The sequence below is a fragment of the Diuraphis noxia genome, unplaced genomic scaffold (genome assembly GCF_037042655.1).
Source record: "Diuraphis noxia isolate RWA-SAM2 unplaced genomic scaffold, SU_Dnox_SAM2 contig0013, whole genome shotgun sequence".
Classification (NCBI taxonomy): domain Eukaryota; kingdom Metazoa; phylum Arthropoda; class Insecta; order Hemiptera; family Aphididae; genus Diuraphis; species Diuraphis noxia.
In genome coordinates, this window is record NW_028301723.1 from 3,176 (window position 1) to 75,264 (window position 72,089).

Genomic DNA, 72,089 nt, shown 5'->3' on the forward strand with positions numbered 1-72,089 from the left:
ATCTAAACATTGACTTTGATAATTTAAGTTAGGTGACCAAACAACAGTGTTAGGTATATTCTAATTTTCAACGGACTAAACTAGTGTATAATATTTTAAAAACGGCAGGATTAGTGAAATCCTTACAATTTCTAGCAATAAAGCTTAAAATCATAGTAATAATCTAATAAATCTAATCGTATGTGATAAGTGTTTATTAAATGTGAGATCAGAATCAAATATTACACCTAAATCACTAATATCATGAACATGTGACAACGTAGACTGACTAATATTATAAGATGCTATAAATGGATCCCGAGATCTAGTAAAAGGGACGACTACGAATTGGTTCCCAATTGTCGAATTGGTTCCCGGGTTGTCTACAGGTAACATACGAGTTGGTTCCCGGATTGTCTACAGGTAAACATACGAATTGGTTCCCGCAAGCTTTCATGATAATACAATCTTGTTAAATTAACTTTTAAAATTATTATGATATATTCAACAAGCAACAATTTCCTTCCCATTTATTCAGACTTAGGACTGTCTAGAATTCAAATAAGTTCGAATAGTTCAAACGCTATCTGGAATACCTAGGTATGGTTAAAAATGTTGCTTAGTATAATATATTAATATATACATAATATACGCTATATACGTATTTGTCAATAATAATAATTGTGCTTGTAATAAATAAGTAATTATAATTTAATAATAAGTATTAATAGGTAAATAATATTTGAAAAAAAATTAGTGTGGTATGAATTTACAACACACATTTTTAACAAACTGTAGGTTCGAAATTTGGCCCTCTCTCAATTTTTTAATATTTTCATCGATAAACTTTTCTTTTTCAGCAATTTTTTTTTACTTTAATTTAAGTGAGCTTCTTTGCTTTATATATGTTTCACATTGCACCGCTTTTAATTGTTCAATCAATAAAAAAATATTTGGGTGGGCGGAATAAAATCTAGAATTCAGTTTTCCATGAAACGATTCGCAACAGTTTGTTGTTCGTTCTGAAGTGGCTGAAAAATCTGCCCAAATGTTTGGTAAAAAATCACTATCATTTTCAATATAATTTTCAAGTACATAATCAAAAAATGTATCAAGTTTTTCATGTACTGGTTTTATAGCCATCAACTCAACATAAACGTTTTGTACTATATCAGGTGGCAATAAAGGTAATCCGAAAAAGTATTTCAATATTTGCCCAATCTCTGAATCTTTATTTTTGAATTCATCTGAGAGTCCTAGAGATTGAATTTTTCTCCACCACGCTTGTCCTAAGTGGAATCTACATCCTCTTAATTTAGATTGTGGCCAAACTTCAGATACTGCTACGTGAATAGCCTTTTCAAAATCAGCAAAAATAATTTGAGGCCTCATGTGATGTTCTATAAATCGAAATGCTTGTATGTAAGTAGTACTGTTCTTGTTGGGCAATAGGAAAAAAACTAAGGGAAAATAATTGTTATATTTTACACCATGAATGGTAAAAAGCTGGTAAAATAATTTTGGGCAACTTTTAAAAGTTCCATCAACAAACACTATTTTCATTTTGCTGAGTATCTCTAAATTATGCGAACAAGTAAAAATTACAGTATTTGTTTCACAATCATTAATAAATTTAAAATTTTCTCCACGATTTGTTGTTATATTATAATTATCTAATGCTTCATGTAATTCTATTAATGTCTTAGGTAATTTAGGTAACTTACTTGAATACTTGATCGACTGGCGTGAATATTTTGTCTTACTCTAAAAACGTCATGTGCCGTGAGCTGTTCAATATCACCATTGACTAGTAATTCTTGGCAAATTAATTTTGTTGGACGTTCAAGATTTTCCTGAGCTTTTCTTTTTAAGTTATTGCTTAATGCTTGTCTGTCTAATATGTTTTCACTGTCTTTCTCATGATTGTGTTCGAGGTTACATTCCTCAATATTATTTAAATTATTTATTTTTAAAAAGATTTACATTTTCTTTTTGTACAAGTCCAACGTTCCATATTTCCTGATAGTTCTTTTTGGAATCCATATTTGAAACCATTAATAACGAAGAGTTTTTATTTTTTTCACTTAACATCACTTCCATTTTAACACGCACTAAGTTAGTTGTCACAAGACCGATGAAACATAATCAATTTATTAGATATAAAATTATATTTATAAACTTTCCCAGACATCGTAAAACCTAATAAAATATTATCAAGTTTATCTATTGTACATATACGTATCTATAGTAGTATCTATAGTAGATAAGTAATTTTATTCGGGAACCAATTCGAACAGTTATATACTGGAAAGTTTTTTTTTCGGGAACCAATTCGTACACATTTAATTGACCCGGGAACCAACTCCACGTTTGCCAGTAAAAGATATAATTTTACATTTATCAATATTCAATGGTAGTTTATTAATAGAACATCAATCCAACAATATATTCAAAAAATTTTGTAATAAAATTGCATCGTTGTGAGAATTTATTTGTCGAAATATTTTCAAGTCATCGGCAAAAAGAAGTTTTCTTGAATGTAAAAAATTTAAATCATTAACAAATAAAAGGAATAATAAAGGAGCTAAGTGAGAGCCCTGAGGTACACCAGATGTTACAACAAAAAGATTAGATTTGTAATTTTTATACCTTATAATTTGTTTCCTGTTTGATATATAGGATGAAATGGGTCCTGAATACCCATATTATGAAGTTTAGATTATGAGAATTGAATGGTTTACCTTATCAAATGCTTTAGAAAAGTCTGTATAAATGACGTCGACTTGGGATCTAGAAGCAAAGGCGTCTAATACTCTAATATAAATTTATGAAAGATTAAATGATTTGTAGTTGTTGATTTACCACTTAAAAAACCATGTTGGTCTTCACATACTAATTGAGAAAGCAAATGAGTAATTTTTTTTGATATAATTGATTCAAAGATTTTTGGAATTATTGAAAGTAGACTGATTGGACGATAATTTGTTACACTAGTTATATCACCACCCTTAGATATTGGTGTGACTAAACTTGTTTTCTAAACGGTTGGAAAAGTACCAGTAGACAGAGATAGGTTACATAAATACAATAATGGAATAGTTAAAATGAATTTGCAGTTTGAAAAGAAAATACTAGGAATCATATCCGGGCCCGGATTAGATTTATAAGAAATTGTATCAAGTTCATTTAAAATATCAGTTATATTTATGACTACAGAAAATAAGTTTAAATCAGAGATTAAAGCCGAGGGAAATGTGAAAGAATCTGTTGTGAATGTATTTGAACTGACATAGACATTAGAAAAATAATGTGCAAAACTACTAACTATTTCTTCACCACCACATATAGACTGATTTTCATAAGTCATCGATGTAGGTAGTGAATCGTTTGAGCGTTTATTAATTAAAAATTTCCAAAACTGTTTAGGATTTGGCAATAAAGAGTTTTGTGTATCTGATATATATTTACTATAATCTACCTTGGACTGAAATTTACATTGGGCTCGAAGATTAGAAAAAATATTATAATTAATTTGAGAAGGAGATTGTTTATATAATTTGTAAGAAATTTTCTTTTTAAAAATTAAGTCCCTCAATACAGAGCTAAACCAAACTGGGTATTTACTTATATATACTTGTTTTCTTGTACAATTTTTATCTATAATTTCAAAAATAATATTATAGAATCGAGAGACAGCACTATTTATACATAGGTCATTGGAAACTATTTGCCAATCAATGGATGCAATTTGTAACTTAATAACATTAAAATTATATACAGAAAAATCATATTTAAATTCATTATATAGTAAGGGAATAAAGTTTTCACTAATAGGGAAGGTAATAAGTAGAGCTGGGTGATACATATAATCGATTGGTAATAACGTATTAGTCTCACATGAAACTAAAACATCGGTTGAATTTGATAAAATTAAATCAAGTATAGAATTCTTATATTGTTATTTTTATATTAACTTTATAATTGTTTATTTTATTTTTATTTGTACTTTTTATTATATTGAATTGTTGAAGATTGAGATATGAAAAATTTGCTAGAAAATTTGTTTCTAAATTTGTATACTTAAGTGAGTAATGGATAATATGGTTATTGACCACCGACCATTGTGACCAGGAAGAATATAATCTCCTAGTAGAATAATTTAAGCATTACAATATTGACTTAATAAATTATCAACAGTATCTGTATGTGAATTATAAACATTAATATCTGACTGAGGTGGTATATACAGAGTGCCAATTAATAATATTAATGAGCCTATTGATAATTTTATATATAATTGTTCAATTTTATTATCTTGAAGTAGGACACGGTATGAATTAAAATTACTTTTGACCGCAATTAGAACACCACCTCCTCTGGCTGAAACATTTATATTATTGTTGATGAGACTTCCTCTATCACATCGATAAATAGAATAGTATGGTAATAGACTGAGTTCGTTATCATTAATTTCATTGTGTAGCCAAGTTTCCGTTAAGATAATAACATCATAATCATACAATTTAACATTACGAGTAAAAACAGCCAGTTTGGTGTTTATACCGCGAATATTTTGGTAATAGAATGTTAACTTATTTGCATTTGTACATGATTCCTGACGTTTTTTGACACAGTAGGAATATTATTAACATATTTAATGAATAGATCAGATTCGCCAGCGGATTTCCTATTATTCAATTCTTCCAATATTGATTTGAAATAGTTACGTTGAAGTAGTGTGCGATCAGTGGAAAATTTTATAAGTTTAAATTTGTCACAGTGACGTAATTTATTTTTGATTTTTAACACAGTAAAAACATCATGCTGGTTATGTAATGTAATGTAATTCTAATAGGACGACACTGATTTGAGACCTTTCCTAGTCGAAGAATATTTGCTGGAATTATTTCCTGGGTACCCATTTGTTGAAATATTTCAATAATAGACTGAGTTTCATTGGTAGCAGAATGAGAAAGATTTTCAGGTACATTAAAACAGATTATATTTCTACTTCTAGCTTGTCGATCAATAATTTCAGAATACGCTTCTTCAGAAGTAATATGGGAGAGTTTTGCCTCAATGATAAATAATCTACACTCAATATTACTAATTTTATTTTTCAATAATTTATTTTCGTTGAAAAGTTTCAAAATTCTTAGATAAACTATCTAACTTACACTCAATATCCCCGAACTGCTTGTCTTGTTTTTTTTTTGCATCGCGGATTGAGTTTACTGTGTTAATTAACTTATTTTGAGTAATTTTCATATCGTTAATTAATTTTAATATTGAATCAAGTTTTTCGGTAGTTGTATTGGAGACAATTTCATTTTGCATTTTAGAGAAAAAATAAAGATTTTTATAAATAATTTTACAACGATTGTATAAAATACAGTAAAATAAAATAAATGCACTGATAAGCAAGACGGCACTGAATAACGTGTTATTAGTTCAAAGGCTGAACTGCAACTGAACATCGCACCCGAACGGTTTTTTACCAGTGTGTGTGCATCGATGTTTTGTCAAATGGCCACTTACGCTGAATGATTTGTCACACACATCGCACGCGTACGGTTTATCACCAGTGTGTGTGCGTCGATGTATCGTTAAATAGCCACTTTGGCTGAATGATTTGTCACAAACATCGCACGCGTACGGCTTTTCACCAGTGTGTGTGCGTCGATGTTTTGTCAAATGGCCACTTACGCTGAATGATTTGTAACAAACATCGCACGCATACGGTTTTTCGCCAGTGTGTGTGCGTCGATGTATTATGTATTTTCAATTGTCCACTTTGGTAGAACGATTTGTCACAGACATTGCATGGGTAATTTTTCTTCTCCATTTTTTTTTCGGAGTGACGGCAGGTTGCTTCTATTTGTAAATAATTTATTTAACATTTATTTATTTTTCGTAAAACTATTTGGTAACTATATACTTTTTTGCTTATGATCGATTAGATTTAATTGCCATCACCAGTTTTCATAATATCATTCTGTATTTTTTAAACAATTATTAGAGTATAATATTATGCTCTTACTTACGCATTATCATTAATTTATATTACATTTTATAACAATAGCTGATACCCTCGTACTTCCATTTCCGTTAAAAATAACAATTCTATATGAATTTTTTTTTTTTAATTTGTCTGGAGTTTACACAGAAAAATTTGTCACAAACATCGCACGCGTACGGTTTATCACCAGTGTGTGTGCGTCGATGTATTTTCAATTGTCCACTTTGGTAGAACGATTTGTCGCAGATATTGCATGGGTAATTTTTCTTCTCCATTTCTTTTGTCGGAGTGACGGCAGGGTGCTTCTATTTGTAAATAAATTGTTTAAAATTTATTTTTTTTTTCGTAAAACTATTTGGTAACTATATACTTTTCTGATTATGATGGATTACACTTAATTGACATCACCAGATTTTCAAGCCAGTTAGTATTTTTTAAACATTAAATAGAGCATAATATTATGCTCTTACTGAAAGTAGTGCATTATGTTAAACAAAGTCTGTCCGTGTATTACCGTCTATGTGTCTTGTTGTGTTTTTAATGTGTTTGGAAATATTTTACAAGTATTATAAAAATTAATTTTTTTTTTTTTAAGCAAACACATAAGTCATACAATAGTATAAACATTCCATTTTATCCCTACCATACTTTCTCGCGCCTTTAACTCATTAACCGTCTGTACGACTACACACCATATCTGAGACATGTCCGAGTATTGTAGGTGATTACCAGACAAAAATTAGTGCATTAAGTAAAACAAAGTCTGTCAGTGTATTACCGTCTTATGTGTCTTGTTGTGATTTTATTGATTTTTATTTATTTTATTGAAATCAATTTATATTATTTATTTTTTTATTCATTCATATTATCAAATATAAACATTGATATTTTCGATAAATACATTTATCTATATACAAATATAATATAAAATTTTTTGGCAATACCTACACAGTTGTATTAGATAAAATAATCATCAAATTAATCATACTTGGTTATAATATTGAATAATATAACAATTAATGAAACTGAATGATGAAATAAATTTAAAATAAAAATGTATCTGTTTGCATTAGACTGATTTTATTGGTGAAATGTATCGTTGCTTATATTTCGAACTTAGATAGCTATGTACCTATTAGAATTTAACAGGAAAAAGTAAGCATATAATTGTCATAGTATTTACATAATATTTATAAATGTTGTGAGAGTATGGGATTTTTTAGGTCACCATAAACCACCCACCGTTAGGGGAACACTCAAAACGGTGACCTAACAGCCGCACCACGTGTGGACTGGTATCCAGACATTTTCCCCCCGCCTGTTTTCGGCGTAGTAGGACATTTTCCCCCGATAAATTTTTGGATGCGGACATTTTCCCCCCGTATTTTTTTCTATTATTTACCTTCGAATATAAAATTATTATCTTTAACACATATTTTTTAGCTTTTGTTCTTATTTATTTTTTTTATTTTTGTAAAAACTGTACGTTAACTAAAAAGTCTCTAACCTTAATTTCAATAAAAAAATAATGAATAATATTTAAAAAAGTTAAGTAAAAATATAATTTTGAATAGATTGTCTAAATAATATAATATAGTACAATACAACTGGCAAAAAATCCGACATAAAAATAAAAAAGGATTGTATAAACATTAAATAATATATTAATAATAGTAACTAAAAATCCGACTTAAAAATAAAAAAAAGATTGTATAAACAAAATATAATTAATAACTAAAAATGTCGACATAAAAATGATACAGTTTGTAAAAAATTCTTCATTTCTGATTCATTGGTTATTCCTAAACACATATTTTTTAGTCTTTTTTCATATTTATTCTTTTTTTTTTGTAAAAACTGTACCCGTTTGAATATTTAATAATTTAATATTTGCTAGTGAATTTGATCTCTGAAGTGCTTCAATGAACATCCAAATATTTGGATGCTGAGTTCTTATCAAACTTTTAAATTTATTATTGAAACCTTCACTTAAATTATTTGTTCTACCTGTATTGTTCTTTGTAGCATTATGTACATTCCATAAATAAGGTGGAAATATCGGTGAAGACCGCCATAATGACATACCATTTGATTTTGTATTAGTTCTCTTGTAAGTTCCATTGAAGTATGTTCTATCAAAGTACAACAATAGTTCATCAATATCTGGATCATTGAGGTAATTTGATAAATCATACAGCACAGACATAGCTAACCAATAAATACAACAAAATATATATTATAAATTATAATAGAAGTAATGGTAATAATATTATTAACATAATATATAATATTACATACCTTTCTTAACATATTTCAGAGGCAATAAAGCTAAACCTTTCAACATGCCAACTATTTGACGAACATTTTCATTTTCTTTATATTTTGTAGCTAGTCCTATGTTTTGAACTTTACGCCAAATACTTTGAGAAAGATGATAATAACAACATTGAATATTAACGTCGACAAATTCTAATTCAATAGCTTGAATCATGGATTGTTCAAAGTCAATACTTATAGTTTTTAATTTCAACTCAGACAACATACTTCTAAGTGTTGATAAAAGTTCAACGTAGATATCTTTAGTTTTTCTTTGTAATAAAGCATAAACACACGGAAACGATGTGTTTTTAATACATGCATGAATTATGTATACTTGATAAAATTCTTTAGGACAAGTAAAAAATGTTCCATCCATACACCATTTGACCGATTTTGATAACTCTAACATCCCTTCTAGAGATGCAAAAACAATTATTCGATTGGTATTGTTTTCATTATCAAATAATAAAAACGGTTTTGGTTCGGGCCCTCCCGTAGTAGTCCAAATGCGATTAACCGATGGCTGGGATGGGCTGGCCTCTGGCTGTCGACACGCACGTGGTTGACTCGGCTCATCTGCATCGGTTATGGCTTTAGCAAACCGTCGTAGATGGTTGATAGTGGGACGCCCAGAGCCCCATCGTGGCTCCTAGGCCATCATGTTGACGGGGTAGACGTTGAAACCAAAAAAAAATATTCGGTTCGGATGGTGATGTTTGATAGATTCAGCAGACTTAACGGCAGACGTTTGCATGGTTAGAGGTTGCGTGAAAAAAAAAAGGTGTGACAATTCGTTGGCGACGGGACTTAGTGAATGACTATTGATATTAAAGTAATGGATGTGGAATATATTTTATTATGTCTACAAATTCAAAAAAACACTCATTAAGAACTTCAAAACTAACCTTTTTAGAGTAGAAAGGTTATTTAAAAAATGACATAGCAACTTATTCCTAAAGGATCAGGAGTAGTTAAAAGACTAACAGATAGGATTTTCAACAGAACTGCATTTACACAAAAATATAAACCTGTAATTCAGTCTTATGTCAAACAAAGGTTGTTGATCCGTATGAAATATTTCAACCAACATGCAGTATCACTAGCTAAAAAAAGAAAAGCAAAAGCTCAATTAAGCAAAATAAATAAATTAAGAAAATTAATGTTTTAAATTGAGACTGAAATATGTATAAGTTAATACTTATACAATCAATTCAAGTCATTAATTTTCTTAATTTATTTATTTTGCTGCATGTCGGTTGAAACATTTCATAGGTTATTTATAGGTTTATATTTTTGTGCAATTACAGTTCAGTTGAAAATCATTTTCTTTTTTTTTAATAACCTTTCTACTGCCTCATTTTCACTGTCCTAATCTACCTGAATAATAATGATTAAAATATTTTTTTATTTTTCATTGTTTAAATTTACTAAAATATGTAATTAAATGTATAAACTATCTTGCAAAATATGTATAAAAACAAAAAATGTAATGTTAATAAACTGTTTATTATATTATATGCGTATTAAAACATTAATGTTTTAGAAGCACCTATCAAATAAGTTTTATTTGTAAAATTATGTATTATAATATATTGCTAATAAATAATAATATTATTGATTCTGACTTTGATTATGATTTGGAATATATTTCTCATTCATGAGAAAACTGAATACTTTAAAAATTAGTTTACCTATATTAATATAATGATTTATAAATATACAATGAATTTAAAGTAATAATAATTTAGTAATAATTACAATTGTTTATAATAAGTCAACAATTAAATTATAAATTTATTGTATTAAGTATATTATGAATAGTATTCTTTGAATACATATTACATCATAGTATAATACTACAGGTTTGAAGTATCTTAAATAGAAAATATTTTAATATATGATTAAGATATTATACTATTATAGGTAAGTACACTAATAACATAATAATAAACAAGTATAAATCACAAATTCACATTAATTAGCAAACAAGTATAGCCGTAAGTTCGTAAGCATGAATATACGACACCACGGCCGCCCGCGAAACTCTCCTACGGATGACGTCATGTGTAATAAGACGCTGCAGGGGGATGGGGGGAATGCTTTGTTTACGTAACTATGAGGCAACCTTTATTATCTATAAACCTTGATTATTATGTACATATTATTATGTTTTCTCTCTCTCACTAGAGTTTTACTTTCCTTGTCACACAGATGTGTACGAGTGAGAACCTTCGTTTCTGAACTTGGCCTAAACAGTGTTATGTAGAATGTATAAAGGAATGCCGTATCCATATGTTTAATATCTATGTGAATGGCTAGCCGCCGGCGTCGGAGTTCCGCCCTGGTTGTTGAGTGGGGAAGGTTGCTGCATCCGAGTTCCGTCCCAAATATACAAATTCAGTTTAAAGATATACCAATTCCGTCCCGTGTCAAATCGAATAAATAACAATATCATATTATTTAGAAATAAAGGTAATATTATTTCAGCTATTGAACCAAATAAACTTTTAAGTCGTTATTTGCGCGTCTCCACTCTCCGTACCATTTAATATATATTAAAAATGAATGATATACAATATATGTAGGTACCTACAGTGAAAAAACTACAATTTTAATTATTAAAAATGAATTTAAATTTTGTTTTCACAAAAAGTTAAGTAACAATATTGAACGATGGAAGTGTATTCAAAAACAATGCAAAGCATATATAAAATTGGTAAGAAAACTAAATTTGTAATAATTAAGTTTTTATAATAACTAAAGATCAGATTATTAGGTTCTTAAAAGCTTATAATATGATGCTAATATGTTCTAAAAAAAAGTGTTATTATTATTTTTAACACCAGATGAAGTAAGTGATTTTTTTGCTTTTGATCTGATGGAAATCAAACCAGTTGATGAAAAAGTTGATTTATTTTTGGATTACTTAGTTGATAATTATATTTCACCTGAATCTACTTTTCCACCTCGTATATGGGCTGAATTTTCACATAGTACTTTACGTACCACGAATAACTGTGAATCATTCCATTCTAAATTCAATCGAATTGTTTGTGAACCAAGCAAGAACGCCCTGCTAGCTCAGCATATGTGAGGTTGGTCATACTGGGCGAGGACGCTACTTCCACTCTCCCCCGTTCCAGCTTGGACAGCGGCCGGCTCCCGCTATATGGATGTGTGTGTGTGTGTGTACAGATGGCGTCGTTAGTATGTGCATATAGTTCTGTTGTTACTTGTTACCATTCGTAAACACAAAACGCATTGTATGCTCTCTGCAGTTCAGCAATTTAAGTTCTTTAATACTAATATGTAATGTTTTATAATGCGTGATATTCGTCATACGCATCGTTCATCGCCGGAAGATCTTCGTTTCACGCAACGTGCAGTTCGCACCTCTTTTTGGTTGTATCCAGACAGTTCGTCATCCTTCCAGTTCGGTACCTCGTGGTTTCAGTGGTAGTGGCCGAAGTCCGGAGGTTATCCTGTTTCCCTTGTTTTGTATTACTTCTTGTAAGAGCAATTGTCTCCCTTGTATAGTATATTATATTATTTGTATTAGTTTATAATACATATTTTTATGTATTACCACCCAGTAGATTGGCCATCACTGGTGAGTAAAGGTTGTTTCATATTATCATAATTAATATATATTTAGAGGTATTATAAATAAAGATATTGTTTTATATTTCAATCGTATACCATATATGTTCACTATCCTTTAGCAGCCTTCCAATTTAGGTGCAAGTCGCAGACGCCCACCTCATAACAGGAGCGGTTGCGGCGAAAACAGGAATGTTTTATCATGCCCACTCAAATATTTATCAATTTATAGAAGCTTTGAAATACGTTCGACAAGATTCCTACATCAAACTAAGAAGTACTATAAAACGAAGGAAACCTAAATTAACCAAAGAAAAAAATTATGAATACAGTTCCAGTCAAATATCACAATTGGAATTTGTAAAACCAAATATATCCTATAAATTCAATCCAAATACAAATTTGTAAATATTTATGCTTTTTGACTATTAATAATATGACAGTTTGACTTATACTTATATTTTTTAAATGCATTTTATGACATCCATATTTATATAAACTATTTATTATATTTAGTATTATACAGAATTTTTTTTATATATATAATTACGATTGACTTATGAAAATGTAAATATTATGAATACTTATATAATTTTTTTAATGCATTTTATATAATAACAATAACTATTCAAATTATTAAAACTAAATTATAAAAATGATTAAGGACGGAATTAGTATATACCTTTTTTTTAACTGTGACGTAATTGGTATGAAAAAAGGTTCTGGGGATTGAATTAGGATGCAGCCGGGAAGGTCAGTGTATTGTTGTTGCGGGAAGATATTATACCTAACCGCCGCCTGGCTGCAAGTCGAGCGAACCAACACTGCTATGTGAGGAGATCGGGTGGGAATATGTTACATAATAATGCTATTTGTTGTTTATAATATTATCGCACGCTTGCCTTCTATAATAATAATGAGGAACCCATGGAATAATATAACAGGCTTAGGGAAAAGTATGTATACTATAAGAGGCCCAAAATTCTTGTGACGTTACAATGTACTTAATAAAATCTAATTATATGTGTAATTTAATAGCAATATAGCTAAATATGGCAAATGTTTTAATGGATTTAAGATATGTTCATATAAATTTGTCTAAGTTAAGCGAATTATAGATGTTTTATATCACAATTATGATATTTTACATAATCGTTAGTCTTAATATAATATATCAGTGAATCTAATAAAAATTATATATAATGTCTGTAATAGAAATATTGAAAAATAATAACAATAATTTACCTGTATCTGTATAAATGAGGTTGATTTTACCATGGCATTTCATTTTTTTTCTAGGTTAGTACCTAACCCAAACTAAGCTTTGATTTTATGTAAAATATTAAATTTTTACTTTGATTCATAATTAAACTTAAACGTGAATTTATGCTTAATGTAAGTTTAATATATTCACTTGCCTGAATTACGTCATTTGTATATAATTTAATAAAAATCTTAAGATGAGTGTACCTACCCATCTAAACCATTAGGAATAATATGAAATTTGAGTATTTTTTCATATAAAAACAATGATTTAGGTAATATAGAGGTATATATTTATTATAATAATGCCAATACTGAATAATGGGGTGAATATAAACACCAATGAACTATAAAGTATAATAATATGTGTACTATTTCAGTTATATAGCAGATAACTTTACATTCTATAAATACATTTAATAAATAACCATATTATCCGTTTATGTTTTTAATAGCCATATAGCTATTAAATGAATTTAAGATATTTTCATACGAATTTGTCAAAGTAATGTTAATCGTAGAGATGTTTTTATAAAATTTATGATAATTTTATATATATTTATTAAAATTGTGAAATTTCTGACCTACGTACCTATGTTTTTCTTAATATAATTTTGACTAATGATTAATACTAAAGAACTTATATTCGATTAACTCAGTATTTTTATTCTTAGTACATCTATTGTGTATGTATATAATATATATATACACACACACACATTATATTATATATTTTACTGATATTAAACAATACGAATTTCAGAATTCCATAGTAAGGTTTTGAAATTTAAACACATGCATTTAGCATTATATATGCTACCATGACACTATGACAGTATATTCTTATTTTTCCATCATACCTTTACAATGTAGGTTAATTCAAAGTTAATTGAATGCAAATACTAAACAATCATACATGTGAGAAAAGAAAATATGTCGATAATAATAATAATATAATAAAAAGATTTGAATTATTATGATAAAAGACTTCATTACAAAAACAATTTAATATCTACAGAGATTGTTCGAGCACGGCGCACATTCGAATTGCCACCATTTTCAGGATTTAAGTACCTGATGTTGCCGACACTGATTCTGCTGTCGGTCATATGATTGGGCCGCCCAAATGGCCGTTGATGTTCGGCCGCCGACGCTCCGTCGCACCTATTGAATTCTAATCACTATCGTTTTTGCCACTTTTCCTGGCGGTTCTGTACCTTTGATATAAGGCTTTATTGTGGTTATACGTGATCCACGTTGTTTTCTGTCTTCTTGATATACAAGCGTCTCACACGCATGACTGTATATTTCAGTTTCTTTTTATCCATTCCAATCGTTTGCGCCATACTTGCTAGAAGAGACTACAGTTCAGTGTCACCGGCAGATCGGCCACCCGTCAGATCAGACAAACCAGTAATTTAGCGTCACCGGCAGATCGGCCCCCGTCAGATCAGACAACTAGCAGATCAGCGAAGTCCTCGTCCAGCTCCGGAGTGGTTTGGATTTTGTTGTACTCCCCTTGTAGTTGTATCAATATAATATGCTCTCCTGTATGTAATAAACTCAATTGTATAATTAATCGGTGAAACACGATTGAGCACAGTCCCTATTTTGAAAAAACCCGATTGAGCACGGTCCATATTTTTTAACAACCCGATTGAGCACAGTCAAATAAATGCAACGTTGCCAATTTTTTTGTCCGACTACAACCAGCTAGACTACACGCGTATTTTGAAATACTAGTACTATGAAATGGAAATATTTGTCAATCTGTGTGCTTTACTAGTCGTGGTGATTATTTTCAATCGTGGTTTCCCATATTTTGAAAAGCGGCACGAGTTTAATCGATAAATAATATACGAGTCGTGTAGGAAATTAGGATCGACGTAATCGTAAAATCAAAATAGGTACACTCATGCATTGTCGATTACGCCAATTAAGATTATCTGTACGACTGTAAGATTGGATATTATTTGTTATCTACATAATATAATATAGTCATATAGAAGTGGGCTTTTGTATTGCCAAAATGGCAAAATATAAGTAACTTAGACTCAATATTATCAGGCGTTAGTGGTTAGTGTCGTTCGTCGTTACGCGTTAGTACGTTACACCGTTTTGTTTTAGATAACTTTTTTTATATACATAGAACGCGATGGACATTAGTGAAATAAAAGTTATTTTATCCGAGAGAGGAAAAGAATTAGCCAATGTTGGTGCTTTTAAGTACAGATTTATTGGATTAATTAAAAAAGGCGAGTTATTAAAATGGCGGTGCACAAAAAATAATTGTACAGCTATGATTTATTCTGGGCCAGATAAAAATATCGTTATTAAATCAAGTGGACAACATAATCATGTAGGAAATTCACCTAATAAATTAGAAAGGCAAGTATTACGTGAAAATTGTAAAAGACGTGCTGAAGAGTCACTATCAACTCAACCTTTAAAGTTGATCAGAAGTGAACTTTTAAATAATTTAGAACAATCTTCAATTGTTCATAAAGATTTAAAAACGGTTCGTAAAGCTATGTACGATAGACGAATAAAAGTACTTTCCAAATTGCCTAAGTCACCGGAAGACGTTTTTTTACAGTTGAATTTAATGAAAACTCAAGATGATTTTAAGTTTCGTGGACAACCATTCATACATATTCCCGAAGACAATAGTTTTGTATGTATTACTTGTGATTTCAACCTAAAATTTATGATTAAGCATGATTGTATTGATTTTTTCGCCGATGGTACATTTAATAATGCACCCAAATATTTTGAACAACTATATTCTATTCATGGATATAAAAATGGCTATTATTTGCCATTGGTTTATTTTTTTTTATTTAAAAAATCAAAAGATACATATAAAAAAATGTGGATATTCCTACAAAACGTATGTGTAGAATATACAGGAAGTCAGTTCATATTAAAAAAATTACACGTTGACTTTGAAAAGGCAGCCCACCAAGCCGCGTATGAAGTTTTTGAAAATGTACAATTAATAGCTTGTCGGTTTCATTTAGGACAATCATGGTGGCGAAAAGTAAGAACAAAATAATTTCAAATCAAAAAATTATATATTAATTGTATTCTTAATTATTATTATAGATAAACAGCGATTCTATTCTCAGAATAGCCTATAAAAAAGAAAACGACGAACTAGGAAATTGGCTTAAGAGTTTTTTTGGATTAGCTTTTCTTCCTAGTCATGAAGTAGCCGATGCATTCGTCGAACTCATGAGTGTCTGCCCAAATGATGAAGTCTGCTCAGAATTTAGCGATTATGTTTTCAATAATTATATAGATGATGAATCTTCATTTCCCCCAAATATATGGGCTAAAGAACCTATGTTTGATCCAAGGTAGATCATCCAAAGTCTAATTATTAAATATAAAAAAAATGTCAATTTAATTTCTATGAAATGTTTTTTTTTAGAACAACAAACGCTGTTGAAAGTTTTCATAGAACTTACAATTCACAATTTTATAAGTCTCACCCACACATACACTTGGTAATTATAGTTTTACAAGAAACGCAAGCTGAAACGATGACAAAAATTCGGTCAATTGAAACCGACAGTTATAAAAGTATGAGTTTTATTGAAATGCAAAAAATTAATGCAACTATAATGGCTTACGATGAATATTTAAGAAATAAATGTTCTAAAGATTTACTAAAATATTTATTAAAAGTGGGAAATAAGTATTTAGGGATACCACTTTAAAACGTTGACACATAATACATATTGTATAGCATAATAAAAATATTCAAATTAAATATATAAATTAACTTTAAGACTTTTAACTTTAACTTTTTTTTGTATAGGAGATGAATTATATATATATATTTATAGAACAAATGAACTTTTATTTATTATTTTATTATTAACGTTTTTTTACACACACTTTTATTTAAAAAAAAATTATACTCAATTTATTACATCAATAGGTAAATTAACTTTTAGACTAATCCGTATAGGACTTGAATTATATTATATATATTTATAAAAAAATGAACTATTGTTTATTATATTATGTAATTATTATTTTATTATTAACTTTAAGACTAATCTGTATTGGACATAAATTATGTATATTGTATATATTTGTAAAATAATTTAATTTTATATTTTTATACACTAATTAATAGCTTGATCATTATTATAAAATAATTCCTGTAAAAATTTCAATTTTTTTTTTAAATTTTTATTTTTCTGTGTGAAATGGCAACGTTGTACGTATTTCTATGCTCAATCGTGTTATATTTTGGATTTCTATTGTTTAATTGTATCTATGCTCAATAGGGTAATGAAAAAGGTAAACTGTGCTCAATCGGGTTCCAGCCTAATTAATTTGTATTTAGTGCTTTCCTTGTTGGTATCAGTCGGAAGAGTCTAGGCTGCTGGCGTCAATGCTAACGCACACGCACATAGCCAACAGAGATATTTCACAAATTAAAAAATCTTAACCTAAACATTTACAAATATAATATATTTATGTATATAATTTTTTTTTAAATACAATTTACAATCGAATTTAAAATGCCCATGAGTGTAGGTATGTATTCTATTAGTTTGTACTATCCGCTTATCATCTTATCGGTTGAAGCATAGTTTTTTGGATTTAATTGTTCGTATCTTATGATTGAACGATCTGATGGATACATTTTCCCTATTATACAGTTTAGAGTTATCTTTTTCGTCATCAGCGAACAGGCAATCCAAATGATCTCTGTGAAAGTCATATGATTTTTAACTACATGCCCTCGAACGCATTTTGCCTTAATTTTCTCCTTGTTGTTCAAAATGTAAGCATACGATATTGCTCGTAGGGCTATAAACTCATTAATTGGTTGTCCTTCCGATCGGAAAACAACCCAGGAATCTTTTTAGTTCAGCTATATAGCATAGGTGGTCTTGTGGTAAATCTGAACTATCCATACGGTCCAATAAGTTCGCTTTGTTCTTCAAAGCTTTATAAAAGTCATCAGTCTTAATATAATATATCAATGAATTTAAAAATAAAAATTCAAATAACCATAAACATAAATAATCTATTATATTTTTTGTAATAGAAAAATGTGTACAAAAATAATAATTTACCTGTATCTGTATAGGTACATGAGGTTGATTTTGTCTCCGAAATGACTCTTCATAGTACCATAATGATACTCGTAAATCAACGACTTAACTTACATCTAGTACTGCAAAACCTAAAATAAAAAATAATAAATAAATATTAATTAGAAATAATTAATAAAAATAAAAATAATACAACATTTGTGCGTGTGTGTGTAATAGATACCTATATATATATTGGCTTGCAAAACATTATAATCTTATTAACCATCGAAACAGCAGTTAGATTTTCGTTGTACTTAATACAATGTTTGAATATTTGTTTATTGATTAGTTTTTGTAGTCTTTTTGGACAAGACACTAGCTCCATCTTAAAACGTCTCCTCAACGATTCCATGGTCTTACCAAGAATGGCATTGTTTAAGAGTTTGAAAAATTCTTTCTCAAACTCCATGACAGCTTTATTTCTCATTTCGGTAAATAATCGTATATATTTTGCAAGCCAAGCCGATTGTCTAAACTCGAGAACTCTGTGCACTTTTTCCAAATTAATCCATTTGCTATGGTTTGCTGTAGGTTGCGATAGTAGATTACATAATTAATTTTTTTTTTTAATGAAGTGGTGGGAAAAATGGGAGATCGTTATGTAAATCATGGAATTCATTAGGGTATGATATGTCTACCTCGTACACTCTGCCTATATCTGAGGTCGGTGTCAAAGCATCAAGATCTAATCCGTCTAACTTCGGCTGAACCCAATTAAAGTCCCCGTACGGCATGTACTGCGACATTTTCCAGCCGTATAAGTTGTTACAATCTTGATAAACTATCCATGATTTGGACTTTGTAGAGTCATAATCTATATTCTTCTCATTATTAGCTTTAGCGTACCTCATACTTGCTGGTGTGAGGCCGCCGCGGATTGATTTTTCAATGAATAAGTGGGTGTCATAATCAGAAAGCAATTCTAGTTTGACTTTGGTGTATTATATTATACTATATTATATTATATTATATTATATTATATTATATTATATTATGTTATATTATTTTATACAGTCAAAACTAAAACCCGAAGCCGTATAGTAGAAAACAGTGTCTAAATTGTATGTAGAAAAGCACATGTCTCTTTAATTTTCGAACACGTCAGCCAACAGCACCACGTAAATTTTTAGATACAAATCACTATATTATACTTTTAAATTACATTTGATTGGATGTTTTGCCGATAGTGGTTTACGTAGATGTATTAAGTCTCTTTTTGAAATTTCTAGAAAACTACTGTAGTTGGTCAAATTATCTGTATTTTTCATGTAGTAACAATAGATTTTATTTGAGAGCGATGTGTCTGTCTTAAGGCTCTTTACAAAACCATGAGTATTGACGATGTTCATGCGTGACTTTTAACATTTACCGATTTATTAGAATTTTCCGTATGATATGGACGCTTATGATCATTATGAGATTGAACTGAAAAAAATTTACTATTGTATTGCTCATAAAAAAAAAAATGTAAATGGGTTATGAAAGAGATTAGTGTTTTTATATAGCTTGAATATCGATAAGGTGGTTTATATGCATTGGAATATTTTATATATAGTTGAGTACGTTTCATAAAACTTCATGAAATTATAATATACGAGGCGTGTCCAGAAAGTAAGTGTACTCAATTTTTGTAGGCTTCAAAAAAATTTATTAAAAAAAAAAAATAACGTGGTTACATTAATATATTTGTGTGCTATTTTTCTACATAGTCACCATTTCTTTCAATGCAGGTTGTGAGACGGCAGATTAATTTTTTTATGCCTGCCTCGTAGAACTCTGCCGCCATCTCCTTTGTCCACTTTTCGACCGCCCCCTTCACTTCCTCGTCAGCTGAAAATTTTTTTCCACCCATGTGCTTCTTCAGGGAAGTGAACAAATGGTAATCTGAAGGCGCCAGGTCGGGGGAATACGGGGGGTGGTTCAAAACATCCCATCCAAATGAGTCCAACAATTGCTTCGTGACATTGGCCGTGTGGGGTCTGGCGTTGTCGTGCAGCAGGCAGACTCCGCTCGTTAACAGACCTCTCCTTTTATTTTGAATAGCTCTCTTCAATTTTTTTAGGGTCTCACAATATCTTGCTGCGTTGATGGTCTCCCCCTGAGATAAATATTCAATCAAAATGATGCCTTTGTGGTCCCAAAACACTGATGCCATGATTTTTTTGGCTGTAATGGTGGTTTTGAACTTTTTGGTTGAGGGTGAAGTGGTGTGACGCCACTGTTCGGACTGTCTCTTGGTTTCAGGTGTATAGTGTGCAACCCAAGTTTCATCTCCAGTAACAATAGACTTGAGAAAATTATCACCGTCCAGTTCATAGCGTTCCAAAAACTCTCTAGAGGCTTGGACTCGATTCAACATGTGTTGATCAGTAAGCTGTTTTGGGACCCATCTTGCGCACAGTTTATGAAATCCAAGTGTTTCTGTGATTGTTTCGTGGAGCAGAGACCTTGACAGTTGCGGAAACATTGCAGAAAGTTCATCCAGAGTCAATCTGCGATCGTCACGGACCGCATTCTTGACTTTTTTCACAATGTCGTCAGTCAAAATCGACGGTCTCCCACTCCTCAGATCGTCATGTACATTTTTACGGCCGTTTTTAAACTCCCTACACCACTTGTATACACTGGTACGATTCATATGGCCTTCACCATAAACCGTTCGTACCTCATTAAAAATCTCATGTGGAGATTTTTCCTTCGCAACAAGGTAACGGATAACGGCGCGGATTTCGCACTTGGCGGCAGACTCGATCGACATGTTTAACAAGAAAAATTCGTGCGACCACAGTTTTCAACGTACTGAACTTATTCTGGTCTTGTTTTAAAGGTTAGGAGTAAAGCTATATGGCAGTGTAGCCAACATAGTAAAAAAATATTCCCTATGGCCGTGAGAGCCTCAGTACACTTACTTTCTGGACACGCCTCGTACATTACATGACTTATATGAGAAGATAGGTTTATGAACTGAAGATAAAGTTTTATATATCTTTAAGTTATGTTCTTGTCTGGATTGTGTATTTTTTAAATACCGTTATTAAGACTTTTAGATAATATATAGATCTATGTTTTTATTAGAAATAATATTAAATGTGGAAATATTTTCATAGAAAAATAAGATATTTTTATTTTATATTATATTTGTATATAGATAAATGTATTTATCGAAAATATCAATGTTTATACTTGATAATATGAATGAATAATAAATTAAATAATATGAATTTATAATAATTATTTAACAATTTATTTTACTAACATGCTGTTTTATGTATATTATTAAAGTGTATAACTATAATATTTTTTTTGTTTTGTATTTAAATTATGATATTTTACCTTGATTTTTTACAACTTCAGATATTCTTACCTATTTTTATTAAAAATGTATACAATTTTTCCATATGTTTAAATGTGTTTTCATTAAGACGATTATATTTTGTTTAGGTATGGTTTTATGACTAAAAAATTTTAGTTTTATTTAAAAAATTTCGAAATAAGGCAACGTTTTTATTTTTAATTAAATCATCGATAAAATTATACATGAATTATTGTTATATTTTTATTAAGTATTTTAAGTACCTAGGTAATGTACAGTTATGAACGAGATATTTACCATTATAATCGTAAATGTTTTCAGCCGGCGTAAAAAAATCTTAAATTTCTCGCTTGGTTATGGTTGGTTGTTTCTGGATTACAATATTTGATTCTAGAAATAGTATAATTATTATTGTATACCTACTTGAAAAAAACCATACACTATGTTTACACTTTTATTATATTTTTTTTTTTAGATAGTACAACGTATATAATATGTTTCATTGTAATAATTAAACATGATATACATAGCCTTGATTTTATATATCTTATCTAATACAACTGTGTAGATATTGTAAAAAAATAATACTTACGGTGTTTTTCCTTGCTATGTCTGATGAGGTTATCTTTTCGTGTGAATATTTCTGAGCATATAGGTAGGTACTGCAACAAATCGTATTGGATACATCGTGCGACTTTGCATGTCTGTGTAGGATTTTAATCAATATAAAGGTTTTATCACATTACTAATTACTATACGAAAACATGATTACGTTTAAAACTGAAGAACACTAGTTGAACTCGCGAAACGAGACTTTAGACTTCAACGAATAGATAGATAATGAAGTATAGTAAAATATATTGTACTTTAAATCACCGTTTGAAATTAATATTTATCTATGTGACTTATTAGCACAATATCAGTACTAGTGGAGAAAAACTAACTACGGTGTTTGCTTAAGAAAAATAAATAATTTAATTCTTGTAATGCTTGTAAAATATTTGTAAACACTTTAAATTCACGACAAGACACATAGACGGTAATACACAGACAGACTTTGTTTTACTTAATGCACTAATTTTTGTCTGGTAATCACCTACAATACTCGGGACATATATCTAATCTCTATAGTTGTGTAGTCGTACAGACGGTTAATGAGGTAAAGGCGCGAGAAAGTATGGTAGGTGTTCGCGCCGAAAGGTAATTGCTTATCGTCGCGTCGATATGGTTGACGACACCGTCCTATTTACGTTTTCCCCGTCTCCTTCACTCCACTTCGTCCGTTATGTTTTAATTGTATAATTATTAATATTATTATACTATCTAGATATTTATTCTCTTTGTTTCCTATTATATTATTTAATTATTGGTCGGCCCTTTGCTGCATAATTTCTTGTATTTAATATGTTTATTATCATATTTCATATCTTTCGTATTACTGATTTTTTCTTATTATGTTTTTTATCTGCGGCCAACGCCCTTGTTTATTTTTTCATATTAATATTATGTTATACATATACATATATATATATATATATATATTTTTTTTTTTTGTAAACGGTCGCTCTAATAGCGCCCCCTTTTTTTTTGTTTTTCTCAATAACATGTAAACAACTTTCGTCGTTACACATTCTTATTATTATTAGCACCATTTTTTTGTTGTTACTCGACGTCATTGCGACGCGAACACAAATCCAATTCTCGTTATATTTCATATTAAATAAAACAACGACGTCTGCAACAGTTGAGTGAGTTTGTTTATTATTTCTTTCTGGTCATAAATGTGTGACTGATGGTTGGGCCCCACTGCTCACCAACTCACTCAACCGTCCTGCGACACCATCGATTTCGGGTCTACGTACTGGGAGTTCACTATTCACCCGTCATCTATGGTCGCTGTCTGTTCCGCGTAAGTCTACCAGCACCTATTGTGGGTTGTGTAAGAGGCCACCCCGATCGTCCAGTCGTACCAGTCGCTCTCTGTTCCGCGTAAGTCCGCCAGCACCCATTGTGGGAAGTGTGAGAGACAGCCCCGGTCGTCCAGTCGTACCAGTCATCAGCCCACCAGCCCGCTCGCACCTGCCTTAGTTATAAGTAATTTTAAGCTGCCCCATATTGGTAGTTCCCTCCTATGGTTATTGCACCAGACCGGATCGACCACAGGGCCCCTCGACCCATTAAAATAACTTGTATCATCCTACTTCCCTTGTGATATATATATATATATATATATATATATTCCTTCCCGTTCCTCCGTGTCATCGTCGTGCGCAGAAAGTTGCCTATTCGCAATTTACACTCGTAAATAAGGCGTAAATATATTTGATTGCCTACACGCCATTTACTCGGCGTTTAAATTTAGAATTGGCCGGTTTTGGCACGGCTCACTGTTCTCGGGCATTACCGAGTGGTCCTTTGAGAGTCCATAATGTTGGGCGCATACAGTAGGGATATAATGGAATGTTTAAATGTGCGAATTTGTGTGTTTGTGTGTGCCATGAACGAACAAATGACTGGTTAAATTTCTTTCATATAGGGAAATAGAAGGGAAGGGGTAAAATTTATGTCAGCCTTGTGTCGGATCGGGTGGCAGCTGTGACAACTGACGAGTTTATGTGTGTTACTGATCGCCTATATTGAGTAATTAAAATAAGTTTGGGAGGAACCTGTACTACGAATTGCCTATACAGAGGAGCTTATGTTTTTACATGTAAAATTTAAGGGGGAGGAGATCTAGAACTCTATATTATCCTACTAATGTGCTACAATAAATCATGGTCGATGTTGATTATCGAAGCAATTGTATTGCTCCAAAAGTTAATGTCATCCACGTGAAAAAATATTAAATTTAAATTTAAAAAAATACACACTCTATTCATCATTGGAAAACAAAATTCATTGAACTGATTCGAAACTTAAAACAATATATAAAGATAGTTGTTTATGTTGATTTATTTGAATCAATGTTTGCCATTTGGAATCATTTCAAAATGTCTCGATTTAAAATCTAATCGATACGTAACTGAGAAAACAAGTGACAATGTATACTAAAAAGCCGTTAAACCTTTTTATGTATCGTGAAATCTTCATCTCTGTAAACGATTATTTGTAGGTACCTATTGATTTATATCGGTATATATAATTTTATAGGCTGTTGCCGTTTCTCAAGTTTTGCATTGAAAGTTATTTGAATACGGAATGTACACACACAAACATATAACTGCGAGAAAATCTACTATGCGATGTAATAGGCTTGTTAAAAAAAAAATAACGATAACCGTAAATTTACCATCGATAACCTATAAAACTCAAAAAGAAAATAATAGTTCACCATTAAAAATCCATTCGATCATTAAAAATAAAAACGTCGATGCTACACTGCTACGAGTCGAGCATTTATTTTGCTTGATTGTATAAACAACCATTTAAATATGTATATGCTTGATAAACAAATAATCATATTATGATGGATACATAAATTATGCATTAGTTTTCTTAATATTTACATTCTGCAGCATAAATGTATTGCAGTTTGTATTTTATTCAAGTGAATTTCATTCTGTTTCGGGATTTATTCCAATATGAATCGAAAAACTGAAAATTAAAAATAATATTACTCTCATAAACCATCAAAATATCTGTTGTATGTGGCATTTGCCAACTAATAATAATAGACAAAATATTACTTCTTTTAGCATTAGGCCAATGAAGCAAATGAGCTGAGGCAGCACTTTGTAAAATAATATTTAAGGACGTAAGTACCACAGTAGAGGGACAGTGTGGGTTTCGAGTAAGAGACGATATATGTTTGTAAGCGATTCATAGAGACCCGTATTTGTGTGTGTTTGTTTTATGTTTAATAAAGTTATTCAAAATAGTATTAATTGTTCATCGGTTATTTTGTGTACCATAGAGAGATAGGTATACTACATATCCATAACCGCAAATAGACTGTCTTGAACCTAAATACCTACAATCGAAAATAAAATAACAATTTATTTACCTACTATTAAAATAAAAACCTACTGCTATACATTCTAACCATTTATTTTTCTTACTTGTGAAACCATTAAAAAATTATGTTATCAAATAACATCACATTGCATCAACGAAAAGTCTTTCTTAATTTTACATGCTTAAGGTAATATAAGTGTATAATAATACTTTGTATTTTTATTCTATCCAAATAAATTTTCAGTTTTGGGATTTTATTAAATTGCATATGAAAAATGTATAATTTAAAATGTCCTTAAATAAAAAACATTATATTGTTACCATAACGTTACGTTGTTTTTTTTTATTTTTTATTTTTAATAACATTACATATGACTTAACCTATCATATTATATAATGTTGTAATATAAATATTTGTTTAAAAAAAAAATGTCCTCAATATTTCGGAAAAATAGCTTTCACTTGTATTAACCTACCAATAGGTATGATAAATCACAATATCATATTAAATAAATCATCTCATATACAATCGCATACTAAATATAGTGAACAATTATTTATTGAATAACAATGTAATGACACAACATAATAATATTAAGTTTTTAACAACGTATACATTTTTGAACACTTGTAATAGGTAGTTAATAATAAGTTGAAGTTTTTAATTATTGCATTGCCTAATGTTATAATATAATATCTTAATCATTGATATGTTTTCAGATCTGTATTAATGTATTCTTGTTTTATGGTTTAGACAAGTCTATTAAAATTTAAAATCTTTTAATTTTAATTATCATATCATGTTAACAGAAAAATGAATGTTTTAGTTTTTTGTTAATCTGCAGACATTAATGATAATATTTGGAAAGTACACCACTTACTGCCTCTGGCTCTGAGGTTTCCAAAATCTACGTCATTAGTTTTGTTATCTGTCCAAATCATATTATTTTAGTTAGGGTTGCTTATTCTGGTTGATGATTAGTCTCATCCCTGTTGCGATTTATGATCATTTTATTCTGAAGGGTCAATCGTTTATCTGAAGGTGGTGTTTTTAGGGATGGTCTTCCATATTTCATCTGATTTTTTGACAGGGTTACCAAGCTTTACCAATCCCAACAATTCAGGATTAAGTCAAAACCAGCTAAAAACCATTTTGTTTTGGATCTATCTAAGGGCCTGGTAGACATCAGATGGAGAATTAACGACGGAATATGTATAACGGGAATGTTTTATAGAGAAATATAATTGTTAAATTATAATTTTATTAATTATTTATAATAGATAATAATATACATTAACCTTTTATAAATTGTACGTATACTTATAACAATACAATTTATGTGTATTATGTACACAAATTTAAGTGTCACCTGTTAAGTTTAGTAAAATCATTGTATTTTAGTTACTCAAAACTCCGTGTCTTAACAGTTATATCAAAAGCATAGTATTCAAATAAGCTATTTTAATAGTGGATATAGGCTATTGTATTGATTTGAAAAATGATATAAAATGCTTACATTTTCCCAAAATATTTTTTTCTGTTCACAAAATCTTGAAAATTACTTGAAAAAATCAATATAAGACCTCATGATATTGGTTAGGTTAGGTAATCTATTTATCAGATACTTATTTATCTGGCTGACATATTTTTGACCGTTTCGTAGATATTATTAAAAAAATATTTGGACGTTCCTTTATAAGTTATTTCATATTTAACATAATTTATCGAGTTTGAATAAAGACAGCTCCCATAGCAATATTAATGTGTAGTTATAAATTTCGTTTTACACCTATAGACTATAGAAACACTATTAACTTTGCATCTCCGCCCTCTCGACCGTTGTGTGCTTTTCCTTGGGGTTTTTTTTTTTTAATTACGCACAAAATGCATTTTATTGGTGCAAGTGTATTTGACCTGTGTTTGTTTTAGTCATGTTCAGGACATTATACATAAAGTCAATTACGAAGAAACAGCATAATATACGACTTGAACGTTTATTATTTGCGTAATAAATTTCTTAAAAAAAAAAAAATGAATGAAATGTTTATGGCACGGTCATCGGAGTGTGTGGGACGTTGTATTTCTATTACAATCATCCTTCCTTCCCTTTACCACAACCACTTCACAAAGTTACGCCGTGGCGAGTACATTAAATATGCATATACGAATTGTAAAATAATATGTGCATTTGATCGCATCGTCAAAGTGGCAGAAGAGATAAAAAATAGGTATGCAACGGCAACAAACATTGTATCTAAACGTAACAATAGCAGCAGCAGCAGAAAAAACAACAGCAATAATAATGTACTTTTACATGATATTAAAATAATATTTTGTGTAGGTTAAATATAAATAATAATAATTATACCTAATCATATTGTACGCACTTACTTGACAAAAAAAAAAAAATTGTGTTAACGCAGATCGTGAAATTCCGATAAGAACAATAGTATGGTGTTGAACCGACGAGATCACGACACAATGTATACGTAAATACTGAAACCGTTTTAGGGTTTTTTTTATTATAATAGGTAAATATATTTTTTCATGCAATATTCGAGTATAAATTAAATAGAGAGAGTTAATTATTATCTAAGATACGTTTAAGTCCATCTAAAAACTAAAAATTATGACCTCATCTTTTTATTTTGTAAAATATATTGTCCTTCGTTTATATAGATAGCGATTATATTATATGATAGTAATAATCAACGCTCATATTATTATTATTTTTTCGTTATTTAAATCGTTGTTATAATACTGACGCCACTGTAAATTCGATGGTGAGGAAAACAAGTTTAGTAATATTGGTGTGTTGCTAGCTATACTGTAGTTTTAGTAGGTTCGGGAAACTTTCTGGTCGATCAGAATGGTCAAATGCTTAAGAGGATGTCAGCGCACTATTTATTTTCTCTGTCTGGCTCACTCGTAACATAGATAAAATGCATATACGCAGAATCATTTTTTCTATATCTTGAAGTAATTTTAGAGTAAAACCTCCCATTACAAAAAAGATAGAAAATAATATTTTTGAGGGAATGACATATCGATTTGTCTCAATATTGTCTCTAAATAATTTAAACATTATTTAAATGTACAGTAATTTTTTGTTTATTTTGAAAGTACAATACAAAAATACAAAGTCAAATATCAATAAAATATAAAATCAATATTTCATTCCCTCAAAAATATTATTCTTTATCTTTTTTGTGAAGGTTTTACTCTAAAATTACTTAAAGACATAGAAAAAATGATTCTTCGTAATCGTAAATGCGTTTTGTTTATGTTACGCGTGGGTCAGAGGGAGAAAACAAATAGTGCGCTGACATCCTCTTAAGATATATCTTATCTTATCTATATCTATATATATAAATTTCGTGTCACGATGTATATTCGCGATAAACTCCGAAACTACTGAACGGATTTTGATAAAATTTGGTAACCATTTATATTATGGTCTAACTTAAAAGATGGAATAGTTTTTATTCAATATTTATTATTATTATTGATTATTAATAATATGTGGCGAGCGACGTGAATATTCTGGAACGGTCGCGCCGTTAGGTGGGGCAGGTAGCTATTGCCGTGGAAATTGATATTTATTTAATAAATAATATTTATAAAAAATATTCTAAGTTCTAGAATGTTCATACATGTATTTACATTTATTATAATTCGTAATTTACCAGCACACCAACTGTTCGCGCCAAACAAATTATACGCTGATGTGCACGACAACCAGTCTACTTATCTTAGCTACCTTCTTAATCGTTTCCCTTCTCCTTCATGCACCACTCCGTATTTAATTGTTGAATTATTATAATTGTGTTTTTTGTTTATTTATTCTCTTTGTTTTATATGTTAGCTATTTAAATTATTGGTCAGTTTTGTTGCCGTATTAATGATAATAATAATTATTATTATTGTTTTTATTATGCGGCCAAAGCCCTAATTATCGATGTTTTTATTTGTCGTTGGCGTTAAACTGTCTGCCATTGTGTCGTCTTTTTTTTGCCGTCGTTGTTGTTCGCTATTAAAGCGACAACACATATTTTTGTACGTAAGTTGTTTTTTCTTCCGCTATTGCAGCGGCTTCGTATCTTTTTTATTTTAAACTTCGTTCGATGTTTTATTGTAAGTCGCATTAAGCGCATATGTATAATTTGTTGTCACGATAAGTCGCATTAAGCGCATATATGTAATAAACTGTTTTTCATGATCTACACAAATTACTTGTTGTTTCGTCTCTTCATTGTAAAGACCCATTAATCACTAGACGCAGATCGTAATAAGTGGCTTGTTGTTGGTTACCTCACGTCCTCCACTTATTGGCCAGTGTCTATCGAGTATTGGGTGTCGCATTATCGCAGCTGTCAGGCCCCTTTTGCATCAGCGATTGAGTCGTCCGTCGCGTAAGTCCGCCAGCAACCGATCGTTGTGTGAGAGGCCGCCCAGGTTGTCGAGAGTTTTCATCAGCGAACGAGTCTTCTGTTGCGTAAGTCCGCCAGCAACTAATCGTTGTGTGAGAGGCCGCCCAGGTCGTCTAGAGTATTCCACGTCTGCGGCTGATCACCATCGCAACCGGACTTCCGTAGCTTAAGTTTTAAGTTTTAGTCTTGTCCCGGAATTTGTAAGCTCTGTGATCATTGCACCACACCGATTTGACCACAGAGCACCTTCCCCATAACTAACTTGCACATTCAAATTCCTCCCAGTCTTGTTCCCGTAAGAATTTGCCTACACGCCACATATCGGGCGAAGGCGTTTGTTTGCCTATCCGTTTCGCGTTGATTGGTTACTACTGTGGCAAACTCATTGGTTAAATTGTTCTCGAATGTTTCGAGTGGTCCTTCGGATTAGCCTCTACTTAGAGCGTATACACCAACCATAAATACTTTGTATTGTGTTATTATTGTGCAGTGTTCAGTATTGAATATTCTTTTTAATTTTTTTTTAATTTAGTTTAATGCCACGGAAATCTAACCTTAACAATCAGTATAGTAAAAATGCACGACGTATGCGTGTTAATAGAGCTCATGAATCGGAAGAACAAATTTCAGCAAGAAACGAAACTCAACAAATCAGAGCAGCAGAAATTCGCAGACAAGAGTCTCGATAACAGCGTGATGAACGTCTACGACAAAATATATTGAGAACACGATCGGCACGAGAATGAAAAAAATAAAAAATAAAATAAAAATGCAGAAATACATACAAGATGCGATGACTTATATACGTCATTACTGTCGACCTGATTTGTTTATTTCATTTACGTGTAATCTAAATTGGGAAGAAATAAAAAGTTTGTTATTACCAGGCCAACAATCAATACATCGTCACGATATAATTACACGTATGTTCAAACAAAAGTTAAAATCTTTAATTGATATAATCGTAAAATATTCAGTTTTTGGTAACACACGTTGCTGGCTGTATTCTATTGAGTGGCAAAAGCGAAGAATTGTTTGATATTGTTACCAGTCACATGATCCACTGACCGTGTGGTGCTTTTAAAATGACATCACCATGCATGGAAGAAGGAAGGTGTAAGAAACATTTCCCGAAACCTTATTCTAATGATACTATTACGGATATCGATGGTTATCCATTGTATCGCCGCAGAGACCTTAAGAATGGTGGTCACACATTTAAAATGCGAATGTCGAGTTCTAGAAATGAAATTGAAATTGATAATAGGTGGGTAGTTCCATACTCACCCTTGCTGTCAAAAGCGTAAAAGGCTTATATTAATGTCAAGGTTTGCAGTTCCGTCAAATCCATGAAGTACATTTGTAAATATGTTAATAAAGGTAGTGATTTGGCCGTATTTGAAATTCAAAATATAAACAAAAATGACGACATAGCAAGATACCAGATGGATAGATTTATAAGCAGCAGCGAAGCTATCTGGCGGATTTTAAGTTTTCCCATATACGAAAGAGAACCTTCTGTCCAGCATCTTGCAGTACTTCTCGAAAACGGTCAACGAGTATATTTTACCGAAGAAAATATTCTCCAAAGAGCATTTGAGACACCGAAAATGACACTAACTGAATTTTTTAGATTATGTCAAAAGTCTGATGTATTCGGCCAATTTGCAAAAACATTATTATATACCAATGTTCCACGCTATTTTACATGGAATAATATAGGGAAAAATTGGGAGCCACGTAAGCAAGGAAAACCACATCCATCGATCCCAGGCATATTTAAAGCTAAGACATTAGGACGACTTTACACTGTACATCCTAAACAACGTGAATGCTTCTTTTTGACTCTGTGGGAAAAATATAAGAATTATATGGCTGAAGGTATACTGCATCGAATTAGACGAACAAATCAATGTCCAAATTTAGATTTCACACCAGATATTATAATGAAGCATTAGTGTTGATCGAAGATTTATGTATTTTAATTTCAAATTTGTCACTTAGTCATAAAGGAATGCCATCACCTGATCGCCCGTCTGCCGACTTAGTTAACACCGATTTACAACGAGAAAAACAGTACAATGACGTTGATTTAGCAACAATTATTTTGAATAATGAACCATTACTGACAGCCAAACAAAAAAATATTTATAATCGGATAATGCCTGACGGTTGATGCAGACCAAGGTGGGTTTTTTTTCTTAGACGCGCCAGGTGGAACAGGTAAGACATTCTTAATATCATTAATTCTTACAAAGACACGTTCCCAACAGACAATTGCTTTGGCAATTGCATCGTCAGGCATTGCTGCAACTTTGCTAGATGGTGGACGAACAGCACATTCAGCTTTGAAATTGCCATTAGACATTCATAACAAACCAAATGCAATGTGTAACATTCAAAAAAAAAGAAGCGGAATGGCTACAGTGTTGCAAAATAGTGAAATAATAATTTGGGATGAGTGTACTATGACTCGTAACATTCACAAGCTTTTCATAGAACTATGCAAGATTTGAAGAGCAACAATAAAAATTTTAGTGGTACTGTTTTACTACTGTCCGGTGATTTCCGACAGACTTTACCAGTTATTCCTCACTATACTTTTGCCGATGAGATCAACGCATGCTTAAAACAATCGTTTTTATGGACAAGTGTTGAGAAACTTTCGACTGACTGAATACGCGAGTACAATTGCAAAATGATCCATCGGCACAAGTATTTTCTAAACAATTACTGGATATTGGAAATGGTAAAATTGAGTTGCATCAAAATAAACAGTACATAAAATTACCAGATATTTTCTGCAATGTTGTTGAACCGATAATTGAGAGTGTCTTTCCGGATATATTGAATTATTACTTAGATGACAATTGGCTCTGTAATCGCGCTATTTTGGCAGCAAGAAACGTTGATGTAAACGAAATTAACTTCCATATACAACAGATTTTTCCCGGTGATTTGATGTCTTTTAAATCAATCGACATGGTTATTGATGAAAACGAAGCCGTAAACTTTCCAACTGAATTTTTGAATTCTCTGGATTTGCCATGAATGCCAACACTCAATCTTCAATTGAAAATTGGCTCACCAATTATTCTACGTAATTTAAACCCAACTCAATTATGTAACGGTACACGTTTAGTCATAAAAAAAATTACCGAAAATATTCTCGAAGCAACAATTTTGACGGAAAAAATTTAAAGGAGATATCGTCCTGTTGCCACGTATTCCACTGGTAGTGTTATAATATAAAATACCGTTTAAAAGGCTCCGATTTGTTTAGCTTATGCGATGACCATAAATAAATCTGAAAGCCAAACAATTTCTATTTGTGGTTTGGATTTGGAAAACACATGTTTATCACATGGACAGCTATAACATGTTGCCTGCTCACGTGTAGGAAAACCATCAAATCTCTTCATGTTAGCGAAAGACAGGTTAACCAGGAATGTTGTACACAAAGTAGTACTAAGATAATTTTTAGTTTTAATAATTTAAAATTTAAAAAATTTTTGTTTGACGTCAATGTTATCTACCTCATTTAAAACAGTTTATTTTTATATATTTTTAATGTATATAGTATATTTTGTAAGTAAGTCACTGATTACAAACAATATAATTTAATATAATATGAATAAAATGTAAATTCAGAAAGTATACATATATGTTGGTTTGTGCTTAATTTCAACATTTCGATACTTTACCTATTACTTTTAAATTTTGGTGAAACGTTTTATTTTCAATCTCATATGAAAAAATCTATTTTAAATTTTTTTAGAAAATATTAATTTGATAGTACCAAAGATTTAGTAAAAAATTGATTCAATGTATTATAATAACTGATATTAAATTGAATAGTTATTGTATCAAATGGTGATAAAGTGATGACAAAATAAACTTAGTATACTATTACAATTAAATTAATAAATGATTTATTGAAACAAATAAAAATATTTGATTATTTAGTGGTCTTGCAAATAAATGACTCATTGTACAGTTACGATAGAAATAAAACATTGTATCAATTTATTTTTTGTATTAAAGAAAATAAATAAACGGTAAATATTTCAAACAATATAATAATAAAATTTTATTTAAAAAATGTCGATAACTTTCTAAGTTGAGTCGTATAATATATAAATAATAATAAAAACAAATTGTAATAATAATATTAATATAATATGTGATGGCTAGTATTTCAAGTTTATCATAATGAAATCAACGTAATCTTCAGTTGTCAAAAAATCGTATGTGTAGATATAACATGAATGCTGGAAAAATGAATACTCTGTTTCCGGAAAAAAAAATAATAATGCTTATGCTAAATATTAAATGTATAACATAACAATATAGTCAAATATGAAAATAATACATATTGCAGCAGTATAATATCGTTTTCAAATTTGAAATTTTAATGAGTTTTTCAATCTGATTGAAACAAAATAACAATATTACATAATGTACTTATTAAATTTTATAGGGTTTCTGGTTCGAAAACCAGGCATAATATATTATAATAATTATGTTGTGCCAGTATGGTGTTTTTATGGTACAATCTGTACAATACTGTAGCCGCATGGTCCACTTGAAACATAATACCCGATCATCGATAATAATAGTTTTTACTATTTACACACTACAACATACGGATAGCTGATATACACATTAGTCATTAAACATTCACACATCTGGAATCCAGGCGACACCAAAGCAACTCTGATTTTTCAGTATAGAGTTACGTATTATCATGTACAATACTCGTGTCAGAATCCGCTATTTTAGGCTCGATCATTGATGTGATTCGTGTTTATTATGTTTTAATTTTCAACACTTTGTGGCTTGTTGTATTTTCGTCGAATTTATAATCATAGTACATAAATGGTATTTGCACAAGTTTACAATATAGTATTATGTAGATACATATTCGTGCACGTGTAGGTACTATATTATGCGTAATATGATTACAAATAGACGTGAGTAAGATTTAATAAGGCTTGGTGAGTTGATGCAATTTCTTTAATTCAATTAAACGTTATTTTTGCAATTGCACTCATAATTAATTAATATACATTCCAAACATATTGATTAAGATAAAAATAAATTATATAAATTTTGGACACATACCTATATTTAGTTAGAAATTGAAAGCTAATAAATAGCATCATCAACTTAAATTCATATTCTATGTTTAGTTTTAATTGAAAAAAATATATAAATTGCTAACTTTGACAACTTTTATCCTTGCTTTGTTAAAAATAAGTACAATGTACCAATTTGCATATTATAAATAAATAAATTATGGTCACAAAATAAAAGTGTATACGTAATCGACTGAATTCAAAATTGTGTCTATTCATATCACACACAATAAACGTATATTTTATATATAACAAAAAAAAAAAAAAAAAAAAACTGAAACATGATTATTACTAAAATACTACATTATAATAAGTACATCTAAAGAAATATTATAATATTGCCGAAAAACTATTTAATTTGCACTTAAATTTGTTTCTATACGTCTTAAGTAACTAATTAAACATCAGTTTTATCTAACATAATGTAATGATAAATTACTTATTTAGTTAAAAAAAGGAAATAAAAAGCGGGTAAGTCGTGGGTGTCGTTCTGTTGTACGGTAACATACTGTTAGATTGAATGATTACAACAAAATCTCTGGACAAACAAACTAAAAATGAATATAAAACCAGGATAGGCAGAAAAGTAGTCAAACCTAAAAAATTGGACTTATAGATTACGTTCTAATTTAAATATCAAAAATATTTATATATATATTATGTGGCGGTCCTGGACGGATACCGCGTGGGTCAGTGGTGTCACTAGTGTAGGAAGTGGTGGAGGAAAAAAACACAAACAGTTCGCGGTATTATGATTTTTTTATTGTGGTGGTTGAAATTACAACTGCCAGAAAATGATCAACACGAAAATCAAAATAGCGGGGGGGGAGGGGGGGGGGGGTGAAGCGTGTGTCGTTCAGTGTCGGTCAGAGAACTCACTCTACTATCGAACGGTTCGGAGTCTCGGCAGATCGACAGTTCCAGGCGCACTTATCGCGTATCGGTGTCGTCCGTCGTCGATTGACGGTTGAAAAGAGAAGTAATTGCGCGGGTTTCCGCGCAAAGGCCATTTGAATTCAAACGGCTATTACGCGGGCCCACGTCAATTATTATACTCTCTTAAGCTAAGTAAATAATTTCTTTGTATTATCAGAACATAAAACTTATTTATGAAAATAAAAATATGTTAAAAAAGTATGTACAAAATTATATTGTGACAATAATTCAATTTTTTATAATAAGGATAATAGAAAAGAGAGATGTGGTCATAACAAGTAATAACAGATAAGCTATTGTTAGATAATTATGTATTAAGATGTTAATTCATATTTTTTAAGACAAACGTGTATGAATTATCTCTTTTTAATTAAAAAAAAATTACAAATAATGAATAAACAGAGTATTAAATAATATATTCACCATAAATTATAATATACATTATTCATATTTAGGTATTATCAGTGCGAACATTATGTGTTAAAAAAGATTTATCCTATTTGATTATTATGATCCTTGGATCTTAGATCTTTGATCTAACAAATCAAAATGCCATGTGGGTATGTCTATGTTGCATAAAACTGGAGTTTGTAGAGAAAAATTTGTCACAAACATCACACGCGTATGGTTTTTCACCACAGTGTGTGTGTCGATGTCTTGTCAAAATGCTTCTTTGACTGAATGATTTGTCACAAACATCGCACGCGTACGGTTTATCACCAGTGTGTGTGCGTCGATGTCTTGTCAAATCGCTTCTATGACTGAATGTTTTGTTACACACATCGCACGCGTACGGTCTTTCACCAGTGTGTGTGCGTCGATGTATCGTTAAATGGCCACTTTCACTGAATGATTTGTCACAAACATCGCACGCGTACGGTTTTTCGCCAGTGTGTGTGTGTCGATGTCTTGTCAAAATGCTTCTTTGACTGAATGATTTGTCACAAACATCGCACGCATACGGTTTATCACCAGTGTGTGTGCGTCGATGTATAGTTAAATGGCCACTTTCACTGAATGATTTGTCACAAACATCGCACGCGTACGGTTTTTCGCCAGTGTGTGTGTGTCGATGTCTTGTCAAAATGCTTCTTTGACTGAATGATTTGTCACAAACATCGCACGCATACGGTTTTTCGCCAGTGTGTGTGCGTCGATGTATCGTTAAATGGCCACTTTCACTGAATGATTTGTCACACAAATCGCACGCGTACGGTTTTTCGCCAGTGTGTGTGTGTCGATGTCTTGTCAAAATGCTTCTTTGACTGAATGATTTGTCACAAACATCGCACGCATACGGTTTTTCGCCAGTGTGTGTGCGTCGATGTATCGTTAAATTGCCACTTTCACTGAATGATTTGTCACACACATCGCACGCGTACGGATTTTCGCCAGTGTGTGTGCGTCGATGTATCGTTAAATTGCCACTTTGGCTGAATGATTTGTCACAAACATCGCACGCATACGGATTTTCGCCAGTGTGTGTGCGTCGATGTATTTTCAATTGTCCACTTTGGTAGAACGATTTGTCGCAGACATTGCTTGTGTAATTTTTCTTTTCCATTTTTTGTCGGATTGACGTCAGGCTGCTTCTATTTGTAAATAATCTATTTAACATTTATTTATTTTTCGTTAAACTATTTGGTAACTATATACTTTTTTGCTTATAGTCGATTAGATTTAATTTACCAGTTTTCCAAGCCAGTATAATATAATTTTGTATTTTTTAAACAATTAATAGAATTATGCTCTTACTTACGCATTATCATTGACTGATACCGTCTTACTTCTATTTCCGTTAAAAATAACAATTTTATACAATATATTTTCTTTTTTAATTTGTCGTTTAATGCCTGGAGTAGGTAGTGATATTTAATACATTCCGTTACAAATTTCCGTAGATTTTCTGTATCTCAATCTCCGTTAAAGATTTTTAACACACTCATTTAAATTACAGGACAAACATGTTTAGCTTTGAAAAGGCAAAACTATTTTTTTAATTGCTACATCATAAAAAGGGGTCAATTTGCGGTAGTCATGTGACTCGATTACCACTTATCACCAGTATCAGAGCCATGTTGTGATCGTGTGACTCGATCGCCACTGGATGTCAAAGTGCTTAATAAAAGTGCTTATAATTAATTTGTTCGTTTATTTGTGTGCATCGGTGACCAGCGTATACGACAGCGCAGACGGTTTATCTGTCTTGGATATATTATAGATTATTAAAAATTTCCAAATCTTAGATTTAATAATAAATAGTTGCTCAAAAGTTTTGAAAATATTACCTTATAAAGACATTGCTAATATAAGTAAAAACCTAAATTTAAAGTTTTTAAGAATGTTTTTAACCAAATTAAAACAAAAAATTCCAAAATTAAAATTTCTATAAATAGCTCAAAAATGGCTAAAATTTGCTAAACTTTTAACCGTAAGGAACAAAATCCTAAATACAACAATAAAGATTTCTCGTCATTTTTCATTTAAAGCAATATTTCTGGTAGAAAACGTCGTCCGTAATTATTTAGTATTATAAAATAGTAAATTCATATGTTTTTTTTTGCTTTAACCACTTTTATTTCGAGTAGTAAATTTGCTATGGCCTCATAAATATTATTCTTTAAAATTTTTATTATAAACGATTTTACACTAAGTTTAATCAAAAACGTAAAGTAAAAATATTTTGCGTAAATGAGTCTACTTGGATCAAATATAGAAAATATATAGTGCGTTGACATCCTTAGCTTTATATTCAATACATTGTTCAATTTCCGCTTCGTTCTGAAGTAAATAATCATTCCCTACCTTCAGACTAGGTATAGTCTTATTTTTTGATCAGCAAAGACGACAACGATGGGCGTTGGCGTATTATAATATATTGTCGTGTATTATTTTATAATACTATTATTACCATGTAGAAACTATAAAATGTCCGGTCGTCCACGCGCAGTCACCACCGAGCTTATTGTCAGCATCAATGCGATGCGGTTAATAGTCATTGCTGCGCTAATACGATACAAAAAAAGAGAGGAAAATCACGATAACCATGCATTGTAAAAAGCAATAATTTACGGAGTTATCATGGCAAACAATCGCGGCGAGCCAGCGACACGTTGGTGTGATAACAATATTATTATAATTATCAGAGACTCATCGTGTCGCCAAGGATGAGTCTTGGCGCAATGGTTTCCTGATGCTAGAAAGTAAGTACATTTCTTTTATACCTTTTTAGTTATTTTAAGTTTATTTGATCACTCGACATCGTAATCTCTGAACTTCGCTATTCTCGCCTTCACACGTATCTTATACCTTAGCTAAAACAGTTTTATACAATATTATTCATTATTATCGTACTTGGCACCTAACTCATCGTCACGGTACGATCACACACTGTGGCACGAAGTACTGTAATCAGTTTTCGTAGTTATAAAAATTAAACTGTGCAGGGGTGCAGTACTATAATGTACTGTGTAGTACCTAAAACTGTACAAGTATCCCAAAAACTACAAAAGCCACATTTCTCAGCGTTATCCCGCACCGAAAAAGTGTTGATTACGAGTCGTCGGACCTTTCCCCCTGCACGAGAATTTCAAACGTTATATTGAATAATAAAAAAAAAACTTATTTTGTTATTGATAAGATAGGATACATATGATACATATTTTAGTGTGGTAATACACTGACTAGATATCTGTAAGAAACGATTGCCAGTTTTTCCGGATTTTGAACTCAATAATTGGGATCTTGCGATATAAGACCAAATCTATGACATTGCGTGGTTGAGCACCACCAGGTGATTTTGGCCTCAAACACTGCAGTAGTAGTCGTTACCTTAAACCGGGTAAGCAAAAACGTATAACCTCCGTTGTCCTTTTCATGTTACTCGAAGGTTTTGACTTCAAATACCCAGTAATTAGATCGAATGTCATTTCCATATTGTTGCTACAACCGGAATGGATAGACGGTCATTTCTCTAATGAATAACTATAGGGTACTATTCCCAAAGTATTTATACTACGGTTACAATCTATATTTATCGCTAATATACAATGACTTTTTTCATGAAATATAAAATATATTAAGTTTACCTATATTATAGTGAAATTATTTAATCATTTTTATATACTGATAAATTCAAAGGCTTTTGAGAAAGTTTTTTAAATAATTTAAGTTTAAAAATGTAAACATTTTTTTATCGATTTAATTATTTTAAATGGTAAAGACCATAACATATTTTTTCATTTCAACTTGCGAATCAAAACGTTACTCAGAATATTTCGTTTTGTTAAAGTCAAACTATGGATGAGTAGATAATTTTTTATAACAAAATTTAAAGTTTTGACGAGTAGAATAGAGCACCATTTTGCGTAATACTCCTGTGCGGTTTCACTCCATTCGTCTAAACTTTATAGGTAATAACTGAAAATTAATAAAAACAAACAAAATTCAACTAAACATTCACGTATATTATTGAAAAAGCTTAAACGGCCGAAACCATTATTACAATACAATTTTTAGTTATGTAATAGGTAAATATATTAGTAAAACCTTGTAATGTTGTATGGGATGATACTTCAATGACGTCAGTAGATAAGGAATGGTTCGGGAAGATCGATTTGTTTACGTGACGGTTGCCTCAACAACCTGTATTATCTATAAACCTTGGTATGCACGCTCACTTTAGTTGTCAAAAAGTGTTGTTTAACTTTTAATTTTCATGTGTTTATTATTCGCAATACGCGACTTTTGTAATTTTATAATTATTTTCTTTATATTGATTTATTTGTCATATGATTGTTCTGCCGATCGGCTTGTGATCGTGCGCCATTTTTTTGTCTTTTCTAACCCTAGCGTGTAAGATATTGAGTTGCAGAGCAATTACATTAAACTGTTATGTTACATAACTTATGTACATTGCCCATCGGCCATCACAACCGATTGCTGTTATTTTTTTTTGTGGCATTAGAGAGCCTCGCATCATCACCCATATTATTGAAAATTTACTAGTCCATCAGTTCCTAATTTATTACTAATTTATTATAGTCCACTCTTTCATCTTCCGTCTAAAGGCTAAAGAACAACAGACAATCAGACACACGGTGCGTAACGTATGGGCCGTCGTTGGCACACACACACATACACGTCGTACGTACGCGCCGTGCCGGCGTTACATGTGCAGCCGTTCATCCCGCACAATGATAATGTTTCAATATAATTGAGACGTGTTTTTTGGCAATTTTTATGTTTTTTCATAAAATATAACTTCTTTTGTTTCAATAAATCTTCTTTTTTATATACCATTCGTCTGTTTTTAATTATATGTTGTTGAATTGAAATATATTTGGGTGTGCTGCGTGAAAAATAGTAAAATATAATTTATATTATACATATTGTGTACCTAGTCTGCTAGTATTATGGAGAAGGATGGTCGAAATTTGTTTACTCGCTAATCGATATTAACATTACCGGACGCAATTTGTGTTCCCAAATTTTCAGGAATCGAGAACCTATTTGTATATCAATATATCATTCGTCCGGATCAAGGCGTATGTTATTTACTAGACATTATGCGATTTCATGATAATCACAACAGTTTAACGAACCACCATCAAATGAATAATTTATACGTTATTGCGCTTTACAACGGAGACAAAACTATTTTCGGCATGCATCCGATCAATAAAACAAAATATATTATACATAATATAATTGTGAAATTCCAGACGGGATACCGGGTGCTGGTTATACACTAGTCGTTTTTACTTCTTGTACCCAGCTAGAAGTCACTGGATAGTAATGCCATTGGTAATATATCATAATATGCAATATGAAATATAATATTCAAGTGTAATTAAAGAGCACACTTTGGTTACCAAAGTGGTTATATGTAATATTGAGTTTGTGGAATCCTCGCCGTACTGATGATAACTTTTAAATACACAACATAATTATAATGATTAATTAATATTATTAATTGTTATGGTAATTAATAATTACTTAGCACAATAGTAATAAAAAAATAAAAAATATACAACTATATTTTTGAAAATAATTGTACTATAACTTATTTAATTGACAGATTTAATAATAACAGAATTTAAAAATTGTTTTCTTTATCATACCCACCACCACATATAATTATGAATAGCTTACCTTACCAGTATACCATCATAGTTTACCTTGTATATTATTATAAGTACCTATCAATATTATACGAATGTCTAATTCATGCATTAAGTATCTAGATACTACGATATTGGGCAATCTGGCTACAGTGTGTGTTGGCATGTGGGTTAGTACCTATATTAGCTTCAATGGCAATGATAAATATCCACGTCAAAAAAACAATTCCATATGGAGCTCGGTGAAAAAAAAATAGCCGTACTCAACTCATTCCAAAAATATTGTATTGACGTTTGTTGTCTGACTTATTTCTTCGGACACTACGGTATTATACTATAACAAACACGAAATAACAGTTAAGATTTGTTATCATGTTTTTAAATGACTATAAACTAATATTAAAAACAAAAAATTATTTCAAAGCCAATATAATACAGTACACTCATTGATATAAAATTATCATATACACATATTATTGTTTTATATGGGTAATAATTATGCCATTTTATAACATTACCCCATTGTATATCATTATATTCGATATTTTATAACCATGCCGAAAAGAAAAAGAAAAGGAAAAAGAAAAAGAAAAAGTATGAAACAACCTATTTGGTAACTTAAATATCTTGAAGTATGTTTCAGAATTTCAGATAATAATATAATATAATCCAATGTGGCCAGCACGTGCTACTCGCAGGCGTGGGAAACGTATAAATTAAATCGATGAATACAAACCGTCTGTGAATGATTTCTTGTGTTTCATGTATACTTTTCTTTGGATGTTGTTGAAGTTGTGTTTATGTATAATGCTTAAATTAAATTTAACCGATTATTGTTATAATAATATGTATTTTATAAATTATAAATATAAACAATAAATTATAGTTATATCATTCAATGATGGATTATTATATTGGAAAAATAAACAGTTCATACATTACCATAAACTGGTGATTATGATTTAACTATAGGCACTGGTGAAGGTGTAATTTAATTGATGTTTTTAAATCGGTTTATCTTCTGCAGTGTCTTGCGATTTTATCAGGAGAAAAATATAATACACCCTAATATAAAAATTATATAGATTTCAATCATGTTACAACATGTTTATTTTCACCCTCCCCTGAAAAAAAAAAACCAACATATAATAATAATTTAATAACTGTTGTATACCTATCTCTCGATGATACACAAAATAATCGATGAACAATTAATACTATTTTGAATCACTTTATTATACATAAAACAAACACACAAAAATACGGGTCTCTATGAGTCGCTTACAAACATAATATCGTCTCTCACTCGAAACCCGCACTGTCCCTCTCCTGTGGTGCTTACGTCCTTAAATATTATTTTACAAAGTGCTGCCTCAGCTCATTTGCTTCGTTGGCCTAAAATTACGCAATTTAAACATTTAGCTAAAAGAAGTAATATTTATCTATTATCATTAATTGGCACATGCCACATACAACATAACTTAAGATTTAAGTCTAAGCGCTCGTATATCATGCAAACATAATAAATATTAATATGTATGGCACCTGTGACATGTAGCAATATAAAATACTTTGGTATTCATAATTAGTTAGTTTATAAAATTATATTATGCTATATATTTTCTACACATTATCATTAAAATAAAATGGAGAATAGCAGGAAATACCCAATTTTTCGATGATGTAGATACCAAACGCGAAATATATTATATTATTAATTATAAGTAATAAGTTCCCTTTATATAAGCATATAATTAAATCAATAAATTAACAAAGAGTCGTTTTATATTATATATATATTATTTGCAATGAATATATTATTGAGAAACGGTTACGAATTTACGATGATATTTTTTCAATATTGTATTAATTAATATTAATTATCGTAACCTTTTTTCCCTATTATTATTATTAACTACGGCATATCAAATTCGTATACCTACTCTTCACTTGTGTCACACAGTATCAGGGCTAAAATATTATACTCACACATGGTGCTTCATTCGTTATTTTGTGTTATGATAGATTTAAGAAGTATAATTTTTTAAACATAAATCCTACCTTACGTATAGTTTCATTTACTAATATGATGGGTTAGTTTGTAGTCGGTATTATTTGTTTATTAGTAACAAGTTATATGTTGACTTTCACAACTGTCATACTTCAATATTCAAATAAGTTTCTAGACATTTTAAGAAAAATGTTTGAACAATGATTTGATAAAAATGTCTAACTCATTAGAATTGGAGTAATTATTTGAAATAATTCAGCACACGTGAAAACTATGAAATCTGCTAATTATTAACGTTCTGTACGCCACGTTTTTCATCATTATAATCATTTATTGTACTCGGATAAGACAAAAAAAAAAGCTACATAAGTATCTACTTTGAAATTGTTTAAGACGCATACTTTTAATCATACTCGTATGAATTTTTCCTCCAGATATAGGTCCATATTTGATGTGCCTTTATAAGAACGGAAAACCAAAATACCGGTTACAGTTAATTTATTACCTATTTCTTATAGTGTGATAATATTCTGATTAATGTTCCATCGTATTGTATTCATTATATACATATATATATATATGTGTGTATATATGTGTATATTATATAACTGATACATAATAATATAACCATTTCATAGAATTTAGATTGTACTTTGGACTACTAAAAATATATAATATGTATTTTTTTTTTAAATTAAAAACAATAATATTATTATTGTGTCATTGTTATAGGTGAAAAAACAGACACCCTGCAGAGCTTGAGATGGATATGGTGAATAGTGAGTAGCACACTGGTGATTCAATAATTTTATTATCACAGACAACTGCGACGGCCCAGTATGACAATAATATAAATTTACATTAATTGTACAACGGACAGATCAGAAGTACTCGGGTTCTGAGGTACTCGGCAGTGCTGTCCGTCGAAGCGTCGACAAACTGCAATGCTCCGGACGACGCACAGTTTTCGAGTAAGAATAATAATAATGAAATAAACGTGCCTGGAATCCATAATATTTGCCGAGTACGACTTTATTTCACAAGCGAACGAGTCCAATATGTGTCAGTATTTCTACTGTTACTATTATTACTCCTATCTGCGCGTCTACTACCATTTTCAGCTACATCATTAATAATACTTTAACCAGCTGCACAAGTGTCTACAAATTTCCCAAATTTCGTATCTACTGCAATGAAATAATAGTATTAAAAGAATAAGACAAGACAATGTTTTTGGTAAACCTACATTATAATATAATCTAATAATATCGGTCGTTTTATATAAAACCAAATTAATTAAACTTTTGATGATTCAATCAACCGATTAAATAACCTGGACTTGAAACTCAAATTAAGTTTCTTGATTTTAATTCAATTTTAATTAATTTATATATTTTTTTTTTTTTAGTATAAATTTAAATTATCAACATATTAAATTAATAATACTATGATTTTTGTATATAGATAATAGACAATATCGATTCTATATTGTTTTCTGATTTTTAATTATATTTTAATTTATTATTTTTCGATTACTAATATTATCTTTACCTTAGGTAATATTATATACGATTTTAATTTTGACTTCTACCTATACACTATATTCGAATAATAATCGTCTTTGTAATGGTTATGAACAAACTTAAGAAAACCAAATATTAGGTATTATTTAATTTAAAATTTAATTGTTTATACAAATTATGAAGTTATTTTAAAGTTGTCTTTAAATTATCGATAGCAATTTCAATACATCAATTTTGATTTGAAAATAATCAATTTTATTACTTTATAATGACGTGTCCACAATGGATATTGGTTATTGCAACACGCCGTAAGTATACTGTTGTAATATATTATACATTATGGTTTTAATATTAACATAATTCAATACAAAGTGATATTTTATTCATTATTCATCGGTTTTCAACTGTTTTTATTTATAGAAAAATAGAATATGGCAAACTAAACTTTATAATATTTATGAGATGTGCTCGTATACAATAGTTAATGTAGTAATGTTAAATTTTACTTAGAGTGTATCAAATAATATTAGTACTGGATCTCTAGAATATATTACATATTTAAAGTCCAGAATAATCGTAGGGACGATTTGAGATGTAAGAGCCTACGGCGTTGTGAATAATATGTAATATAATATGAATATAATATTATGCCGATAGCTTGGATACCGTTCCAGTTTCTACGTGCCCGTTTCGTTTACATTTTCTTCTTTCTTTGTAGGAACAGCAGACATTTGAAACTTTGTCCAACATAACACACCGACTCTTTCCCCTACAAAAAGATAATGGTCATAGTTTCCGGGCTCATGATCAATAATATTAATAATAAAAATAAAATTATTACATAATAGTATTATCTAGTAAACTATCTTTATGTCTGCAGCAGTTTGAATAAGTAGTATAAAATAGGGGCTTCTGGATCCCGCCCCCTTAAAGTTTACATGTAAAAGCATAGGGATCCTCAATATAGGCAATTCCAATACAGGCTCCTCCGAAACTAGTATAAATTACTCAATATCATGACCATTAATTTACAGACAACAAGCAGATTAGTTTTCCATTTAGTACATTATAGATAGTTAACCAGTCCTTTGTTCGTTTGTGACACATACACACACTAATACCACAGATTATATAAAACTAGACGGTGCACTTCTTCGATTTACTGATAACACGAACCTACCTCAAATCAGTAGGGTCACATAAGAGAAATAAATTAATGTACAACAACTTTTACCATAATTTTTAACTATCTTATCAAATAATATTTAATACATAATAATATAATATTATATTATGTACTTTGAGCGTCAATGGTTCAATGCTAATGGAATTCCGAAAATCATCTAAAATTTTGCGTAGCTTTAATCCAATATATGGATTAGTCTGTTATAATCTTCGGGCTTATGTTTATCAAACCTACTTGTATTTTTTAAAACTTTAAAACAGATAATCATGTTAAGAACACACATACTTCCCCAACATTTTTTGAGAAGTGATTTTTAAATATTTAAAATACTTTTTTGTGCATATTATTCTAGAATACTAAATTTGTTTTATCTTTTTCGATATTTTTATTTACACTTCAAGAAATAGTGACTCTGTTACACAATTTAAAAATATTTTACTGTGTACATCACAAAGACAAGGAGGAAATACATTATTTTTTAAAATAAAAACAAATTTTGGTCTGTGGCAGGAGTGTTAGCTCATTTATTATAATGTTCCCCATAAGTTCAATACACAAAAGATAAATAAATAAAAAAAATTATAGGTAGAGAAGATTAAAATCAGATTCCGTAAGAAGCCCGATTTTAAATTTTTAAATTTTACGTCCAAAAAATAATTCGAAAAGCTAACTAAACGGGCATGGTTTAACATGAAATATTATACTAAATTTTACAGATATCAAAAATCGGGCATCTTACAGAATCAGATATGAAAAATATTTTCTTTATTATTAAATAAATATAAAATAATTGGTGCAAAAATAAATTATGAAGATTAAATAAAAAAGTTTAATAAATAAAAAAATTCACACTCAGCATACCGCGTACATTGAGTAATGAGCAGCAAAACAATAACGGTAATTCGGTAATATATATTTAAATGTATATTATATTACTATATTATATTTAAATGTATATTATATTACTATATTATATTTAAATATATATTATATCACTATATATTTAAATATATATTTATATAATCTGTGGTACAACGGCTGAACAGTGTCAAAAAAGTCAGTGATGCGTAGTTAATAAACAATAATTTCTAATAAAGCCTTATTTTCCCTATCCGTGGTGACACTGATTTGAGGTAGGTTTTGATTTTTCGCATTTTTGAGAATTACATGGGCCGAATATGGAGTGCACCATCTGGTTTTATATAATCTGTACTAATACATACGTAAGATTCCAGTATTCCATATAGCACACAAGCAAGCCGCCTAGACCTTTCAATACACACATACGAAAACTGTCACATAGTCACATCGAACATTTTTAAACATTCCAATCCATCCCCCCACCCTTTCTCACGCCACTACATCATTAACCGTATGTACGACAACGGACCTGTAGAGACATGTCCGAATATTGTTGGTGATTAGTAGCAAGAAATTAGCGCATTAATTAAAACGAAATTAGACCGTGTATTAACGTTCAAGTGTCAAGTCGTGTTTTTACAGAATTCCGAAGTGTTATTAAAGTGTTCACAAATATTTTATAAAAAATTAAATTATTTACTTTACTAAAGCTAACACCATAGTTTTTTCTATTGATATTTCTAATATTGTGCGCATGCGCTTATAAATCACTTAAATAAAATCATTTCACACTGATATTTAAAGAACAATAATATATTTTACTGTATTTCATTACCTATCTATTCGATGAAGGGTAAAGTCTAGTTTCGTGAGTTTTTCCAGTTTTCAACGTACCTACATAATAATGTTCTCGTGCAGTGTATGTGATAAGACCTTTACACTGATTAAAAATCTACACAGACATGTCAAGTCACACGAAATATCCAAGAAGATTTCCTGCAGAGTATGCTCAGAAATATCCACACGGAGAGATAACCTTATCAGGCATACTAAAGAAAAACATCGTAAGTATTTTTAAACTAATTACAGATTTATTAGATAAAAAATATATAATCAAGGCTATGTATATCGTGTTTAATTATTAAAATACAACATATTGTATACGTAATACTATCTAAAAGGAAATTATAATAAAAGTGTTAAACATAGTATATGATTTTTTTTTTCAAGTATACAATTAATAATAATAATACTATTTTCAGATTCAAATATTATAATTCAACAACAACCGATCATAACCAAGCGAGAAATTCAAGATTTTTTTAAACCAACCGAACACATTTACGATTATAATGGTAAATATCTTATTCATATGTTTATTTACTTCCTATGTTATAACAGTAATATAAATATTAATATATACACACTACATATACATGTATGTAATACTATTTAGTATTTGTAGATCTAACTCAATCGTGTGTTCCATATTATGAGAAACATATCACTAAACATTTTTTTTAATTCTCAATTTTTCTTCAGATACTTTTATTAAACAAAAAAAAAAAAAAAAAAAAAACGTTAATATTTATAACAACAATTTATCTTTACACACATATTTCTATAATTTTTAGCATTACAATAGTAAATTATTTATTTTATTTCAGTTCCTTCGGCTTCAAATCGCAATGATCTTAAGCGTGTACATGCGGAAAATTCGAACGAAGCAGTAAATACTAAAAAAATACGCATGACCATCGTTAAAACCCCCGGTTTTGTTAAGACTGGTTCATCGCTCTCTAATAAAATCATTTGGAATTATAAGAAAAATACAGATAATTTGAAAAAATTCAGCGCATTTTTAGTATCATCAAAAAAAGACTTAATTCAATTACTTAAATCATCATCGACAAAACACCCAATTAAATTCAACCTGAAACTGGAAGCAACGTACAGCCGACCAAACGTAGACAATTCAGCCGAGAACCGTGCGTTTAAAACTTAAGCTAAAGAAATTTTTATAAATACGGATATTGAGTCAATAGTAGAACAAGCGTTTGTAAAATTATTGACCGAAGAAGATGTTTATACATCTAAAGGAAGTGGTTTTACTTTACAATCTATAGACGGCTTATTATTGGGAGTATACAAATGCACACCTATGGGTGGTTCATCGTACATTCCGTTACCAAATTACATTAAGAATAAAAAAGCTGTTATCAATTCACAAAACTCAGACCAACAGTGTTTTAAGTGGGCAATCATAGCAAAGTACGTTACGGGTAATAACAAAATTATTGTAACTGAAAATTATACATCGCTGGAGAATAAATTTAATTTCGATGGTTTAAAATTTCCTACGCCCTTACAACAAGTTAAAATTTTTGAAAAAAATAATAAAAATGTTTTCGTTAATGTATACGGGTATACGGGGTTGATAAGAAGTTCCAGCCGCCGAAGAAATTTCCTACATATGAAGTCTTCCCACTACATTTCACAGACGAAGAGAAGCCGGACCATTTTGACTTGCTTCTGATAACAGATGGAAATAAAAGCCATTACACCTACATCTCTAACTTTTCCCGGCTTATTAGAAAACAAAAAACTGGACATAAGGAATCTGCTGTATTTTGCAAACGTTGTTTTACCAGTTATGACACTCGACCCCGGAAAAATACGCTATGCGGACAAGCAGCACTTGATCAGCACAAACTTATTTGTGGATCGCATAAACCTATCCTACCTCAGATGCCTGAGCCCGGTTCAATGTTGGAGTTTAGTGCATGGAACAAAACACAACGCCACCCCATAGTTATATATGCTGACTTCGAGGCACTTCTCGTTAAATGTAACGAGAAAAAAGGAAAAAATACAACTGTAATTCAAAATCACGAGCCTATGAGTTATGGTTTTTTCATAAAGGCAGATGATCACATACCGAAAGAACTGCTTGAAGAATTTGAAATACCAACATCGACAGTTATATACCGCGGAAGTAATCAAAATAAAGAGGTAGCAAAACATTTTATACAAAGTATTGTGGAAATAGCAGAAAAAATATACAAACTGCTCAAAACCAACACACCAATTATAATGACACCAGAACAGCGATGCATACATGAATTATGTAAAGCATGTAATTTATGTAAAAAGGGATTTTCCAAAGAAAACCATTAAGTAGCTGATCATTGCCATCTATCGGGAAAATTTAGACAAAGTTTATGTAATTCATGTAATCTCAAGCTTCAACAACCAAATTTTGTACCGGTTTTCTTTCACAATTTAACCAACTATGATGCACACTTTTTGGTAACTGAGCTTGGATATGATACAAACACAATTTCTGTAATACCAAACAGCGAGGAGAAATTTATTTCGTTTTCGAAATATACCAACAACTCCTTCACAATCCGCTTTATAGATACATTTAGATTTATGTCCTCCAGTTTATCAAATTTAGCCAAAAATTTAATAACACCAGACTTGGAGAAGTTCAGAGAGACTAGAAAACGTGAGACGTGATATTTGGCATGGGAAAAGCATCCCCAACAGTAATACTGTTGAGTTTGCGGAAATCAACAACTACTCTATATTTTTTGTTACCTAAATCATCTGTTTTTTTGGGTACGATCAATAATGGTACATTCCAAGGGTTATCGCTTGGCGTTATTATACCATCTCGTTGCATTTCTCCTACTTGTTTAGCTATTTCTTCTTTTTGGGCGTAAGGAAGTCTATATGGCTTTTGGTGGATTGGTTGAGTTACTCCAGGAGTTTTGATTTCATGTTGCACTGCATTTGTATACGTCATTTGGTCTCCTTCTAAAAAGAATATATTTGAAAATTTGCTACATAAATCTATAATCACTTCTTTTTCTTCTGTGTTCATATGGTCACATTTCAGTGTGTTCTTCAGAAGTTGGATTCGATTTCCTGTATTTACATTAGTGTTATTTGACTGTAAGTTATTCATTGAAATTATATCATAAATTTCATGAGATAAATCTGAAAGTTTTTGTATTGGTATAACTTGAGTTTCCTCTGATGGATTCATAACATTTATAAGTACTTGATTGTTTTTTACAATGTTTAATATATTTCCACACAAAATATTTTGACCTATTTTTTGTGAATGGATGAGTACATTTGGTTGTTCAGCAGAATCTTGAACATCAAATTGCATTGGAATGTTCATCTCATGTCTAGCTGGGATAGTAGTTGTATTATTTGTTTTGGAAGTTAATTCTCCTTTACTAACGTCAATTATGATTTGATTGTCTTTTAAAAAAGGGTTTCCTAATATTCCATCTCCGCTTATTGGAAAGGTTGAATCAACTACTTGGAATTCTGTTTTGCAAATTGTATTGTTTATTGATACGTTTAGGGTTGTACTTCCTAAGGTATTGACTAATTGGTCATTAATTCCTTGCATTTGGTAAATTTTATCATCAGATACCATGACATCATCTTGAAGTGCATTTATTTTAATTATATGAAGATCTGCTCCTGTATCTATGAGGAAATTGGCAATTCCTTTAACACATTGTGGTATTTGATACGTAGCATGATTGTTTGTTAGTTTGATTTTGCATGTTAGAATATTTAATTTTGGGCTATTATTTTCAATTCGCGAACCGGACAAACGCCCTTTCTGGCCGGTTCTTTTTCGTTTACCGAATTCGATTGATCATTATTATTTGATTTTCTTGTATCTGCATTTTTCTTCTTATAGCATACATCTATAGTATGACCAATTTTCTTGCAATAAATACACTATACTTGTTTAGTCTCCTGATTTATTTGATTATTGAATTCTCTGGATTGTTTACTCTGCTGTCCAGTATCAACATTGTTGTATCCAAATCTACACTAATTTGTATTATGGTTTGCTTTTTGGCAATATTTGCAATATTTACTAATATTCATATTATTTGGTTTGTTATTCAACAAACGTTGTGTTCCTTTATTTGATTGATAAATTCTCTTCTTCTAAACTATCCTTTATGGCTTCTTCTAACGTTGAGTGATTCTTAGGTTTGACTACACCTCGAATAGCAGATGGTAAACCTTCAATATACGTACTTAAAGTTGTTTCTTTTATGTAACTATGTATAGCTTTAGTGTCACCAGCAGATTTATCCTTTGTGCTTACGTTACAAAGTCCATGCAATAGTTTTTCTACTCTCGTTGTATAATCTCGTACCGTTTCACCTTGTTGAAATTTACTAGTAGTAAGCTCTAACTGAAGATATCCGGGTGTGCGTGTAGCACAGAAAGTGCCTTCCAAATTATCTCTAAGTATTTCCCATGTGTACATTGCTTTATGCTGGGTTATCGCGAACGCCTTGCCTGACAATTTAGTAATTATAACTTGTAAGAGTACCGGTTGTACGGTTCCATCAACATTTCGCATGACAAAATTACATGCGTTTATAAATGGGTATATTTCCTGTACATTCTCCCCATTGAAATGTGGAATTAACCTTATTGCAGTCTCTAAGGATAATGTGGTCAAACTAGGTAGTGCCATTGTATTATTAGATTCTATAGTTTGAATATTATCTTTTGTACCTATCAACAATTTTGAATTAAAATTTTTATTTGTTATTTTCGATTCTTGTATTACGTTTTCTTTTTGACGGTTAATCAGTAATCTAGTAACAGGCCTAGAGGATCCTAACAGACTTATGTCAATCGGACGTGATGGTAAGTAGTTTTCGTCTAGATCAGAACTCTCGGAACTACTGTTACTATTATTAGATCTATCTGGCATGCATTAAATTGTATACGTAATAATAATAAAAAAAAAAATTAAATTAATATGACAAGATTATCATGGTTTGTAGTATCACCACTCCCTATAGATAATACCACTATTGATATAGAAACAATAATAATCATACAAATACTAATAGTAACAATGACAACGACTTATAGTCGTACCAGTCGACAATAATACGTTTAAAAAAAAAATATATATATGTATGTATGTATAGTAATATTTTAATAATTAGCTTACAATATTACCCATGAATGCATCGCATTCAGTTGCATTGTGCTCAAGTGATTGTGTGTCCCACGACGCGTTTGCGTTGGCGTAACAGCTTATCGCGACAAAGGCGGCTTTAGCAACACAGCGATGGTGGTGATTGCACTGTGGCGACGGTGACGACGACAACGACGGCAACGACAACAACACGTACGGCGGCGGCACCGTGGCTACAATGGTGTTGTGAAGAGTAGAACACGATGTTGAATACAATGTGTGTCCACTATAAACGGTGCGCTTGTTGTTGACAACTGGAGTGAAATTTTTTTTTTTTTGACCATGGTAGCTTATATGCCACCTCTCAACTGATATACCTACGTGGACGAAGTAGTTTTAATATTTACAAAAAGAAATATAAAATTACCTCGAATATATATTATATAGATATATATTATATTAGTTATCCTTCTGAAGTTGTTTCTCTTCCGAAAATTATGACCACGACACCGCTGCCACCAGTTGTTGTGCTCGTACGGGTTGTTCCGTATGAACGTTGTTTTTTCGTTAGTGTGATGGTTCGATTTTTGGAGAGAGTACAACAAAACAATTTTAAAGATTTAAATACTAATATAATTTTATTGTGAGTCGAAATATATAATTCACTGTATAATTTATTATTGATGGTCAGAACGACGTAGAAGTTTAAAAGAGTTAAGACGACTGACTCTACGGTTCCCTAGCGGGTGCCGTGTAGCCGCAATATTCCGGGAGTCGCCCACACATTAGGCGTTACCCGTAGACTACAATAATATACTCTTATGTTCTAATACAACAGGCTAATACAATATACTAATAGCTAATGCGTTCATAACACCACTATGAAGTCATGCAAAAACATTATGGAGACAAAATTGAGCTCATGTATACAGATACGGGTAAATATATGCATATGTCATATATGTTAATAATATGTTAATTTATCATGTATAATAATTGACATTACTTTTTAGATTCACTGGTTTACTATATTCAGACTGATGATTTTTACGAAGACTTGGCAAACAACGTCAATTTGCTGGAACGGATGGACACAGCAAATCTCTCAAAAGACCATCCGTGTTACATTGCCGAGAGGAAGAAGATCCCGGGTTTGTTTTCTGATGAGACGGATGGGCTCATTATGACTGAGTTTTGTGCGTTGATGGCAAAGTAATACGCATATATTCTACAAGGCAAGGAGAAGATCAAAGCCGAGGGAATCCGTGGGCACGTGGTCAAGAATCACATGACATTCGATGACCATAAGAAGTGCCTGTTTGATGACAGTGATTTAGACGTTTACCGTCAAAATGTCTCCAAACGCTCATTCAAACACCAGCTCAAGACCATTAAATCCAACAAATTAACTTATAATAACTATGATGACAAGAGGATTATACTCGAAGACAATATACATAATTACGCTCATGGGCATTATAAATTTGTTTGCTAATTGTATTCATAAAAAATATGTATATATGCGGTTTATTTTATTGTAATAAAAGTCTTATACTGTATTTCAAATCTTGTTATTATTTATATTTGCTTTATACATACATTTGTTTACATTTGAATCAACTTACATTACATATAGGTTAGAAAATTGAGAGTATGCCGCAATGATATTTAATATACCTATCATTAAATATATTCGGGTTTGATAAAATAATTAATAATAAAAATAAATAATGCCGAGTTTTTTTCTTAGTACTAGTTGTTAATATAATTACTAATAATCACATACATATTTTATTAAATTCCATAATATAAATAAACATATTATATAAAAAATATATCATAATTTTGATAAAAGCAATAATAATTGACATACCTACCTAGATAATGTTATCAAATTTGAAGAAGAATGTCTTAAGTTCATTGAAAACATCCTTATATAATACCCATATTGCTATTAAAAACATGATCAAATAACTGTATTTTATCAAATATATCGTAAATAATCTGATAATATTACAAGTATTTTGAAAAAACATACTCGAAAAGGTTAGTATTTTGAATTAGTATTATGAGTACCTATGGTAAAATATTTAAGGAATATTTTTAATATTTTTTACTTTAACCATGGCATTTATTTGATCGACATGCAATTAGTTAAAGGAAATATCTACCATAGTGTTCTAAGTGTTCAGGTGCAAGCTATAAGTATTTCGATTTAAATATATAGTGGCTATTAAGAGTCTGCGACATCCTGGCGACACGGGTGGTTATTAGGCAGGTTGTATCTAATAGGAATTTATTTGATTAACGCGTTGTTAGTTAATTAATGTCGATACAGCGTTAAAATGATAATATTCATACCTAATGACATAAATTGTCTCCTAATGACAATACGGTGGAAGCCATTCGTACTTATAAATGTTTATTATGCAAAGAACTAGCTTTAGGCCAGACTGAGAAAAAAATTGAAAAAATGAAAGGCCATAATTCATCATGACTACATTATCACACGGCAAAGATAAAGTTTTTACGACTACATATTCTCCTCCAAAACTACACAAGGTTAGTGTAGGTTAGAATAAGTAAGTCTCCTGTAGGTTATACTGAGAAAGAAAAATGTGATTAAAAAAAAAAAAAATGAATGGTTACTTTATCTTCACCGTGTGATGATGTAGTCATGATGAATCATGGCCTTTCATTTTTTCAATTTTTTTTCTCAGTCTGGCCTAAAGTTCAAAGGTCTTAATTTATAATAATATACCAAATACTGCATTATTCATAAGTTTAAAAAAGTCTTTCTCAAAATCAAAAACTAACCTAACCTTTCCATGTCTTTTTAACGAATCTTTGATAATTTTTATACCTTCAAACGAGTTATAATTATTAATAATGTATAATGTATAATAATGCATATATATAATAATGTATAGAACTAAGAATAATTAACTTATTTCATATTATTGATACTTCACCTATCTCCTTTATATATTATATGTTAAATAGAAGACAAATATGGAAGTAATGCACTAGACGTTTTTATTTTATTTATAATTATCTGAACCCGTGCACTTGTAGCCCGTTACAAATACTACCTCTAATGTGTCTCAAACTGTGTGTTGAATTCGTTACTTGTGATAATGCTAGCAATTTATTTTTATGCATATAGATAGATAACTGTTAAAATATATTGATTAATAATCTTACAACGATATAATTGTCCAACGTAACAGTTTTCAATGTAAGAAACATGGATTTTTAAATTCAGCTACACACTTGTAACAATAAAATTGTCCTTGTGCTTTGTCACACCGGAAAATGCAAATGTTTGAATTCCAAAAGCATATTTGTGGGAATAATTGGGATGCTTGTCAACAGTACATCTTCACCTTCACTTTCCGTTTAAAATTATTCATAGCTTCAATGATGTTGTTCATCAACTTTTTCACTGAAATCCTGGTACCGTTACAGAGTCGTGATGGATTGATATTTCATAGAAGAATGATTGGAACGTTAAATTTCAATGCTAGAATGTGCGGTGGCAAATCAAGTGAATTTAAGAAATCAGTTGGATATTTGACAACTTTGTCTTGATTCATTATATACGGCTTCGATAAACTGGTACGTTGTCATGTCGCCTGAAATTTTGTTTAGAATGGTTATATATTGATTGTATTTAAATTATATTTTCAGCTGCCAATAAAGCTTGTGCACTGACGATTTCTGCAATTTCGAGGTAGACTCAGAAAAACTACTTTATCAATTAATTCATTGGTCGTTATTGCTGTCATTTTAAAGACATTTGTTAGCAATAATGTAATTAAAAAACACATCATATCGATAGTAACTTGTAATACCATAGACGTGCACGTGCCATGGAAACAAATAACAAAAATAATAATAACAAATTCAGCGATAATAATTTACTCCGCACTAATAGCAAACATCACTAATAGCAACCATCAATCTCAAAATATCTGTTTGAGCACCTCACGGGGTTGGGCCTATCACTTTTTAAATTTTTTCTGTCTTCTTCCCCTAGGTCTATTATGTCTCTGTACTAAATTTCTTCGCAATCCGTCTAGCCATTTAGGGATGCATAAAGGACAGACAGAAATTCATCTATATACAATATACATATATAAAAGAATTTAACTTCTGGAGGGATCAACGTACAGTGGAATTATATACATAAAGATAATATTGTTTAATTTTCTGGCGTAAAGCTGCAGTTGCATAATTATAAATATAATACAATTATTAAGTTTGAAATTTAATGAACTAACCACTTAAATAAATAAATGGTTATATTATTGTAAAATAATTAACTAATTTCAATCAAAAATACAATACACAAATTACACACTCATATTACTTGTATATTAATAAATTTATATTTTCTGACAACACTTAAACACTCGAGTCTCAATTTCTACGTCAGTAAAATATAAAGATCAATATATTTGGAAAAATGAAGAAAAAAACTATTTTTATTTCCAAGAATTTTTTAACGAATTGTCGATTAGATTGATACCTTAAGATAGTTAGTAATTATTACTACGATCGATTTTATTATATACTAGGTGTAGTACTCAATATAATCAATGTTAAGTACTATTTAAATAATAGATACCAATTACACACTATTTACTTATTTTATATTATTGAAACATTAACTATCTAATTATATTATATATTATGTTAATCAAGATTCCCAGAGTAGTTAAGACAATTCAAATTAGTAGCAAAATGATGTGTTGGATGATTATTTATTACAAAATTGTCGTCTAGGTGTTGAGCTGCTGGAATCAAGCCTTCTGCATTCCATACAAAATATTAAATTATATTATAAGGTATGAAATTTAAACACCAAACAATACAAATAAATACATATTTTTTCAAATAAACTACATAAATCATACATTCATATGACATTATTAGATTTATATTTTCATGAGAAATACTTTTCACCATCATTATTAAAATATTTATGACCTATCAATCTACATTATATGTTAATAAAATATCAATATCAATATTTCTGAAAAAAAGTAGGTATGTAAAAACCTTTTATTTGATATCAATTTTCATTGCATATTATAAATAAATAAATGATGGTCACAAAATAAAATTGTATACGTAATCGGCTGAATTAAAAATTGGGTCTACTCATATCACACACAATAAACGTAAATTTTATATATAACAAAAAAAAAAAAAAACTGAAACATGATTATTACTAAAATACTACATTATAATAAGTACATCTAAAGAAATAAAATTATAATATTGCCAAAAAACTATTTCATTTGCACTTAAATTTGTTTCTATACGTCTTAAGTAACTAATTAAACATCAGTTTTATCTAACATAATGTAATGATAAATTACTTATTTAGTTAAAAAAAGGAAATAAAAAGCGGGTTTAGTCATGGATGTCACTCAGTTTTACAGTTAACTAGATTACGTTCTAATTTAAATATCAAAAATATTTATATATATATATATATATATTATGTGGCGGTCCTGGACGGATACCGCGTGGGTCAGTGGTGTCACTAGGGTAGGAAGTGGTGGAGGAAAAAAAACACAAACAGTTCGCGGTATTATGATTTATTTATTGTGGTGGTTGAAAATACAACCGCCAGAAAATGATCAACACGAAAATCAAAATAGCGGTGGGGGGGGGGGGGTGTGAAGCGTGTGTCGTTCATTGTCGGTCAGAGAACTCACTCTACTATCGAACGGTTCGGAGTCTCGGCAGATCGACAGTTCCAGGCGCACTTATCGCGTATCGGTGTCGTCCGTCGTCGATTGGCGGTTGAAAAGAGAAGTAAGTGCTCGGGTTTCCGCGCAAAGGCCATTTGAATTCAAACGGCTATTACGCGGGCCCACGTCAATTATTATACTCTCTTAAGCTAAGTAAATAATTTCTTTGTATTATCACAACATTAAACTTATTTATGAAAATAAAAATATGTTAAAAAAGTATGTACAAAATTATATTGTGACAATAATTCAATTTTTTATAATAAGGATAATAGAAAAGAGAGATGTGGTCATAACAAGTAATAACAGATAAGCTATTGTTAGATAATTATGTATTAAGATGTTAATTCATATTTTTTAAGACAAACGTGTATGAATTATCTCTTTTTAATTAAAAAAATTACAAATAATGAATAAACAGAGTGTTAAATAATATATTCACCATAAATTATAATATACATTATTCATATTTAGGTATTATCAGTGGGAACATTATGTGTTAAAAAAGATTTATCCTATTTGATTATTATGATCCTTGGATCTTAGATCTTTGATCTAACAAATCAAAATGCCATGTGGGTATGTCTATGTTGCATCAAACTGGAGTTTGTAGAAAAAAATTTGTCACAAACATCACACGCGTATGGTTTTTCACCACTGTGTGTGTGTCGATGTCTAATCAAAATGCTTCTTTGACTGAATGATTTGTCACAAACATCGCACGCGTACGGTTTATCACCAGTGTGTGTGCGTCGATGTATCGTTAAATGGCCACTTTCACTGAATGATTTGTTACACACATCGCACGCGTACGGTTTTTCACCAGTGTGTGTGTGTCGATGACTTGTCAAAATGCTTCTTTGACTGAATGATTTGTCACAAATATCGCACGCATACGGTTTTTCACCAGTGTGTGTGCGTCGATGTATCGTTAAATTGCCACTTTCACTGAATGATTTGTCACACACATCGCACGCGTACGGTTTTTCGCCAGTGTGTGTGTGTCGATGTCTTGTCAAAATGCTTCTTTGACTGAATGATTTGTCACACACATCGCACGCGTACGGTTTTTCGCCAGTGTGTGTGTGTCGATGTCTTGTCAAAATGCTTCTTTGACTGAATGATTTGTCACAAACATCGCACGCATACGGTTTTTCGCCAGTGTGTGTGCGTCGATGTATCGTTAAATTGCCACTTTCACTGAATGATTTGTCACACACATCGCACGCGTACGGTTTTTCGCCAGTGTGTGTGCGTCGATGTATCGTTAAATGGCCACTTTCACTGAATGATTTGTCACACACATCGCACGCGTACGGTTTTTCGCCAGTGTGTGTGCGTCGATGTATCGTTAAATGGCCACTTTCACTGAATGATTTGTCACACACATCGCACGCGTACGGTTTTTCGCCAGTGTGTGTGCGTCGATGTATCGTTAAATGGCCACTTTCACTGAATGATTTGTCACACACATCGCACGCGTACGGTTTTTCGCCAGTGTGTGTGTGTCGATGTCTTGTCAAAATGCTTCTTTGACTGAATGATTTGTCACAAACATCGCACGCATACGGTTTTTCGCCATTGTGTGTGCGTCGATGTATCGTTAAATTGCCACTTTGGCTGAATGATTTGTCACAAACATCGCACGCATACGGATTTTCGCCAGTGTGTGTGCGTCGATGTATTTTCAATTGTCCACTTTGGTAGAACGATTTGTCGCAGACATTGCATGTGTAATTTTTCTTTTCCATTTTTTGTCGGATTGACGTCAGGCTGCTTCTATTTGTAAATAATCTATTTAACATTTATTTATTTTTCGTTAAACTATTTGGTAACTATATACTTTTTTGCTTATAGTCGATTAGATTTAATTTACCAGTTTTCCAAGCCAGTATAATATAATTTTGTATTTTTTAAACAATTAATAGAATTATGCTCTTACTTACGCATTATCATTGACTGATACCGTCTTACTTCTATTTCCGTTAAAAATAACAATTTTATATAATATATTTTCTTTTTTAATTTGTCGTTTAATGCCTGGATTAGGTAATGATATTTAATACATTCCGTTACAAATTTCCGTAGATTTTCTGTATCTCAAAAGTTTTGAAAATATTATCTTATAAAGACATTGCTAATATAAGTAAAAACCTAAATTTAAAGTTTTTAAGAATGTTTTTAACCAAATTAAAACAAAAAATTCCAAAATTAAAATTTCTATAAATAGCTCAAAAATGGCTAAAATTTGCTAAACTTTTAACCGTAAGGAACAAAATCCTAAATACAACAATAAAGATTTCTCGTCATTTTTCATTTAAAGCAATATTTCTGGTAGAAAACGTCGTCCGTAATTATTTAGTATTATAAAATAGTAAATTCATATGTTTTTTTTTGCTTTAACCACTTTTATTTCGAGTAGTAAATTTGCTATGGCCTCATAAATATTATTCTTTAAAATTTTTATTATAAACGATTTTACACTAAGTTTAATCAAAAACGTAAAGTAAAAATATTTTGCGTAAATGAGTCTACTTGGATCAAATATAGAAAATATATAGTGCGTTGACATCCTTAGCTTTATATTCAATACATTGTTCAATTTCCGCTTCGTTCTGAAGTAAATAATCATTCCCTACCTTCAGACTAGGTATAGTCTTATTTTTTGATCAGCAAAGACGACAACGATGGGCGTTGGCGTATTATAATATATTGTCGTGTATTATTTTATAATACTATTTGTACGCGACCAACAAATGTTGGGGTACCCGAAGGACCACTCGGTAACGTCCGAGAGCGAAGAATATAAGACTCTGTTAAGGGGCGTAGGTAGGCAACTAAAGAGCCGTCGCCTTATACTCTCTAGGATAGGCAATATGAAATGCACTACGAACAACGACGACGTGGACAGGAACTAATGTACAATGGAAAGAGGATGTGTCAGTTTAGTTATGGGCGGGGGTCTCTGTGGTCGATCCGGTCTGGTGCAATGACCACAGAGCTCACAACAAGTCAGGGACAATACTTAAACTAAACTTAAATTAATGAGGTCTTGAGGTGATTGGCTTGCAATGACGTTGGTCTGGACGGCCTGGGCGGCCTCCCACACACCACGGCGAGTGCTGGCGGTCTTACGCGGGTGTGGACAGCACGATGCTTAGATGAAGATGGCCTCGAGGAACTCGAGGAAGCTGAGGACCTTGTCAACCTGGGTGGCCTCCCACGCAACACGGCTAGTGCTGGCGGTCTTACGCAACGGTGAACAGTCCGAAGTCGTAATCGACGGGTATGCAATATATATGAGTACGTACTAACCTTAAGTAGGAGTCGAAGTAGTGATAGTCACACACGACAAATCGAGTGATGAATAAAATAGTAAAAACAACACCAATGAATTTTACGCCTTACTGGCGAGACAAATATAATGAAATTTCGTATCGCATTGACAACGAATAAACCAAATCTTACAACAATATGAAAATAATAATAATAATTGATGATTGCGCTCAATGCGACTTACAAAAGAAAACACTACATAATTCAGCACGACAAAAACAACGCTACAGTAGCGGCTTAGAGAATATCAACATAACCATATACGGCATAAGAAAAAAACACGTAGACACCGAGACGCCAATATTAATAATAATAATAATTAGGGCGTTGGCCGCATAATAATAACAATAATAATAATAATAATTGATAGGAACATATGGTATTTAAGATAATAATCGTACGGCAATAACCGACCATTAATTAAAACACAGAGAACATATAAACAAAGAGAATAAATAATACACAGGTATAATAATTTGACAATTAAAAACACAACAAGAAGGAGTGGTGTTCGGGGAAGACGGAAAAAAGTGGACAGACCGATAAGAACTTCCACGTTGCCGCGCACCGCTCGCATTAGCATATCGCGATAAAATTTTCAGCGCCAACATCACCGCCCACTTTGAAGGAACTTCAACAAAGAGGCAATGGGCACAGCTTAACAGCTGGCCTAGTCAATATACCAGATGACGTATGGACAGTAGCAACGCGTGATACGCCGTCTTGTCCAGGATGGAGTTGCACAATACGTCCGAGTCGCCAAGACAGAGGGTGTGAGGGTTCCTTTATTAAAACAAGACCTCCAACGTTCAGCGGTTCTCCGTGATCAGACCATTTGTGCGCAGCTGCAGAGTGGATAAGTACTCATTCTTCCACCTGGTCCAGAAATAACGGTGAAGGTCGGCAACTAAGCGCCAACGTTGCATTTTGGAGAGTGATACATTTTTCAAATCAGGGTCGGGGAGAGAAGTTGAAGGCTCCAGTGTTAAAAAATGGCTTGGTGTCAGCGCCTCTAAGTCCTTAGGATCATTACTTAGGGCACACAAAGGCCGGGAGTTCAGCGTGGCCTCAATTTTGGCAAGCAAAGTGATCAATTCTTCACTTGTGAGTAAGTGTGTTCCAATGGATCGATAGATTAGAGACTTAGTTGACTTTACTCCAGCCTCCCACAGCCCCCCAAAGTGAGGAGATGACGGAGGGTTGAAAAACCAAGTTGTTTGGTGTTTTGCCAAATGGTTGCGCACGCTAGTTTGGTATTTCTCTGAGGCGATGAAGGTATGCAATGGATTTAAGAGGTTCGCAGCGCCAACAAAATTAGTACCATTGTCACTATGGACCTCTTTGATTGGTCCCCGACGAGCAGCAAAGCGAGTGAATGCTAACAGGAAGGTTTCGGTTGAGAGGTCAGAGCTGAGCTCGATGTGCAATGCTTTGGTGACAGTGCAGACGAATAAACAAATGTAGGCTGAGTTCCTGGAGGATGGTCGACCACGGGAGCCCTTGACAGCTATCGGTCCAGCATAGTCAACGCCTGTTATAGCAAACGGCTTTATTTGTTGTACTCGGTACTTAGGAAGAGCAGCCATTTTTGGTTGCACCGATTGAGGTCTTGTGCGAAAGCATGGAATACATAGACGCAGTCGGGATCTAATAGCTTGTCTCGCTGACAGAATCCAAAACTCACGTTGTAAATGTGATTGGAGTGTCATAGCTCCAGGATGACTCAATACTTGATGATTGTGATCAATTATTAGTTCCGTTAAACGATGACGAGAAGGCAAAAGTGCTGGATGCTTGTGAATGTACGGAATATCTGCATTGCGCAGCCTACCGCCCACTCTGAGAATACCAACGGGATCGAGAAATAGGTCTAAACGTCGAAATGATCTTGAGTAGGGAACACCATTTGACAGATTTGCAATTTCGACGGCAAAAGTTTGACGTTGAACTAAGAATACCAAAGCGGTGAGCGCACCAGCTCTTTCATCGGCATTTATAACGTTGGTAGTTGGGGCGTCAGACCGTGGCTTGGAAAAACGAAAACAGTACGCGACTACACGAAGGATCTTCTCCAATGAAGATACGCGATTTAACAAATTTATAATCGGAATGTCTACAGCAACGTTGAGAACAGTAGGTGGTCGAGCTTCATGAGAAGGAGGCCCGTCGTAGTCTTCAAGCTCAGTCAAAAGCAATTTTGGCCATTCATCTGGAGGCCTTAACAAGAACGATGGACCAGTCCACCACAATGCGTGATTGAAGAGATCAGATGGAAACAGGCCGCGTGAGGCGCAATCAACGGGATTATCTTTTGTTGGAACGTGGCGCCAGATTGCAGGTGAGCTCAACTTGTGTATCATACTGGTTCGGTTAGCGATAAAGGTGGACCATCGATGAGGGGACGATCGGATCCAAACGAGAGCTGTGGTGGAATCGGTCCAGGCGTGTAATTCATCAATAGTTATACGATCAGTGTACGCATCAGAAACTATACGGAGTAATTTCGCAGCTAAAACGGCACCACATAATTCCAAACGGGGAATTGTGGAACGCTTTATTGGGGCAACTTTCGATTTTCCTGTTATCAGGTGACAATGAACTGATGTTACAGTCGTCACACGGAGATAAATTGCTGCGGCATAGCCCTTTTCAGAGCTATCGGAAAAGGCATGGAGCTGTACAGAAATAGCATGATCATAGGTTATACGACGAGGAATTGTAATGGTTTCAACGAGTTGAATTTCGGACTGATATCGGGCCCACAAAGCTGCAATATCAGGTGGGAGTGGATCGTCCCAGTTGACACCGGAAATCCACAGCTGCTGCATGACATGTTTTGTGAAAAAAGTCATGGGAGCTAATAGTCCTAACGGATCAAACACACGGGCAATATCGGAAAGAACAGATCGTTTTGTTGGTTGAGTTGCTGATGGCTGAGCGCTGAAGGAGAAGGTGTCAGCGGATGGGTCCCATTTTAACCCTAGCATTTTCAAATCAGATAGTTCGCCACTGTTGAACAAAATTGATACAGACATTGCACGAGCTTCTGGTGGGACCATTTGTAAAATGTTTACGTTGTTACTGGCCCACTTGCGGAGTTCAAATTGTGCAAGTGCACAGAGATTTATCAGCTGATCTTGACATTTCAGTGCTTCTTCTTCCGAGTTAGCACCAGTTAAAATATCGTCGACAAAAGTGTCGTTGAGCAACACATTTGCAGCTATCGGCCATGTAGCACCGTCGAGTGTGGCAAGATGACGAATAGTTCGCAGCGCTTGAAAAGGTGCGGCTGAAGTCCCATATGTTACTGTGCAAAGCCGATACTCATCAATGGGAACCGAGGGTGAAAAACGCCAAAGGATTCTCAGATAATCTCGATCTGGTGGTTGAACTAAAATTTGGCGATACATCTGCTTGATATCAGCCATAAAGAGATATTTCCAGAGACGAGAACGGAGTAGTACTATCTGGATATCTGGTTGTAACTTTGGACCAGTATACAGACTCTCATTCAAGGAAACGCCAATAGAAGTTTTAGCTGATGCATTGAACACCACACGCAATTTTGTTGTCTTACTGTCAGGTTTTATAACACAATGATGGGGTATATAGTAATTTAATGGACTTTCCCGCTCATTGAATGGTACAAGTTCCATGTGCCCACTTGACAAATAGTCTTGCATAAATTCAACATATTGCTGACGCAGATCGGGTTTTCGAGCTAGACGGAATTCAAGCGCCTTAAACCGTTGAAGAGCATGTGATTTAGAGTCCCCTAGCAATGGAAATGGCGTTCGAAAAGGTAGGGTGACCATAAAACGACCGGAACTGGTTCGAGTAGTAGTAGATATGTAGATTTCTTCTGCAGCCTCGTCATCTGGACTGAAGTGGTGAACTACAGGCAGTTCTTCCAGCTCCCAGAACTTTCTTAAAGTCGCATCAAGGTTGATGGAGGTTGACACACACATTGTGGTCAGTGACAAAGGTGCAGCTGAAGTGGTTGGCCCAAACAAAACCCAACCAAATATAGTTTTCAATGCAGTGGGCTCACCTACACGACCCGATACGAGACTGTCACACAATATGGATGGCAGAATGTCGGCACCCAAAAGAAAATCTACTTCACCAGGAAGATGATATAACGGATCAGCTAAGGGCAAGTTGTGGATATGTGTCCATTTTCCAGGTTTGATCGAAATTTGTGGAGTCTTGCCTGTGATGTGTGGTACAATCAAAACGTCAACACTTAGGATGGGCGATTGTTTTCCATGAGGCTTCACCATTACAACCGATGCTCCACAAACAGGAGTAGTATTCGTGTTGGCAAACGTGGTTATATTTACAGGTGAACGACGGCGATTAAGCATGAGAATGTCAGCCGATTTTTGCGTTATGAAACTGGCTTGAGAACCACTGTCTAGGAGGGCTCGAAACGAATGATGACGACCGTCAGCAGCACAGATGTCGAGAAGCACAGTTGATAATAACACCACTTTATGGGGCTGATCCTTTACGACTAACGTGACTGTGCTTGTTGGATCACTGGACTGAACTACCATGGACCCACTAGGTTGAGAAACAGTCGCGGCTGGAGTTGATTCAAAATGCAACAACGTATGGTGTGATCGCTTACACGATTGGCATTTGAATTTTGAAGGACAAGCAGCAGACGAGTGGCCACAGCCGAGACAGTTTATACAGAGACGGTGTGTTTTAGCAAGCTGAAACCTATCAGAAGGACTTTTACTAATAAACAGTTGACATTGTCGAATCGAGTGTGGTTTATTGCAAAGCTGGCATTTACTGATGACAGGTACATTCTTATACGATTCAGTAGGTAGTGTTGTATTGGTGGTCATCACTTTTGGTCGATAAATTGGACGAGAGTGTGATGTATGTGATTTATTAGACTGTTTTTGATTTGAGGTACCAGAGGATAGGTTTGACGAATAATTGCCAGCACGAGCCTCGGCTGAACGAACGTGACTTCTTAAGAAATCTACAAAATCACTCAAGGAAGGTTGATGGCGATCTCCAACTGTGATCTCCCATCGCGCACGAAGGTCATAATCCAGGTGATTCTCAAATATATGAACCAGGATAGGACTCCATTGCCGAGTTACAAAATCTAGGTTATCCAATGCCGCGGTGTGTTCAAGAATGGTCGTAAGAAGAGTTTTTATAGATGATGCGTCGTTACAATTCACTGTTTGAGGTGCTAGTAACGCGTCCAAATGAAGCCGGGCCAAATCTCGCTTATTACCATAACGCGCCCGTAACACCTCCCAAGCTTTATTATAGTTTGCAGACGTTAACGGAAGATGTGCCACCAATGACAGAGCTTCACCTTGTAAAGAAGTTTTTAAAAACTCAAACCGTTCGACGTCAGGTAGATCAGGTGCATGGGACAAAATTGATTTGAATAGATCTTCGAAGCCTTGCCATTCAGTCAGAACTCCAGAAAATGTAGGGAACGTCCGTTTGGGTAGTTGATAATGGGACAAATTGTTTAAGCTTTGGTTTGGTGCACCTTGGGCGGTTGAAGTATCCATGCCAGGAGATAGCGAAAAATGGTATACATCAGCAAAAGCAGCAAGTTCATAATACAAATTGTCAAATTCAGAACTGAGTTTCAGACTCTCTTTATTGTCTACGACTTCTGGAGGGGCTAGCTTCTTACCAACAGACGTTTCCATTACTTGGAGGTCGTCTTCGGTAGTTCTACGGATGTCATTTAACTCAGACAACATTTTAGAAATTTTGGCATGTTTGCCCGCATTCGAGCGTTCAGATTTATAGTCACCGGCTGCGGCGACAAACGAGGTGATTTTTGCAATAGCACGGACAATCCGCGCTTTTGCATCAGCATATGTCATTGACGATGGAGCGATCATTGTAACAACAAAAATTATGAAGAAAGATATGTAGTTGGATGACAATAAAACAAACTGTTTTAATCGTTCAAATTGTGATGAGACAACTAAACCAAACGAAGTTTAATGACAAATCAACACGTCATCACAGCCAGATACCAAATACAGATTACAGGGACTGTGTACCACTACCATAGGGTCGCGGTTTGCTTTACTAATCCGGCCCGAAGGACCAAAAAATGTACGCGACCAACAAATGTTGGGGTACCCGAAGGACCACTCGGTAACGTCCGAGAGCGAAGAATATAAGACTCTGTTAAGGGGCGTAGGTAGGCAACTAAAGAGCCGTCGCCTTATACTCTCTAGGATAGGCAATATGAAATGCACTACGAACAACGACGACGTGGACAGGAACTAATGTACAATGGAAAGAGGATGTGTCAGTTTAGTTATGGGCGGGGGTCTCTGTGGTCGATCCGGTCTGGTGCAATGACCACAGAGCTCACAACAAGTCAGGGACAATACTTAAACTAAACTTAAATTAATGAGGTCTTGAGGTGATTGGCTTGCAATGACGTTGGTCTGGACGGCCTGGGCGGCCTCCCACACACCACGGCGAGTGCTGGCGGTCTTACGCGGGTGTGGACAGCACGATGCTTAGATGCAGATGGCCTCGAGGAACTCGAGGAAGCTGAGGACCTTGTCAACCTGGGTGGCCTCCCACGCAACACGGCTAGTGCTGGCGGTCTTACGCAACGGTGAACAGTCCGAAGTCGTAATCGACGGGTATGCAATATATATGAGTACGTACTAACCTTAAGTAGGAGTCGAAGTAGTGATAGTCACACACGACAAATCGAGTGATGAATAAAATAGTAAAAACAACACCAATGAATTTTACGCCTTACTGGCGAGACAAATATAATGAAATTTCGTATCGCATTGACAACGAATAAACCAAATCTTACAACAATATGAAAATAATAATAATAATTGATGATTGCGCTCAATGCGACTTACAAAAGAAAACACTACATAATTCAGCACGACAAAAACAACGCTACAGTAGCGGCTTAGAGAATATCAACATAACCATATACGGCATAAGAAAAAAACACGTAGACACCGAGACGCCAATATTAATAATAATAATAATTAGGGCGTTGGCCGCATAATAATAACAATAATAATAATAATAATTGATAGGAACATATGGTATTTAAGATAATAATCGTACGGCAATAACCGACCATTAATTAAAACACAGAGAACATATAAACAAAGAGAATAAATAATACACAGGTATAATAATTTGACAATTAAAAACACAACAAGAAGGAGTGGTGTTCGGGGAAGACGGAAAAAAGTGGACAGACCGATAAGAACTTCCACGTTGCCGCGCACCGCTCGCATTAGCATATCGCGATAAAATTTTCAGCGCCAACACTATTATTACCATGTAGAAACTATAAAATGTCCGGTCGTCCACGCGCAGTCACCACCGAGCTTATTGTCAGCATCAATGCGATGCGGTTAATAGTCATTGCTGCGCTAATACGATACAAAAAAAGAGAGGAAAATCACAATAACCATGCATTGTAAAAAGCAATAATTTACGGAGTTATCATGGCAAACAATCGCGGCGAGCCAGCGACACGTTGGTGTGATAACAATATTATTATAATTATCAGAGACTCATCGTGTCGCCAAGGATGAGTCTTGGCGCAATGGTTTCCTGATGCTAGAAAGTAAGTACATTTCTTTTATACCTTTTTAGTTATTTTAAGTTTATTTGATCACTCGACATCGTAATCTCTGAACTTCGCTATTCTCGCCTTCACACGTATCTTATACCTTAGCTAAAATAGTTTTATACAATATTATTCATTATTATCGTACTTGGCACCTAACTCATCGTCACGGTACGATCACACACTGTGGCACGAAGTACTGTAATCAGTTTTCGTAGTTTTAAAATTAAACTGTGCAGGGGTGCAGTACTATAATGTACTGTGTAGTACCTAAAACTGTACAAGTATCCCAAAAACTACAAAAGCCACATTTCTCAGCGTAATCCCGCACCGAAAAAGTGTTGATTACGAGTCGTCGGACCTTTCCCCCTGCACGAGAATTTCAAACGTTATATTGAATAATAAAAAAAAAACTTATTTTGTTATTGATAAGATAGGATACATATGATACATATTTTAGTGTGGTAATACACTGACTAGATATCTGTAAGAAACGATTGCCAGTTTTTCCGGATTTTGAACTCAATAATTGGGATCTTGCGATATAAGACCAAATCTATGACATTGCGTGGTTGAGCACCACCAGGTGATTTTGGCCTCAAACACTGCAGTAGTAGTCGTTACCTTAAACCGGGTAAGCAAAAACGTATAACCTCCGTTGTCCTTTTCATGTTACTCGAAGGTTTTGACTTCAAATACCCAGTAATTAGATCGAATGTCATTTCCATATTGTTCTATGCTACAACCGGAATGGATAGACGGTCATTTCTGTAATGAATAACTATAGGCAGTTGCTGTTCGAAGGAGTATATTTGAATCATGTGATTCATATAATCATGTGGTCTTATGGACGGAAAAGGTAGACTGGACCATTTTTGCAGGTTGTTAATTTAAATATTAAATTATAAATAATAAATAATATATAGCCGTAATGTGCACTCAGCAGATAATGTACCTACAGTAATAAGTAATAACTAATAACTATATTTTAGGGTGGGTGGTGTAAAAATATTAAACGTGATTCGAGGGAAAAAAGTTCAAGCCGCCACTGACTATAGGGTACTATTCTCAAAGTATTTATACTACGATTACAATCTGTATTTATCGCTAATATACGATGACTTTTTTCAGGAGATAAAAAATACATTAAAATGTAGCTTATCATTCGAAAATGGTCAGGAAAACCGATAGCCTATACATTTTATATTATAAATAGCTATAACATGCATATAAATATATATTATATTTATGATAATAATATATTTTCTAGTTTTTGGACCCTCGTTCATTCTTTATAAATCCTGGGTGTGCCACATTTTCACACACTAATCTACGCTTCACTACTAGACTAGCATATACATTTTTTCTAAATAGGTGCAACCATATCCATCCATCCATACATGAATGGTTTATATTCCATAATAACGAAGTAATAATGAGCGACGGTTTAAACGATTTAAAATACAAGACTATATTGGTTATCTAGTCATTTTATAAATAAACTAATAAACCAACGTATTTGTTTGTACACAATTTTCATATATTGTCAATTTTAATGTGTACGGTTTAGGATCTGTGTTTGAAATATTATAAACACTTACTT

General features: G+C 32.1%; 5 protein-coding genes, 2 long non-coding RNA genes and 2 pseudogenes across 7 annotated transcripts; 2 read left to right on the plus strand and 7 right to left on the minus strand.

Annotated features, from left to right (window-relative positions):
- Window positions 1–4,566: 4,566 nt before the first annotated feature.
- LOC149054007 (uncharacterized) lies at window positions 4,567–5,247 on the minus strand (annotated as a pseudogene).
- An 855-nt stretch (window positions 5,248–6,102) lies between these two features.
- LOC149054008 (uncharacterized) lies at window positions 6,103–37,636 on the minus strand. The gene is made up of 2 exons (XM_089230704.1): window positions 36,643–37,636; window positions 6,103–6,203 (listed from the first exon to the last, which is right to left on the minus strand). The coding sequence occupies exons 1-2, from the start codon at window positions 37,634–37,636 to the stop codon at window positions 6,103–6,105; spliced, it is 1,095 nt and encodes a 364-aa protein (XP_089086830.1).
- LOC149054009 (uncharacterized) lies at window positions 7,831–8,689 on the minus strand (annotated as a pseudogene).
- LOC149054010 (uncharacterized) lies at window positions 14,767–17,519 on the plus strand. Its single transcript, XM_089230731.1, has 3 exons — window positions 14,767–16,220; window positions 16,286–16,539; window positions 16,614–17,519. The coding sequence occupies exons 1-3, from the start codon at window positions 15,336–15,338 to the stop codon at window positions 16,900–16,902; spliced, it is 1,428 nt and encodes a 475-aa protein (XP_089086857.1). The 5' UTR covers window positions 14,767–15,335; the 3' UTR covers window positions 16,903–17,519.
- LOC149054011 (uncharacterized) lies at window positions 17,881–22,530 on the minus strand. The gene is made up of 3 exons (XR_016192371.1): window positions 22,206–22,530; window positions 21,911–22,003; window positions 17,881–18,389 (listed from the first exon to the last, which is right to left on the minus strand). It is a non-coding gene; the product is annotated as an uncharacterized LOC149054011 (long non-coding RNA).
- Window positions 37,637–52,738: 15,102 nt separating the features above from the next.
- On the minus strand, window positions 52,739–53,305 carry LOC149054012 (uncharacterized). Its single transcript, XM_089230705.1, has one exon. It carries the CDS (start codon window positions 53,303–53,305, stop codon window positions 52,739–52,741), a length of 567 nt encoding a protein of 188 aa, XP_089086831.1.
- Window positions 53,306–54,555: 1,250 nt separating this feature from the next.
- Window positions 54,556–55,186, plus strand: LOC149054013 (uncharacterized). The gene is made up of 2 exons (XR_016192370.1): window positions 54,556–54,699; window positions 54,775–55,186. It is a non-coding gene; the product is annotated as an uncharacterized LOC149054013 (long non-coding RNA).
- A 4,903-nt stretch (window positions 55,187–60,089) lies between these two features.
- Window positions 60,090–61,277, minus strand: LOC149054014 (uncharacterized). The gene has a single exon (XM_089230706.1). It carries the CDS (start codon window positions 61,275–61,277, stop codon window positions 60,090–60,092), a length of 1,188 nt encoding a protein of 395 aa, XP_089086832.1.
- Window positions 61,278–63,671: 2,394 nt separating this feature from the next.
- LOC149054015 (uncharacterized) lies at window positions 63,672–68,756 on the minus strand. Its single transcript, XM_089230708.1, has one exon. It carries the CDS (start codon window positions 68,754–68,756, stop codon window positions 63,672–63,674), a length of 5,085 nt encoding a protein of 1,694 aa, XP_089086834.1.
- Between the last annotated feature and the right edge of the window lie 3,333 nt (window positions 68,757–72,089).

Coding starts and splice junctions, on each gene's coding strand:
- LOC149054010 (XM_089230731.1), top strand. CDS start 15,336: ATGGACATTAGTGAAATAAAAGTTATTTTATCCGAGAGAGGAAAAGAA. Junction 16,221..16,285: donor GACAATCATGGTGGCGAAAA/GTAAGAACAAAA, acceptor TTATTATTATAG/ATAAACAGCGATTCTATTCT. Junction 16,540..16,613: donor GAACCTATGTTTGATCCAAG/GTAGATCATCCA, acceptor GTTTTTTTTTAG/AACAACAAACGCTGTTGAAA.
- LOC149054008 (XM_089230704.1), bottom strand. CDS start 37,636: ATGGAAAAGAAAAATTACACAAGCAATGTCTGCGACAAATCGTTCTAC. Junction 6,204..36,642: donor AAACTCCAGTTTTATGCAAC/ATAGACATACCC, acceptor AATTGAAAATAC/ATCGACGCACACACACTGGT.
- LOC149054012 (XM_089230705.1), bottom strand. CDS start 53,305: ATGGCACTACCTAGTTTGACCACATTATCCTTAGAGACTGCAATAAGG.
- LOC149054014 (XM_089230706.1), bottom strand. CDS start 61,277: ATGGAAAAGAAAAATTACACATGCAATGTCTGCGACAAATCGTTCTAC.
- LOC149054015 (XM_089230708.1), bottom strand. CDS start 68,756: ATGATCGCTCCATCGTCAATGACATATGCTGATGCAAAAGCGCGGATT.